General features: G+C 42.7%; 2 protein-coding genes across 2 annotated transcripts; one reads left to right on the forward strand and one right to left on the reverse strand.

Annotated features, from left to right (window-relative positions):
• Positions 1 to 31,883: 31,883 nt before the first annotated feature.
• On the forward strand, positions 31,884 to 35,773 carry LOC147863042 (uncharacterized). Its single transcript, XM_087321903.1, has 4 exons — positions 31,884 to 32,371; positions 33,555 to 33,723; positions 34,277 to 34,539; positions 35,270 to 35,773. The coding sequence occupies exons 1-4, from the start codon at positions 31,960 to 31,962 to the stop codon at positions 35,512 to 35,514; spliced, it is 1,089 nt and encodes a 362-aa protein (XP_087178029.1). The 5' UTR covers positions 31,884 to 31,959; the 3' UTR covers positions 35,515 to 35,773.
• A 1,909-nt stretch (positions 35,774 to 37,682) lies between these two features.
• Positions 37,683 to 51,391, reverse strand: TRS120 (transport protein TRS120). Its single transcript, XM_087321730.1, has 12 exons — positions 51,294 to 51,391; positions 50,375 to 50,403; positions 45,996 to 46,461; positions 45,049 to 45,255; positions 44,515 to 44,697; positions 43,630 to 43,712; positions 43,491 to 43,550; positions 42,207 to 42,495; positions 41,818 to 42,089; positions 40,855 to 41,732; positions 39,847 to 40,758; positions 37,683 to 38,045 (listed from the first exon to the last, which is right to left on the reverse strand). Exons 3-12 carry the CDS (start codon positions 46,407 to 46,409, stop codon positions 37,816 to 37,818), a joined length of 3,528 nt encoding a protein of 1,175 aa, XP_087177856.1. The 5' UTR covers positions 46,410 to 46,461; positions 50,375 to 50,403; positions 51,294 to 51,391; the 3' UTR covers positions 37,683 to 37,815.
• Between the last annotated feature and the right edge of the window lie 19,889 nt (positions 51,392 to 71,280).

Below are 71,280 nucleotides of genomic sequence, written 5' to 3' on the forward strand. Positions count from 1 at the left end.
TCATGGTCGAAGGAAACCACGCGAGTGGGTCAAGGATCACTAAATTAGACAACTGGATGTTGTACATAGAGGCGGATTGGCCCCGTGGGCGTGGAGGACGAGGTGGGTCGGCACGCAATAGCAACGGCCAGCAAGAGTAGAACTAGAGGCACAGAGATAGTGACGACAACGGTTTTGGACCCTCTACAAGAAGGGGGAGTCAAAGTGGCGCTGGAATCTGGAAATCAAAGATCGAAATGGAATGTTGGTATTGTGACCGGAAGGGCCACAAAGAAAGCAAGTGTTGGAAGAAGTGCACTGATTCAGATAAATCCGGATCTGGTAAGGCCGAACAAGGGAACCGGCAAAGCTCGCACTACACAGAAGGATATGAGGATCCGGAACCGGAAAGACCGGAAAAGGGCCAACATTCGTGATGAAGCACAAGGCGAACTCAATGAAGAAGACCACTTCCGGATTGGAGGAAGTGTGGTATGTTGAATCTGGAGCGTCTAACCACATGACAAGCCACGAAAAGTGGTTCTTGTTTTTGGAAACACCGGAGCAACCGGGGGTTGTCGAAACTGGAGACGACACTCCTCACCTTATTAAACATGTTGGAGAAATTCCCCTCAGCCATGTCGGACAGAGAGGGAAGCTCATGAACATGTTGCACGTTCCGACAATTACGAAGAACCTGGTGTCGGTGGGACAAAGATGGGGCGACCACTCTAACACAGTTTAGACTTTAACTATATCCATAGAGATGGGGCAACCATTAATGACTAATACAGAAGCTAGGCAAGGGAGTTTCTTAGGGATATCTGATGAGCTTGGGCAAAATTCTTATCTATGAAGCAAGAATTGACTCCGAAATCTAAGAGTGCTAAGACATGTACTAGAGGGTTACTTTTAGTACTAATTGTTACTTGAACTAGGAAGACATTGCTAATTTTCTTAGAAGGAATGGAACCACTAATGGGTTGCATAGATCCATGGTTGTCCCCCAGTTGTCCAACCAAACGACTCCTATTTTGGCTAGACTTAGTCGTTTAGCTCTTCTTCTAGTTGACTGAGGACTTCAAATTTGTTTGATAAACTTGGGCTACTAGGATCATCAGATACTCCTAATGAAATAGACTCAAGTTTAATACTAGGAACTACTTGATTCGCCTATCTTTTGGCCTATGGGGAAAATTTACTACAATATGCCACGGACCACCACAATATAGACATAGGCGATTTTCTCAATGTCGTTTTTTGTCCTCTTCCGACAATGGTCCATGACGACATGTTGTGTCGATTTCCGTTGGTGTTGGCATATTTGCCAGGGACACATTATATGAATCCTTTGGAAAAGGTTTTGCTACGACTGATGCGTATGTGGGCTCCAATCTTGTCCTTGGCCTTTGTAATTGTCATTCTGAACGTCTCAAAAAGTTGATTATCGCATCGCACCGCTCGACTGATTGCCTTCGTGATCGACTTCCGTTCTTCAGGAAAAGTCAGGAGTAAGTCTTTGACACCATTCCGTAGGGCATACCGAAACTGCTCCATCAATGCTTGGTCGTCCCATGGGATATTAGTGGCGAGTAGACAAGAATTCTACAGTATAAGCTGAGCCCGAACAATCTCCTTGGCGCAGTCTTCGGGTTTTATTGATTGTCATCCTAACGTTATCGGTATCTCCAAAACATGCTTTAAACTCGCTAATAAACTCCTTGAAATTATTTAACAACGGAGATCCTTTTTCTAACAAAGGGGAGAACCATGATAATGGTGTGCCACTAAGTAAGGTGCCTATTAGTCCCACTCGTGATGCATCGTCGGTGGGATATCAAGAATGATGCATTTGAATCACTAAGCGTACCTGATTAAGGAACCCTCTAAACTGTGATCGCGTTCCATCGAATTTCATGGGAAGCCCAATCATGGGTTCTTTAGGGATCCCTTTATTATGGTCCTTGTTATTGCAATGACACGATAGTTGCTTCCAGTTGTTGCACACATAATGCCAACTCCCCATGTTGTTATTTCATTTGCTGCTTTTCTAAAGTGATTTGTTGAAGATCTCCCAGCAAACGTTGATTTTCTTGTTCTAGTGCTACAAATTTTTCTTTCAAGCATTGAAGCTTTGAGAAGATGGATTGGTATTCTTGTGCACTAACAATTGCCATTTAATATTAGAGGAAGGAAGGATACAAAGATTAATATTAGAGGAAGGGAAGATAAGAAGATGGGAAATTCGGTTCAAACTATCATGAATAGTACTAGATGCAGAGAGAATTAGTACTAGAGAGGTAGAGGAGAGAAGAGAGAGAGAGAGAGAGAGAGAGAGAGAGAGAGAGAGAGAGAGAGTGTGTGTGTGTGTGGAAGAGAGAAGTATGATAACTAGAGTATCCTTGAAGTTTCTAGAATGTTCTAGAGTAATCTAGAATATATATAAATTTCTACAATAAAATTGTATTATAATTGTTATCTTAGTGGTATGGTATTGAATTGTGTAATATAAAGTCATAGGTTCAATTCCTTTTGGGGCTATATCATGACACCTATGTGGAGAAACTAGACTTTTCATGTCATGAGTCATGATTCTCAAATACCTATCCATGGATTTTTAATAACAATTCCTCTTTATCAATTGATTGGGTGAGCCATCCAATATCATTTTCACTAAATGATTCTAAACACTTTATTCAATGTATCAAACCTTTGTTCGTCTCTAGTCTTTCGAGTGCATCTTTTTAATATTCTTCGTGTTCTATGATTTATTGTTGTGCACTTGACTTTGATCTCCAAATATATATTATATCAAGTGGCAGGGATAAATTAGCATATTATGAACAATTTCTTCAGTCATTTGTAAAAGAGTTTCAAGGTGTCTTCCCTAAGGAACTACCAAATTGGCTACCTCCTAAACACAATATTGACCATTATATTGATCTAATATAGAGTACTTCACTAGGTTAGTATTTGTTTGTATTAACTTAATTGAACAGAAGAAGATGAGTTTGCTTTGCAACTTAATGAGTACTTAAGGATGGCTCATATACAATATAGTAAATCACCTTGGGGTGCTCTAATCCTCTTGATGAAGAAAAAAGATGGAGAATGGTGACTATGTATCTATTATTGTTGATTGAATAAAGTGTTTAAGTGATCACACACCAATTGTTGCAATGCATGGAACCGAAAGTCACCCTCCCCAGATATTATCACTATTTGTGTGCCCCTTTTACGAGAACCTTTGGGTATGCAATGCTTGAAAACCTTTGGGTAATGAATTTACTTAGAGGTTCCTAAACTTGGGGAATTCCTATTCAATAATCTCTTCGTCCCTTGTAGACATGGATATTGCCTTGGAGGTAATCTATTGGATGTCAAATTTCCTGAAATCCAATTATATGAAAATTTTGCCACAAACCTTGCAAAATTTTCTAAGTGATCATGCATTGATTGTTGCAATGCATGGAGTCGAAAGTCACCCTTTTGAGAAATCAACACAACTTGTGTGCAAAGTAACGCCCAATGCTTGGATTCTCGAGTCGGAGATTCCATGGCAATCCTCATTCAATCATGAATTGCAAGAAACATAATTACAAATATTGTTTTGAAGACATCGATCCAATACAAGAAGACGGAATTGAAAGATAAACGATATAAAGTCAAAAGAGTGTTGGGAGGAGATCCTTGAGCTTTGGCATAACATGTATGTGATCGACATCACATTGCCTTTTGTTGTCATAGGTCTCCTATATTCCATTTTCATTGCTATCATGTAATAATCTATTTATCAACAAAGCCCTAGAGTGTTTCTCAAAATGTTGATCCCTAAGAATGAGCTATCTTCCTCCTTTTCTAGCTTTCAAGAGAATATTTCCCAATTTAAATACAACTTTGTTTTTGTAGCACACCTCTGGCTTTCATAAAATGTATATACTTTTGTTTTTATTGCATACTTCATTCTTGTATCTTGTGCCTCATAGATTACGCTCCATCCCTTTATTGACTTTCACAGGGGTTGATCCAACCATCTTCAATTATTGTTTCATCCTAATCTTCTCTCAACTTCATCTAGTTACATATTCACCAAGAACCTTAACCTATTATAAAACTTAGGCTTTAAGCATGTTTCTCCCTTGACCCATGCCACATCACAACACCATGTCCATGTTACTAGATCAAAATCGATAGAGTAGGATTTCAAAGATAATTGGTGGGAACCCCACAATAGGGGTTGTATTTTTTTCAACGAGGATAGTTGGCAGAAACCCTTAATTGAGAATTGCAAGGCCTCCTTCGAGTGTGATCTACTAAGGAGGTGACTAGCTCAAGCCCAGACCCCACATTAGGAGTTCTATTTGGAAACCCTTGAAAGTTGGGAAGTATTGTAGTAGTAAACTTGGTGTAATGATAGATTTATTGCATCACACCAATCTTGCCCTAGAATACATGGTTCCAAATGAATTCTAATTGACATTACGTGTCACTAATGAGAATACCTCAATTTGGACCCCACCATGATGGTCATTGAATTGAGACTTGAGAGTTGGTCATTAAATTCCACAAAGGTCAATGACGTAAGCCTTAACCTACACTTATATGAAATTGGATCATCTGAAATATATGCTACAACGGTAATCCGAATTTGGCAATCTTTAATGCATTCGCGTCGGCCACGAATAGTCTTTGTGACACATGGTTAGCTTTCCATGTTGTGTGAAATGCCCAAATGTGCGCTTCAGGATCTGTTCCTTCGTTGTATTTCGAGTAGGGGTACGGCATCGTGTCCTCCTACTCGCCTCATGGGTTGTCCGGCTATGATTGTGCAAGGACCTCTGTTGCCCATACATCCAAAGTGTTGTTAATGGGACAATGGATTGAACAAATAATTTGGTTGTCGAACGTGAACCTGTGTCATGTATTTTAACACATATTTAACATGATCCAAGTAGAGGGAGTGAACTATCATCAAAGCTATGTGTCCTATTATTTATATGATGTTGGGTCATTGGCTAGGATGGTTGTACCATGAAATAATTCATGGTTAGAAACTTGTTTGCGGGATTGTCCATCATGCTAGAACTTTTGTCATTTGACACCTTTGTTCATGTAGTTTGGGAAGTAAAAAACAAGGTTCACGGTTGGGAAGAGAAAGTTGTCCTAAAAGATATTTGGGAAGGAAAAAAAATCCTTTAATTATTAAGTAAGAGTTGAATGCATGTCATAATGGGTGTGACATCAATTGGGAGTGTTGGAAGTAGAGTTATTGCCTTTGAATGACATTTACTAGCTTTGTTTGCTATAGTTGGAGGAGTAATTCATTGTGTTTGCCAAGTGTTGGGTGAGGTTGTGGAAAGCTAAGTCATTGGGACAACTATCTATTGTGGCTTGGCTATTGAGATTAATGTAGTAATAGCAAAGACCAACTTTACTTTGCTAGAGGCAAAGTAGACAATCTAACTTAAGCTTTGGAGATTGATTGATGGGGAATGGTTTGTGTTATCATTTAAGAATGTTACCACTTTGTAGGTGGTTATGAGGGAGTTGAAGGCAACAAAATGTAAAGTAAGACATCGTGTTGGTCAACAAAGGATTTCTCTCATGGTTTTAATTCATCAATGAGCTTAAAGACATAATTAGGTACACAGAAATTTATCACTTAATTATTTAAGAATTAAGTGGGAAAGCAAACATTGACACAATGGGCTCCTCTAAAGGTTTATATTATGTATCAACAAAATTTAGATTGATCTTTGCATACAACTTCTTACTATCCAAAGCTTACACATGTTCGACCAAAACTCTTTTATTTATGTTTCCTTTTATTTTTATTTTCAATGATTGGGTATACGTCCCATTATTGTAACAAATTGTCTCATGGGCCAAATTTGGTCTTAGAAGACATTAAGATATATTTCTTTCTTCTTTCTCGAGAACTAGGCAAATTCCCATGATTCTACATATGTCAATAATATAGTGAGATTGTGCCACAATCTAGTGGAATTAAATTCAATATTTATTTGGTCCTTCCAATCATCTCTACATTCTCAACTAATTCATCCTATTTTCTAACGAAGTTCATCATTCTTAATGAGGTTGACTACCACCTTGTTCATATATTTCTAATATTAAATAATTTGTTTCTAATATACTAGACCTCACTATATTTACAGGTTGGTTGTGACATAATCAGCTAGTTTACAATAGCCCACCATACATCCAGCATACAAACCATATGTGCGTATGGCCTTTTAATATTGTCTGCACTTATAATACCTAGAGTGGCATAGCTAGGACACTAGGCTATTTATGGGGTTAAGAGGGTTAACTAGATCCACATAAATCTAAAGCAAAGGACATTGCAATGTAGCATATCTACTATATTAGGATCTCCACTTTTCCATCCAACTAGGGATGCCAAAGTAAAGGGTAGTTTCTCATTTTGTCGATTACGCCACTATCATTAGTTTCTTCTTTCTTGTATTCATAAAGGGTATGCCAATATTTATAATACAATATGCCCTAGAAAAAGAAAGTAAATAAAATTCACATACTGTTATGAACTCATGCATGAAACGAATCATGCTATATCTATCTTAGTCTTAAGTTTTAGTTAACAAGGCTTCATTATGTAAATAGTATGCATGCATCCCATCATCTTGTGGGTCATAAACTAATGTATCTCAATCATTTTGGATTATATTGAGAAGAGCATAGCATATGAGCTCTATCGAGAGATTATATTGATATGTGATTAGTGATCTGAGTTAATATCTAATCACTCTTTGATCTTGCTTAATAGTCTATTACATAACACGTTATCAACATGATTAGCCTCTACCATAGCAATTAATTATTCTCTTATACAAATCTACCTTATTGTTACCATTAACATGACTTCTCAAGCTCTACAAATAGAGAAATGCTTATTCCCAACACTTGCGTTCGATGGGTCCAATTATATGATTTGCATGGTTCACGTCGAAGGCCATCTCACGTCGAAAGATCTCCTTCATATAATAAGTGATCATTTTAATGATGCGGAGAAATCAAATACTAGGAAGAAGGGCGCAGAAGCGTTCATCTTCATCCTTCATCACCTTGATCTAAGCCTTCAGAATCAATACATCTCCATCAAGAATCTATCAACTCTTTGGAAGCAACTCAAAGCCCGGTTTGATCATCAATGAACTGTTCTCAACCCAAACACTTTGCATGAATGGAATCAACTTCGATTTCAAGATAGTTGCTGAATATAATTGCTCACTATTTGGTATCATTTCTAAACTTAAATTTTGTGGTCATGACAATCTTGTTCAAGAGGTGAATCTAATCAACAAAACGGTAACTACTTTTCATCCCTCAAATTTTAATCTTTTTGAACAATATCGTAATCGTGGTTTTAAAACCTATGTTGAACTTTTATTTGCACTTCTTGTCGCTGAGCAACACCACCAAGTTCTCCTCAAAAACGACAAACTTCATCCAGTTAGTCAACCTGTGGCTCCTCTACAATTCAAGGATTTAGCACATGTCGAGAGTAATTATTTTGGATGACAACATCGTCATCAACACCCATATGCACATAGTTGAGGAAGAGGAAGAGGAGGAAGAAATCAACAAACGAATCAATATCCCACAAGTAATCAAGTCAAGCCAATGCACCATCAATCAAACTCAAGTCAAGATAAGCCTTCATCGAATTTATGTCTTTGATGTGGTTTACGAGGGCACTAGGCAAATACTTGCCGAACTTCTAAGTTTCATGTTGATCTTTACTAGAATTATGGCAAGCAAGGTTAAGATAGGAAACCATAGGCTAATATGGTGGTAGAAACATCAACGATCTCACCATCAATTCCAATCTTGGTGGATCAGCCTTTGGAATTCGAGCCCGAAGCCAACATAATTGAAGCTCATATGATTTATTTGCATACAAGTTGTTTTCTTTGTCTTATTGGTTGTGCCTCAACACAAACTATTCTATGTCGTAAGAGTTCTTTCATCATATTAAAGATCAAGTTCCTTTCGACATCAAGACTATAGTTGGTTCTTGTAGAAAGTAGTGTGCGGAAGCAAGTATGAAGACAGAACAGAGGAAGGAAACTCAGGTTCAATGGAGAGCTTAGGCTTACACGGTATACGCGGGAGAGACAGAGAGAGAAACGCAAAAAATACTATATTCAATAATAGTGCTCAGTCTCTGTGTACATAAGACGTGCTCAGTGAGCACTTTTATACAAGTCCTAGAAGGACTGACTGAAGTACTGATAGTACTTCAATGCTCATTAAGAGCTCCTACACTAACTCCCAAATATATTCCTCACGGAATATCTTTCCTAACGACCTCCCGGTTTACGCACTCAGCCTAACCGATCGGTCCCAGCCGATCCGGTCCTCGGCTTCTTCAGCCGATTTGGCCGATGTTGAGCTTGTCTCTCAACACTCCCCCTCAAGCTCAACTTGAGGCTCTTCGGGATCTTCACAGCACCGGTTCCTCCTGGCTTCTCGCCTCGCTCGCGCTCCTCTACCTATTCGACTCCGCGTGCTTCGACCCTTCCGGTCGGCTTGTCTGCTCATGTGGCCCTCATAAGCTCTTCTGTTGTTGCGGTGTTGACGCTTCTTCTACTGCCTTTTCTTCCGCTTGGGCCTCGGTTGATTCAGCCTGTCTGAATCAAACATCCGAACCGACTCGGCTACCTCCGATCGGTTTTCGCTCTCGTCCGAGTTGGTTGTCTCCAACTCGTCTTTGGTTTTCTCGCCCTCGATGGCGTCATCTCCCCTATCCGTGGTTGGCTTCGGCTCTCTCCTTCGGCTGCTCCCCTTCTGTCCTCTTTCGAACTTTTCCACAGGTCCGCCCTCGGCTTCTTCAGCCTATCCGAAGTCGCCCTCAGCTTCTTCAGCCGATCCGTCTTCAACCGAGTCAACAAACGAGTCAACCGACTCGGTATCATGGTCACCGCTCCTTTCCTGCTACCTTGCTTGGTCGTTCGGGACTGTTCTCCCCCTCAAGTTCGGCACGTCAAGGTGACGCAACCCGAGCGCACCCGGCAGTCTGCCGATCCGTCGGAACGTACTGAAGTTCGACTTCACCGGAAAGGACACGCTCACGGACGAAATGGTAGTGCACCTCAATGTGCTTGGTCCGTGCGTGGAAAACGGGGTTTTTCGCGAGTTGGATGCTGCTGAGGTTGTCGCAGTAGATCGTCGTCAGATCTGACACTTCCTCTTGCAGGTCCTTAAGTAGCCGCTTCAACCATATGGCTTCGCATGTCGCGACAGCCGCTCCTCGGTACTCAGCTTCAGTGCTCGACAACGCAATTGTCGGCTGCTTCTTACTGCTCCACGCTATCGCGGCAATCCCGAGGGAGAACGCGTATCCAGACGTGGATCGGCAATCGGCGGCATTGCCAACCCAATCAGCATCGGTGTAGCCGACCAACTGCGCGGCTACACCGGTCTGATATAGCAGTCATCGGTCCTTAGTGCCACTTACATACCGCAGTACGCGTTGCGCACACTGAAGGTGCTCCTCAGTAGGTCGCGCCATGAACTGACTGATCACCCCCACCGGATAACTGAGGTCGGGTCGGGTGATGGTCAAGTGTATGAGGCTTCCGACAATTTGTCGGAATCTCGTCGGGTCACATACCTTTCCCGTATCGAGACGAAGCTTGATGGTTCTGTCCAGAGGAGTCGAGACGGACTTACAGTCGGCCATCCCGAGCTTGAAGAGCATACTCAGCACGTAATGACGTTGGCTGATCAATATGCCTTCGGGGGTATGGATCACTTCGATCCCGAGGAAGTAATGAAGGTCCCCCAAATCCTTCATGTCGAATGATGCTGCAAGCTGGAGCTTCACGCGGTCGATTTCACCTAGGTCGGTGCCGGTGATGACCAAGTCATCAACATATAGTAAAATACTAACCAGTCCAAGTCGACCTTGCCGGATGAATAGGGAAGAGTTCGATTTTGACGTGACGAAGCCCATCCGACGCAGTTGTTGCGTGATATTCGCGTTCCAGGCACGCGGGGCTTGCTTCAGTCCATAAAGGGACTTCTTCAGTCGGCATACTGCCGAGGAGTTCGTTCTAGAGTGAAATCCGGGGGGTTGTACCATGTACACTTGTTCCTCAAGGTCACCTTGCAGGAACGCATTCTTTACATCCATCTGATGTAAGTGCCACCCCTTGGCCGTAGCTACTGCGAGCAAAACACAGACGGTCGTCATTTTCGCGACCGGCGCAAACGTCTCATCATAGTCGATGCCGTGTTTCTGCGCATAGCCCTTTGCCACTAGCTAAGCCTTGTACCGGTTGACCGAGCAATCGGTGTTGTACTTGACTTTGTACACCCATCTACACCCGATCGGTTTTACACCCTTCGGTGCGTCAACCAGGTCCCAAGTCTCGTTCTCTGCCAATGCGTGCATCTCTTCCTCCATCGCGGCGCACCAATTTGCGTCTTTAGCCGCTTCTGCATAGCTCTCCGGCTCACGCACTTCCGCTACACGGGTCATGTACGCATAATGATGCGCCATGTACTCGTTGTATCCGAACCACACAACTGGGTTCTTCTAGCAGGTAGATCGACGTAATCTCACATTAGCCGATGTCGAGGCCTTCTCGATCGACGCGGTGTTCACCTTTAAAGACCCGTCAGTCTGACTCGTTCCTATCCGTGCCGGAATCCGACACCTTCTTCTTCCCTTTCTCTTTGCGCGTAAGCCGTCTCCTCGGCTTCCTGCGCGGGGAATGCACGGCCGAGTCTCCACTACTCGCCGACTCTTCATCGGACTGGTCGTACCGACTCAATCGTCCAATCGGTCCACTTAACCGGAGTGAAATCGGACTCTCTTCACGGGTCTCGATTTCGGGCTCATCCGGAGGCATCTCGGCCTTGCTGACCTCATCGTCAGAGCTTGTATTGGAGTCGGGGTTCCGAGTCGGGAGCAGGTACCAGGACGCGGACTCGTCAAACACAACGTCGCGGCTGACACGCGCTTGTTTGGTGCGAGGGTTATAGCACTTATAACCCTTCTGCTCGTCCGAGTAACCGACCAAGTTGCATTTCTCGACCTTTGCGTCCAGCTTCCTCCTTTTCTCCTTAGGTACATGCACATACGCAATGCTACCGAACACCCTCAAGTGTTGCAAGTTCGGCTTCGTTCCGAAATATAGCTCGTGCGCCGACACTTTGTCTCCAATCCGGTTCTGGATGTATACCGCGGTCCTTACCGCCTCGGCCCAATAGAACTTGGGCAAGCTCTTCTCCTCCAGCATTGCCCGTGCCGCTTCCACAATCGACCGATTCTTTCTCTCGGCCACGTCGTTCTGCTCTGGCGTGTATCTACAACTGAATTCACGCCGAATTCCCATTTGTTGTAGATAACCGTTGAATTGACCGGAAAAGCATTCTTTCCCGCCATCCGACCGTAGGCACTTGATCTTTCGTCCCGTTTCAGCTTCCACGAACCCTTTGAGGTCCCGGAAACAGTCGAAGACTTCGCTCTTCCTCTCAATGAGGTAGATCCATGTGTGCTGCGTGTGGTCGTCGATGAAGGAGACGAAATATCGGCTCTCGCCAAGACTAATGTTTTGTGTCGGCCCCCATACATCGGAGTGTATAAGGTCGAGCTTGTTCCGGCTCCGGTTTCGCTCGTTGGGGAAAGGAAGTCGGTGTTGCTTCCCGAGCTGGCAGGCTTCACAAATTTGTGCCTTTCGGCCACTAAATTTGGGCAAACCGAACACTACCTGTTTCGTTTGCAGATCTTGAAGCCGTTGGTAGTTGACGTGGCCTATCCGCTTGTGCCACAAGTCGATGTCCGACTCAGTCTTTTGTCCCTTCGCGAACATTGCGGTGCCGCCGTCAGTGGAGTCGAGGATGAACATCCTCCCGTCTCTGCGCCCTTGCGCAATCACACGGCCTTCTTCCTCAATGAAGCACCCGAGGTGTGTAAACCGAACCTCCATCCCTTGGTCGACGATCTGTTCGACCGAGACCAAGTTCTTTTTTATTGTCAGAACGTGCAACACGTTCTTAAGTTTCCCTTTCTGCCTGACATGGCTAAGGGGAACTTCTTCGACATTCGCGATCGGATGCGGAGTGTCGTCTCCTGTTGAGACTACTCCCGGTTGTATCGGTTTTTCAAGGTACGAGAACCACTCCTTATGGCTCGTCATGTGGTTTGACGTGCCAGAGTCTACGTACCACACCTCGTCCGATCTCGGGTTGCTCTGTTTCATTGAGTTTGCTTCGTGTCTCGTCACGAAGACAGACCCTTCTCCGGCTCTCCCGGAGTCTTCAGCGTAGTGCGATCGCTGCCGATTTCCCTTGTCGGTATGTCTGGAGCCGTTCCCGGAACCAGTTCTCTCCGAATCGGCGCGCTTCTTCCAGCACTCACTTTCCCTGTGGCCTTTCTTGCCATAGTACCAGCACTCCGCGATGGACTTCCCTTGCCGGTTCTCATCGCTTCGACTCCCCCTGTTTCCAGAGGGTCCGAAGTTGCTGTCGGCATCACTTCGGTACCTTCTTTCTTGATCTTGTCGGCCGCCTCCATTGCGTGCCAACTCGCCTCGTCCTCCACGTCCACGGGGCCTATCTCCCTCAGTGTACAACATTCTGCTGTCGGTGTGCGTGCTTGTAGACGCACCCGCGTGGTTCTCCTCTACCAGGAGCATCGACTGTAAGTCGAAAAAGGACGGCGTATTCTCCCGGGTACACATAGCCGTTCGGAACGCTCCGAACTTCGACGCCAAACCTCCAAGACAGATCTGGACCATCTCGCTCTCCTCGATGTTCACCTCTATGGAGGTGAGGGAGTCGCAGATATCCTTGATCTTCGAGGTATAGTCCGCCACCGACAAGTCGCGTTGTCGTAGGTTGCTCAACTCCTGTCGGAGCTGAAGCTTCCTGGCTGTAGTGCTCGCGGCAAAAATCTTCTTCAGATTTTCCCACGCACCCTTCGGCGTCTTTGCATCCCGAACATAGCTCAATAGTTGTTCGCCCACACACGACGCGAAGCAGTATAGTACCCTGCTCGCTGATTGCTCCCACGACGGGAAGTCTCTGTGTGTCGATTCGGGTGCCGCGTCATTAGCTCCTTCGACATAACTCCAGTAGCCGTGCCCGAGCAGGTACTGGTGCATCTTGTAGGACCAAGACGCGTAGTTGGTTCTGTCGAGCTTCTCTGTTGGAAGTGAGCTCGCCATGCCTCTATCCATCGTTCTTCTTGTTCTTCTTCGTCAAGCTGTGTCGGCTGTAGAGAGGTTCTCAACCCTCGCGCTCTGATACCATGTAGAAAGTAGCGTGCGGAAGCAAGTATGAAGACAGAACAGAGGAAGGAAACTTAGGTTCAATGGAGAGCTTAGGCTTACACGGTATACGTGGGAGAGATAGAGAGAGAAACACAAAAAATACTATATTCAATAATAGTGCTCAGTCTCTGTGTACATAAGACGTGCTCAGTGAGCACTTTTATACAAGTCCTAGAAGGACTGACCGAAGTACTGACAGTACTTCAATGCTCATTAAGAGCTCCCACACTAACTCCCAAATATATTCCTCACGGAATATCTTTCCTAACGACCTCCCGGTTTACGCACTCGGCCTAACCGATAGGTCCCAGCCGATCCGGTCCTCGACTTCTTCAGCCGATCTGGCCGATGTTGAGCTTGTCTCTCAACAGTTCTTGTATTGGACAAGGAAGAGGCCCCGCCACTATCCAACTTCCAAGTGGTGTTTTCTTGGAAATACATGATGCTATCTATGCACATACCTCACTAAGAAATCTTCTTGTATTTGCAGATGTGCAATGTAATGGATACCACCTCATGACATGGGAACAAGATAGGAAAGAGGCAATGTGAGTTGTCAAGCACTTGCCAAATACTACCCAAGTTATTAATGAGTTAGAAGTCTTACCAAACCAAACCAATTGTAGTGTTTCAACCTTAAAGCCTCGAAGATCCGCATGGCTTCATTTGCCAACTACTCCAATATTTCCTCGAAGGAACCGTATGAGTCACCAAAATGTTTGGAGTGTATACATGGTGATATCCATGGACTAGTACACCCTCCTTCTGGACCATTTTATTACATCATGGGAGTCAAAGATGCTTCATCACGTTTTTCTCACGTCACACTTCTTTCTGCTCGCAACATGGTGTTGTCTTGACTCCTCACCCTTATCATCAAGTTACGTGCTCAATTCCCAGATGTTGAGTGAGCAAGCTCAACCGGATCCGGATTGGTATCCGAAACGAAGAGCCAGATGATATCCAGATCGGTATCCGAAACCAGGAGCCGGATCGGGGAGCTAGATTCAAATGTGAACTAGAAGGCTAGTAGTAGCCTATACGCCTAGACTACTAGGTAGTCAAAGTCCTCGTAGTTAGTGTCAGCCGCTCGTATGAGCATTGAAGTACATAGTACTTCTGTCAGTCCTTTTGAGGACTTGTATAAATAGTGTTGTTTAGCACGTTGTAGTTATAGAGTTACAAAGTGTTATTTTTTAATTGAGTTTATGCTCTCTCTCTCTCTCTCTCTCTCTCTCTCTCTCTCTCTCGGATGTTGGGCTTCAAAACAAGTCGACACAGAGTAGAAAGGATTAAGAAGATAAGGGAACGTGAGCTACGTCGACTAGAAGCTATAGTTGGGGTACCTTTTACATTGGGGCCACAGGCCACATCCACATTGAAACCCTTTGACCTCCCGCTTCTCTTCGAGAGACTTGGATGGAAATGAAATTAGGCCTAGTATAACATCATTTTCATTGTAGAACATGTTTGCTATTTTATTTTACTAGAACTATTTAGCTTAAAACTATATTTTTATTTTTATTTTTTACTTTCGATGAATGGGTAAATATCCCATTTTTTGTTTTAAATCATTTGTCTCATGGGCCAATTTTGGCCTTAGAAGACGTTAATATATCTTTCTTTCTCTCTCTCTCTCTCTCTCTCTCTCTCTCTCTCTCTCTCTCTCTCTCTGTGTGTCTCTCCCGTGTATGCTAAATATTCTCAAGCTTCCATTGAACCCGTGTTTTCTATTCTCTGTTGCTACCCGGGTAAACCAATTTAGTCAAGCTTCCGCATGCTAACTTTTACATGTTATCAGAGCGCGAGGGTTGAGAACCTCTGCAGCCGACAGATGCTCTTGAAGACAAATCCTAACACTCGGTGAAGAACAAAAGAGAACCAAAGATGGACAGAGGTATGGCAAATTCACTTCCCACAAAAAAGCTCGATCAGAGCAACTATGCATCCTGGTCATACAAGATGCACCAGTACTTGTTGGGGTATGGATATTGGAGCTATGTGGAAGGAACTAACGAGGTAGCATCATAGTCGACACACAAAGACTTCTCGGCATGGGAGCAAGGAGCGAGCTGAGTATTGTACTGCCTCGCGTCTTGTGTGCACGATCAGATACTCAGCTACATCAAGGATGCAAAAAGGCCAAAGGAGGCATGGGAAAATCTATGGAAGATTTTTGCTGCAAGTATCACAGCCTGTAAATTGTAGCTCCGGCAAGAGCTGAACAACATCCGATAGAGAGATATGTTAGTTACGAACTACACCACGAAGATTAAGGAGATATGTGATGCACTCGGATCCATCAATGTAACGGTGGAAGAAGACGAGATGGTTCAGATCTGTCTTGGTGGTCTAGCACAACGGTACGGGCCAATCCGGACGACAATTTGCACTCGGGAGAAGCCACCGTCCTTCTTCGACTTGCAATCCATGTTGATGGTTTAAGAAAACCACGCGAATGGTCGAGGACCACTCAATCAGACAACCAGATGTTGTACACAGAGGCTGAGCGGCCCCGTGTGCATGGAGGACGAGGTCGGTCGGCACGTAGTAGAGGCGGCCGACAAGAGTAGAACTGAAGGCACGATAGTGCCAACAACAGTTTCGGACCCTCCACAAGCAGGGGGAGTCAAGTTAGAGCCAGAAACCGGCAGTCAAAAACCGACACGGAATGCTAGTACTTTGGCAAGAAAGGCCACAGAGAGAGTGAGTGCTGGAAGAAGTGCCAATTCGGATAAATCTAGATCTGGCAAGGCCAGACATGGGAACCGGCAAAGCTCACACTACGCAGAAGGATCGGAAGGATCCGGAACCGGGAAGATCGGAAAAGGGCTAGTCTTCGTGATGAAGCACAAGGCGAACTTGATGAAGAAGACCACTTCCAGATTGGAGGAAGTATGGTATGTTGATTTCAGAGCGTCAAACCACATGACGAGCCACGAATAGTGGTTTTCGTTTTTGGAGAAACCGGAACAACCGGGAATCGTCGAAACTGGAGACGACACCCCTCACCCGATTGTGTATGTCCGAGAAGAGTCCCTTTAAGCCATGTTGGACAAAAGGAAAACCTGATGAACATACTACACATTCCGACAATCACAAAGAACCTGGTGTCGGTCGGACAAATCGTCGACTAGGGAATGCAGGTGCGGTTTATGCACCTCGGGTGTTTCATCGAGGAAGAAGGCCGGATAATCGAGCAAGGGCGCAGAGAAGGGAGGATGTTCATCCTCAACAGAAAGACGTGGACACCGCTGTCGTAAGGATTTTTAGCCATGGTGAGAAAAGCAAGTGGGATGGATAAAATGGGGATGTGCAACATTGCATATGCACTTGGAAGATTTGTAAAAGAAACAAATGTAAAAAAGGAAGGGTAAATGTAAGGTGTTAAAAGTCCACTACGAAAATTCATAAAGTGTAAATGTGATCTCTCGAATCTTAATCTTTCTCTTCCTTCTCGGTTGAACTCCCAAGCTTCTCTCCCTCCTCTTACTCCCTAGTCCAAGACCCCCCTGGTCTCGTCCTATCTGACACGCACGCGCGGATGTCCGCGACACCGCCATGTTTGCCAAAGGACAAAAGATAGAATCAGACATCGATCTCTGGCATAAGTGGATCGGCCATGTCAACTACCATAGGCTTCAAGATCTACAATCGAAACAGGTTGTGTTCGGATTGCCGAAGTTTAGTGACCAGAAGGCCCAAATATGTGAAGCTTGCCAACTCGGGAAGCAACACCGGCTTCCATTCCCTACTAAACAAAACCGGAGCCGTAACAAGCTCGACCTAATCCATTCGGATGTATAGGGACCGGCACAAAACGGTAGTCTTGGTAGGAGTCGATATTTTGTCTCCTTCATCGATGACTATAGCCGACACACGTGGATCTACCTCATCAAGAAGAAAAGCGAAGCCTTCAACTATTTTCGGAACCTTCAAAGCTTAGTCGAAAGGGAAACAGAGAGGAAGATCAAGTGCCTACGGTCGGATGGAGAAAAAGAATACTTTTCCGGCCAATTCAACTGTTAGCTGCAGCAGAATGGAATTCAGAGAGAATTTAGCTGCCAATACACACCGGAACAAAACGGTGTGGCCGAGAGAAAGAACCGGTCGATTGTCGACACGACAAGGCCAATGTTGGAGGAGAAGAGCATGCCCAAATTCTACTGGGCTAAGGTGGTCTGGACGGCCGTCTACATCCAAAACTGGATCGGGAACAAGGTGTCAGCACACGAGCTGTATTTCGGGCAGAAGCCGAATTAGAGGCATCGTTGGATCTTCGATAGCATAGCATATGTGCACGTACCGGATGAGAAGTGGAGGAAGCTAGATCCGAAGTCGGAGAAGTGCATCCTAGTCGGTTACTCACTGTCGGAAACACAACGCTCCTTATGCGCAACGCTCTGCCACAACCGAGCTTAGAATGATGCACAGAAAATGGGAAATAAAGCACGACACGAAGAAGAAACGAGTGCACAGGATGTTTACGTGGAAAACCCAAACTAAGGGAAAAACCACGGCAACCCACAGGCTGCAAACTATCACTACGTTGGAATGTACAAACAGTGAGTTCACGGAGGCAACGACCTCGTGCTCACGATCTTCGCCACAGGCGGCGGTTACAACAGAGGCAGCGACCTCTTTCTCTCTCTCTCTCTCTGTACACTGTTATGTGCTCTCTCTTCTTCTTGCACCAACAAAATGACAACCACAACTACTAGTTTGCCCTAAGTCATATTTATACTAATATGACTTTTCGGCTATTTACAAATATAGCCTCGATGGACTATTAGAAACATATTTACGAATATGTGTCTTCATCCGGTTCTTCGTAGCCGGGTACTCCTCATCCAGTTCATACCGGGTCTGCACCATCCGGCTCTCCGTAGCCGGGTACTCTTCATCCGGTTCATACCAGGTCTGCACGATCCGGCTCTCCGTAGCCAGGTACTCCTCATCCGGTTCTCACCGGGTCTGCACGATCCGGCTCTCCGTAGCCGGGTACTCCTCATACGGTTTCGGCCGAGGCCGATAGTTTGTTCATCGGCATTGTTCTTCTCCCTTCCCATCCGAAGGGACCTGTCTCCCAACACTCACATGAGCGGAAGGGGCATAAGTGTTATAACCGTTACGAAGGCACTACGGCTCTTATGTGTGAACAACGGATCGTGATGTGCTAGATCGTTTAGTGCTCAAGATAAAAAGGAAAAGGAATGAGGCTTACCTTTGTGTAGCAAACCAAAAAGCTTCTTCTATTTCATTACACGTAGAGCTCAACTTGCTCTCGTCTGTTTTCTGTTTTCTGTTCTTACAACTACTCTCTTACAACTTACTACACTCTCTTTTCTACTTACTTTTTTACCTAAGTTATAAGTGACTTATATATGCAACTAATTAGCTATCAGTAGCTAAATAGCTGTCAATAGCTAAATAGTTGTTTCACCTTTATGTCCACTAGTAGCTAATTAGCTAATAGCTACTATAGCTTATTTCTCAATAAGCATCACATACCTTTGTTGAGCTTGCTTCTCAACACTCCCCCTCAAGCTCAGCTTATCCTTTCTTGGGATCATCTACAATCTTCTTTTCTTCATGCTTTTCAGCTACCATGCCGATGCTTATAACTCCCATCATGTCTCTAAACTATGTATGTTTGTCCATGCTCAATCCCTTCGTAAGAATATCAGCACTTGCTGATTTGTACTTACATACAACAGATCCACTTCTCCATCAATCACTTTTTCTCTAACAAAGTGATAATGCACTTCAATGTGCTTTGTTCTTGCATGGAACACTGGGTTTTTTGCCAATTGAATGCTGCTCATATTGTCACATCAAATTGTGACTGCACCATCTATATACTCTCCCAAATCCGAAAGCAATCTTCTGATCCACACCTCTTTACAGGTGGCGATTGTAGCTCCTCTATATTCAGCTTCAGTACTTGATAGTGCAACAGTAGCTTGTTTCTTGCTACTCCATGAAATAGTTGCACTTCCCAATTTAAACATATATCCACTTGTGGATCTTCTGTCAGTTTGGCTTCTAGCCCCATCAGCATCTATATATCCTTCCAGCTTTAAGTCCAGATCAGCCTTGTAAAACAATCCATAATTTTGAGTAGCTTTTACATACCTCAAAATTCTTCTAATGCAGTCCAAATGTGGCTTTGTTGGTTGTTGCATAAACTAGCTAACTAATCCAACAACATAACTCAAATCAAGTCTTGTTATGGTCAAATATATGAGGTTGCCCACCATAGACCTGTACATGTTTACATCTCTATTTTGGCTCCCAAATCAGCCCTCAATTTGCAGTTCTTATCAAGTGGTACACCAATAGGTTTGCATCCAAGCATACCATACTTCTTCAACATAGTTGTTGCATACTATTTTTGTAACATATATATACCACTTTCAAATCTGATCATCTCAATGCCAAGAAAGTATCTCAGCTCTCCCAAGTCTTTCATATGAAATTGCATTTCAAGATTTTTTTTAGCTTCCTTATTTCATCCATAGAATCACCTCCGATGATTAAATCATCAACATAAATCAGGATAACAACCATGCAATCATTTATCTTCTTTACATATAGTGATGGATCAACTTTTGACATTTTGACGGCAATTTTTTTCAGAGATTCTGAAAGTTCTTTATGCCATGCCCTTGGTGCTTGTTTCAATCCATAGAGAGCCTTTTTCAGCCTACATACATATTTTGGATGCTTCTTATCTTCAAAACCTGGTGGTTGACACATATACACTTCTTATTCTAAGTTACCATGTAAAAAAGCATTTTTTACATCCATATGGTGCAGAACCCATCTTTTGACTGCACTCACAACAAGTAGTGTTCTCAATGTTGCCATCTTTGCAACCGGTGCAAATGTTTCATCATAATCAATTCCCTACATCTGGGCATATCCCTTTGCAACAAGTCTTGCTTTATGTCTACTAACATTTCCATTTGAATCATGCTTTGTTTTGTAGACCCATTTGCAACCTACAACATTTTTTTCTTTCAGTAACTTCACCAAATCCTATGTTCTGTTTTCAACCAATGCATCTATTTCTTCTTGCATTGGATTCACCCATTTCTTATCAAATTTTGCTTCATCAAAACTATTTGGATCAAGGATTTGTATCACTTTAGACATGTATGCATAATGCATAGCCATATATGTGTCATAACCAAATCTTTCAACAGTCTTTTTCTCTCTATCGGATCTTCTCAGTTTTTTATTTGCATCTTTCATTGCTTTTTCCATACCAAGGATTTTTAAGGCTCATATACCAAGCTCATCATCCAATGATGTATATGAATCTACATCTTCCATGTTTCTAGACCCATCATCAAACATTTCATATTCTTGCATCTTCTGTTTTCCCTTTCTATCATCATATTTTTTGTGTCCTGCATTTTTTCCACTCCAAGCATTAGATTCATATTTACTACCTGAGCTTCCAGATGGTCCAATACATGTTATCAATGTTGAACTTTGTTGTCCAACATTGCTTCCATTTCCATGGCAATCTCTTCCATTTTCAGATTTTTCTCTGTCTTCATTTTCACAGATTTCATCAGATTCTACATTTTGTTTTTGGTTGTACCAACTGCCCAACTCATCAAATATTACATCACGGCTTACCACAAATTTTTTTGTCATAGGGTTATAGCATCTATACCCTTTTTGCTCCTCTGAATATCCAACAAAAACACATTTTTTCAGCTTTTGGATCAAGCTTACTTCTTACTTCAGCAAGTACATGAACATAGGCAAGGCATCCAAACACTTTTAAGTGTCCTAAACTCGGCTTTCTGCCATAGAAACATTCTTCAGGAGTTACTTCATGTACTCCAGATGTTATACATCTATTTATGATATAGTTTGTTGTGTTTATAGCTTCTACCCAGTAATACAATGGCATATTATTTTCAGTCATCATGGCTCTTGCTATGTTCACCAGAGTTCTATTTTTGCTCTCAGCAACTCCATTTTGTTGTGGGGTATATCTACATGTAAACTATCTCCTTATTCCTTGATTGCATGGAAAATCAGAAAATTCATTTGAGAAGTACTCTCCTCCTCCATCAAATCTTAAACATTTTATTCTAGTTCCAGCCTGCTTTTCTACCATGCATTTAAACTTACAGAGGCAATCAAATCCTTCACCTTTTTCTTTCATGAAGTAAACCCATGTTTTCCTTGAGCAATCATCAATAAATGTTACATAAAACTTACATCCACTAATTGATGCATTTTTTGTTGGTCCCCATACATCTGTATGTACCAAATCCAACAAATTTTTGCTTACATGTCTTTCATGAGGGAAAGGTAGCCTGTTTTGCTTTCCATATTGACATGCTTCACATATTTTGCTCATCTCACAGTCTTTTAACTTAGGCAATCCAGCCACTGCATTTTTCCTCAACATATTTTTCAAGGTTTGCATACTTATGTGACCGATTCTTTTATGCCACATTTCCACATCTGAGATTACACTCATTCCTTCTGCAAACATGGTTGTAATCTTTTTAAGCATATCCACATCTAACACAAACATCATTCCTTGTCGTTTTCCTTTTGCAATAAGCTTTCCATGTTTCTCTATAAAGCATCCACTTTGCTTAAACTTAACTTACATTCCTTGCTCTACTATCTGTCCAACAGAAATCAGATTTTTTGCAAGGTTTGGAACATGCATCACATTCAGCATATACTTTGTTTTTCCTTTTTCTTCCCACAATGGGACATCTCCAACATGCTCGATTGTATGGATGGTGTTATCACCTGTTTGTACATAACCGAGAATCTCTGGTTCTCTTAGACTTTCAAACCAGTTTGCATGTCCTGTCATATGATTAGATGTCCCAGAATCTATATACCACATAAACTCTTCATTTCATCTCTGTGAACATTTAGCCATTGCTGTTGTTCCATGTTGCACCACAAATGCACCATCTTTATCACAGTCTTCACTAGTTGAGGCATAATTATTTTGTTGTCTCTTCCCTCTTTTTTCATCATTTTGCTTTTTATAGCATTCAACTTGTGTATGGCTTGGTTTTCCACAATACCAACAACCATCATCATTCAAATAAGTTTGCTTACCTCTACCTCGATTGCTCCCCCTATCTCTGATGTTGTTTCTTCCACTTAAAGCCTATTGTCCTCTTCCTTGATAATTGTTGTTGGTTCTAGCTGAACCAAATCTTCCATGGCTTGCCCCTTAGTCTCAAAGTTTCCTTTGTTCACATCATCCATCTGATTTCTTTCTTCCACTACACGCATTGAAACTAGATCTAGAAAACTTGGGATGCTATCCCTTGTGAGGATAGATGTTTTGAAGCTTTTATTTTGAGGTCCTAAACCTCTTAAGCATATTTCCACCTTATCATCATCTTCTACCTTCACATTGATAGAAGCAAGTGATTCACATATGCTCTTTATTTTTAGAGCATATTCATTCACTGACATCTTACCTTTTTCCAAGGTATTTAGCTCAGTCGTCAACTAAAGCTTTCTAGCCTTTGTGTTCACTGCAAACAGTTTTACTAAACTGTCCCAAGCTTCTTTTCGAAGCATAGCATCCTGTATATGTCCAAGCATCGAATCTGAGATGCTAAGTGAGAGCCAATGCAATACCTTTCTTGCCCCTTGATTCCATTCCTTAAATGCTTTAATCTATGCAGCAATTGCATTTTCTTTTGGGATCTTTGGAGCCTCTTCTAGGTCTCCTTCAATATAATCCCAATATCCTTTTCCCATCAGGAAATTTGTCATTCTGAATTTCCATGCCGGGAAATTGTTTTTATCCAACTTTTCTATGACTATTTGGCTTCCATTTTCTGTAGCCATTTTCTCTTTCAAATTAAGGCTTTTGCTACAATTACTTCAACAAGCAACTCTCTGATTCAGATTAGCAAACAGAACCAAACTTCTAAGATATGTACTGCTCTAATCTTCTTTATGAGCAACTCTGCTCTGATACCATGTTACGAAGGCACTACGGCTCTTTTGTGTGCACAGTGGATTGTGATGTGCTGGATCGTTTAGTGCTCAAGACCAAAAAGAAAAGGAAGGAGGCTTACCTCTATGTAGCAAACTAAAAAGCTTCTTCTATTTCATTACACGCAGAGCTCAACTCACTCTTGTCTGTTTTCTGTTTTCTATTCTTACAACTACTCTCTTTTCTACTTACTTTTTACCTAAGTTATAAGTTACTTAAATATATGCAACTAATTAGCTGCCATTAGCTAATTAGCTGTCTGTAGCTAAATAGTTATCGGTAGCTAAATACATGTGCATAGCTAAATAGTTGTTTCACCTTTATGTCCATTAGTAGTTATTTAGCTAATAGCTACTATAGCTTATTTATCAATAAGCATCACATACCTTTGTTGAGCTTCCTTCTCAACAATAACCCCCAGACTAAACAGGTCCAAGTAAGCCAACATGTCAAGTTTGATGAATCGACATCATGGTACTCTCTACTGACTCCAACTTCTGACTTCGGCCCGATTCTGAAGGATGAAGAACCGGCGAGTAGTGGAGACTCTGTCATGCTCTCCAGGCGTAAGGAGCCGAGGAGACGGTTCACGCGCAAAGAGAAAGGGAAGAAGAAGATGTCGAAATACGATATCGGTAGTGAAGGGCAGATCAGAGCGAATCTGACCCCAGAAAGGGAGAAGGCGGATCTTCAGAAATGAAGCCCGAACCAGCCAAGAAGGGCCTCAAACCGGGTCGAGCACTGAGGGCTGAGTACCGAGGCGCTACCATTGCCAATTCTGAAGCCATCTAGCTTCAGTGACTGCTACGAGACCTCCGGATCGAGGTGCCGACCCAGATCCTGACTGTTATACTAACACGGTATAGCTAGGAAGCTAGTCGGATATACCGATGCCGATTGCGCTGATGATGCATTGGACCGTCGATCCACCTCCGGTTACATGGTTTCTCTTGGTAGCGCGGTTGTTGCATGGAGCAGCAAAAAGCTGCCAACAGTGGCTCTATCAAGTATTGAGGCTGAGTACCGAGGCGCTACCATTGCCACCAGTGAAGCCATCTAGCTTCGGCGATTGCTGCGAGACCTCCGGATCGAGGTGCCGACCCCGATCCTGATTTATTGTGACAACGTAAGCAGCATACAGCTCGTCAAGAACCCTGTATTCCATGCTCGGAAAAAGCACATAGAAGTGCATTATTACTTTGTTCGTGAGTGGGTCCTAAGCGGTGAAGTTGAACTTCGGTATGTTCATACGGATCGGCAGGTTGCCGACATCTTCACCAAGCCGCTCGGATTGGACAAGTTGCAACATTTTTCGGAGATGCTCAGCATTCAACATCTCGATGTGCCGCACTTGAGGGGGAGAACAAGAACGGATGGCACCGGACAAGGAGCCGGAGAGGAAGAAAGAACCAAGGGGGGAGATGAGTAGATAAAGGAAGCCGAACCGACCGAAGGAGACGGCACATCCGAACAAGTCAGAGCAAGCGACAATGGCGACAGAGTTAAGAAGGACAGAGCTGACCAAAAGAAGGCCAAGACCCGGACGTGGTCCGATGTGGTGAAGGGCCTAAAAGCGGAAGACGAGTTGGAGACTACCAACTCGAACAAGAGCTAGAACGAATCGGAGGAAGCCGATTTGGCTCAATTGTTGGATTCGCAAGAGCCGGATCAACTAAAGGCCAAGCGGACAAGAAGGCAGCAGAAGTCGACATCGACATGGAGGAACCGATGGGTTGACAAGCCAACCAAGGAGGTCGAGGTGCGCAGCACCGGACGGGTCATGGGAAGCAGAACTGGACCAGACGAGGAGAGCGAGCAAGTGGGAGGACGCCAGAAGGAGTCGAACGGAAGAACTGGCTACCACAGAAACTGACACCACGATCCAACCTCAAGTTGAGCTTGAGGGGGAGTGTTGAGTGAGCAAGCTCAACTGGATCTAGATCGGCTGAATAAGCCAGAGTTGGATCGGTATCCGGAACGAATAGCCGGATGATATCCGGAACTAGGAGCAATATCGGAGAGACGGATCGGGGAGCCGGATTCAAATGTGAACCGGAAGGCTAGTAGTAGCCTATACTCCTAGACTACTAGGTAGTTAGAGTCCTCGTAGTTAGTGTCATCCGCTTGTATGAGCATTGAAGTACATAATACTTCTATCAGTTCTTTTGAGGACTTGTATAAATATTGTTGTTTAGCACGTTGTAGTTACACAGTTATAGAGTGTTATTTTTTAATCGAGTTTATGCTCTCTCTCTATCTCTATCCCTCCCGTGTATGCTAAATATTCTCAATCTTCCATTGAACTTGTGTTTTCTATGCTCTGTTGTTGCCCGGGTAAACTAGTTTAGTCAAGCTTCCGCACGCTAACTTTTACACCAAATTTTCCAATTAAGTCGATTCAGATGGACAACGCTGCCGAGTTTACGTCAACAACCTTTATTTGCTATTACAAATCTATCGGTATTAATTTTGAAGTTTCAATTCCTCATGTTCACACTCAAAATGGTGTGGCTAAATCTTTGATTAAACAAATCCAAGCAATTGTGCAGCCAATTCTTCTCAAATCGAATTTGCCTAGTTCAACATGGGGACATGCAGTACTTCATGCACCGCAACTTCTCTGACTACGGCCGTCATCATATCATGTTTACTCTCCCCATCAACTCATGATAGGTTTTCCACCCTCTATTTCTCATTTATGAGTATTTGGTTGTGCAATTTATGTTCCTATTTCTCCACATTCCCGTACGAAACTTGGTCCTCAACGTCGACTCGGAATTTATGTTTCAACTCTCCTTCAACCATCTGCTATCTCCAACCTACAACTGACGATTTAGGGGATGATAACTAGAAAAGAGAAACATTAGTAAAGATTGATCAAAGTCTAATGTTTAATTGGCCCAAGGATAAACCAGTACCACTAGATCCTTATACCGAAGAGGGGGAGAAAGAAGTTCAACGAATATTACATCTACAAAGTATTGCCAACAATGCACGAGATGCTTTTGTTGACACTTTCAATATGAAGGTCTCTAACATTAATCCTGCTCGAATTTCGATTGACGAATCACCGACACATGTTGTAGAATCTCAAAGGAAGCGTGGGCAGCCTATCAGAGCAAAAGATAAACAATTAAGAAAGCGAAAACCAACAACTAAGGTTGAGATTGAAGTTCCTATAGTATAAAATAGGACAATTAGTGAAGAGTCTCCAATTGCTAATTATGCTAATTCTAAGTTAATAACATGACAAGAGGTTAATGATATCTTCATTTTCTATGTCGAAGCAACTTTCCAGAACGAATCGGATCCTCAAACTATTCAAGAAGCAAAAGCATCTCCTTTTTGGGATAAGTGGAAAGAAGCTATTCAGGCTGAGCTAAATAGTCTTCTCAAACGAGGAGTTTTTGGTAAAATTCAAGAGGCACCTATTGGTCATACACATGTTGGCTATCGTTGGGTTTTTGTGCGGAAGCGTAATGATAAAGGAGAAGTTATTCGTTATAAGGCAAGGTTTGTTGCTCAAGGTTTCACGCAATGATTTGGTATTGATTATACTGATATATATTCTCTGGTTATGGATGCAACGAGTTTTCATTGGTTGATTCATTTTACTATTCAACGAAGTCTTCATATGCGTCTCATGGATGTGGTTACAACCTATCTTTACGGTGACTTGGATAAAGATATATACATGAAGATACCTGAAGAACTTTGCAACTCTATGCAACTTGGAAAATTTTGCAGTCCATCGATCAAGTGTCGTATGGACTTAAATAAGTCGGTCATATGTGGTATCAACATCTCTTTCAATATGTTCTTTCTCATGGATTTAAAGATGATGATGATTTGTCCTTGCATATTTATCAAGCATCATCTCAAAGAATTTGTCATCATCTCTATTTATGTTGATGATCTCAATATTATTGGAACATCCAATGCTATTGAAAATGTTGTTGCTATGCTTAGCCGCCAATTTGATCCATACCAGAACTCGGTTTAACTACATTCTGCTTGGGTCTTCAGATCGAGCACCTATCTAATGGAATTCATCTTCATCAGAGCGCTAATATCCATAAATATTAAAATGGTTTTCTATGTATCAAGCTCATTTTATTAGAGCTCCTATGGCAGTGCGCTCTTTGGATCCTTCTCGTGACCCATTTCGACCAAGATCTTCTAACGAGTCAACATTGGGACCATAGGATCCTTACATGGCTATTGTTGGTGCACTTATGTACTTGGCCAATTGTACGCATCCGGACATTTCGTTCGCTGTCAATTTGTTGGCTCGGTATAGTCACGATCCTACCAGTCGACACTGGACTGGAATTTTAAGCAGATTTTCCGATATTTACGAGGCACCAAAGATATGGGTATTTTCTTTACCAACGGTTCTATGCACGGTCAATTGACCGATTATTCTGACGTTGGGTTCTTATCTGACCCTCATGTTGGTAGATCACAAACAAGATATGTTTTCCTTGTTGGTGGCACAACAATCTCTTGGCCATTGAGAAAGCAAACATTAGCTGCAACATCTTCAAATCATGTTGAGTGTCACAGACATGACAACAGTCATGTCAAGATTTGAACTCTTGACCTCTTATATATAATCAAGTGTTATGTTCTAACCAACACGTCCAAATATATGGTCATGCTATATATATCTTAATAGATTATTTGTAGATTATCTATTTCAAGTTCTAGGACTTTTTAGAAAGTTCTAGAATTAGAAGGTTCTAGAGGGTTCTAGAATATTCTCCCGAATATTCTAATGCATGTACTTCGACTCACAGTATGTATAAATACTTGTAACCTCCTTTGTCCCTTTCAAGGGATTCAACACCAGTCATTGACACATCAATCTAGTATTCTTGTTTAGTCCCATCTTCTCTCCTTGATTTACATCTTTGTCTTTATGCTCTTGTATTTGTTCCTAGCATCTTAAGTTCCTCATCTCATCGCTCCCAACTTCTTGAGTTTCTAGCCTCATCACGTCGAGTTCCACGTTCGTAACCTTATCGGTCATAGCCTTGTCATCTGGGCTTTGTCGTAGTCTAGCGTTGGTGTGTCTGTGACAGTTTGAATCCCATCCAACTGGAAGCATTACCCGTCTTCGTCATCGCCCTTGCTTCTAGAGTTACCATCGTCACTGTCATTGGTTCTAGACTTATCATCATCAAGATCCCTTTGTTTTCTATCTTTCGTGCCATCTCTATCTCTTAGTTTCATCTCATCATCGTCTTTGTCTTTTAGATTCTTCTCATTCTTCACATCTCTATCTCCTAGTTTCTTCTCATCATCATCTCTATCTCTGCACTTCTTATCATCTTCCACATCCCTATCTTTGCATTTTTTGTCATTGTCATCCTTCTCCTTGTTTTTCCTACCATTTTCATCTCTATCTATGTGTTTCTTATTATCTTCGTCACTTTCTCTACGTTTCCTATCACCTTCATCCCTGTCTTTGTGTTTTCTATCATCCTTTGTATATGTGTCTTTGTGTTTCTTCAGAACCTCAACATCTCGATCTCTATGTTTCTTATCCTCTTCATCTCTTTCTCCGCTTCCATCATTGCCATAATCAAAGTCGTTGCTTCCAAAGTCGCTTTGTCAACATCATTGCCTTCATTGCTTCATCTTCAACATCTTCATCTTCAACCCGCTTGTTGTCGTCATCAACACTACTTTGCCTAGTTGTCATTGTCGTTGAGTGTTCCAATTCCCAGTGAGGACCGTGCAGGGTCACTCACATCCATTGGTGTTCTGTCTCTGGTGAGGATTGCACATGGTCGCTTGCGCCCTTTCGTGTTCGCGTCTCCAGTGAGGACCGTACATGGTCTCTCACGCTCGTTGGTGTTCCAGTTCCCGGTGAGGACAGCACATGGTCGCTCACGTCCGTTGGTGTTCATGTCTCCAGTGAAGACCGCACATGGTCGCTCATTTCCATTGGTGTTCTTGTCTCCAGTGAAGACCGTACATGGTCTCTCACACCCTTGGTGTTCATTTCACACACTTGGTCGCTCACACCCATTGGTGTTCCAGTTCCCGATGAGGACCGCACATGATCGCTCATGTCCATTGGTGTTCCGATTCCCTATGAGGACCGCACATGGTTGCTCACATTTGTTGGTGTTCGTGTCTCCAGTGAGGACCACACATGGTCACTCACGCCCGTTGGTGTTCACGTTTCCGGTGAGGACCGTACATGGTCTCTCACGCCCGTTGGTGTTCCAATTCCCAATGAGGACTGCACATGGTCGATCACATCTGTTGGTGTTCGTGTTTCCGGTGAGGACCACACATGGTCACTCACGCTCGTTGGTGTTCCAATTCCCGGTGAGGACCACACATGGTCGCTCATTTCCTTTGGTGTTTGTGTCTCCGGTGAGGACCGTACATGGTCACTCACGCCTGTTGGTGTTCCAATTCCCGATGAGGACCGCACATGGTTGCTCATGTCCGTTGGTGTTCATGTCTCCGGTGAGGACCGCACATGGTCGCTCACGTTCGTTGGTGTTCCAGTTCCCAATGAGGACCACACATGGTCGCTCACGTCTGTTGGTGTTCCTATCTACGGTGAGGACCACACATGGTCGCGCACTCATGTTGGTGCTCCAGTCTCTGGTGAGGACCGCACATGGTCGCTCATGCTTGTTGGTGTTCCAGTTCCAAGTGAGGACCATACATGGTCACTCACACTCACGTTGGTGTTCCAGTCTCCGGTGAGAACCAAACGTGATCACTCACGTTCGTGTTCTTGTATCCGATGAGGACCACACATGGTTGCTCACGTTTACCTGTGCTCCTATTTCTACTGAAGACTGTTCATGGTCACTCACTCCTCAAAGTACTTTGGTTTTCTCTTTCAACTCACCTCTACACCATGCTTTCGAAAAGGCGGACGTAAAGGGGAGGATAATGTCACAGACATGACAACAGTCATGTTAAGATTTGAACTCTTGACCTCTTATATATAGTCAAGTGTTGTGTTCTAACTAACACATCCAAATATATGGTCATGTTATGTATATCTTAATAGATTATTCGTAGATTATCTATTTCAAGTTCTAGGAATTTTTAGAAAGTTCTAGAATTAGAAGGTTCTAGAGGGTTCTAGAATATTCTCCCAAATATTCTAATGCATGTACTTCGACTCACAATATGTATAAATACTTGTAACCTCCTTGGTCCCTTTCAAGGGATTCAACACCAGTCATTGACACATCAATCTAATATTCTTGTTTAGTCCCATCTTCTCTCCTTGATTCACATCTTTGTCTTTATGCTATTGTATTTGTTCCTAGCGTCTTAAGTTCCTCATCTCATCGCTCCCAACTTCCCGAGTTTCTAGCTTCATCACGTCGAGTTCCACATTCGTAACCTTATCGGTCGTAGCCTTGTCATCTATGCTTTGTCGTAGTCTAGCGTTGGTGTGTCTGTGACACTGAGATATTTTTACCAAAAGCTTACCTGCATCAAAACATTGGCTAAACATTCCTTCTCTTGGACTTAGAAGATTATCAAAGTTGATGAGCTAAAACAATGATGATGAGATGAGGGGGAGTGTTATGAACTCATGCATGAAATGAGTCATGCTATATCTATCTTAGTCTTAAGTTTTGGTTAACAAGACTTCATTATATAAATAGTATGCATGCATCCCATCATCTTGTGGGTCATAAACTCATGTATCTCAATCATTTTGGATTATATAGAGAAGAGCATAGCTTATGAGCTCTATCGAGAGATTATATTGTTATGTGATTAGTGATTTGAGTTAATATCTAATCACTCTTTGATCTTGCTTAATAGTCTATTCTATAACACATACACATATTGTCTAGAGTTGAGTTGCAAAGCCCACAAGGGGTTGAGCTCATACTTCATACATTAGTCAAAGTCACAATAAAAGATAAAGTTGGGAAGTGTTTGTTTGTTGTCCCACATCCTTGAATCACAAAACCTTAGTTAGAGTTGCAACTCACAATTGGAGGGCAAGTGTTTGTTTGTTAATTAGTTATGGATAAATTGAATTCATGTAGCCAAAGTGCATGTACCATCAACTTGAGTGGATACCAAGTCTCTTTACATTTAAGAGTATGCACTAGCTTATAGTCAATCGATCATAACTCTATGGTTAGTGAGAATCAACACATCTTTAAATGTAGTCTCAAGGCAATTCACTTCATTCAATGACGGTTAGGAATCGGCAACGGTTTGGTTTCGGCTTAACTAGTTTGGCCTTGTCCAAACCAAACCGGTTAAGCCTTAACCAGTTTGAGAGTTTCCAAGCTTGAACCAAACCGGTTTAGGAGTCATGTTGGCTCTACACGGTTGGGTTTGGCTTGAGCCTTGCCAAACTGAACTCAAACCGGTTAAGGAGGCTCAAGCATGAACCAAAGCAAACCACTAAACCACCAAACCGTTCAGAAACGGTTTATGAGAAGTGAAGTGATTGTGAAATATGATTGATGATGAAAGCCATTATAGAATTGGGAAGGACCCTACATCTAACAACTTTCTTTGCCTGAGACATTCCTAATGTTTCCGAAAATAGAAAGCTTTCAGATTTTTAGGTAATGGAGTGGTGGTATTCATACGAAGAAGGGGTGAAGGAGAATCCAGAGGTTTCTGTGCAAGATGAGTCTCTCTACAGAAATGCGTTCTTTCTTATCAATCATGTGCAGGGTGTATGGAGACCCTCCTTCCTCTAACACGTTGACATGGGGCCCAAAACCCTACGGAAGCCATAGCTATAGCTCGAAGAAGAAGAAGAAGAGATACCTATGGACCGATGCGTTTGGTGTGTGCAACTTCATAACACTATTCAAGGAATGTGGAGACAACCCCATGTACCTTGACATGGCAGATGCCCTTATCACTGATGTCCACGAGACACTTGGTCGGCATCGTCATGGCGCCCATTCAAGACTTGGGCGTGCATCAGATGATTCGCCTCTTCTGGGCGGCCTTAGGATTGGGAAAGAAGCCGAAGAAGATGAGGAAGATGGTGATGGCCAATATTTCCATTACTTGACGAAGTGGATGTTTGGTATGCATTTTATACTTACCATTGCTTACTTTATGTGGATACAAGTTACCATTACTTCCTTTGTTTTTTCACACTCGTTGAATGGATGCATATGTTTGATATGGTTGTTTGTAATCTGGTATGATTCTGTACATATTAAAATTTAATGCATGCTCATGGTGGTAGTGCTCATATGAAGGAAATGATCTCCTTGTCTAGATGTCATTTATGAGTCAAATTGATTCCTTTGTCTAGATGGCAGTTGAATTGGCCTACAAGTAAAAAGGAACGTGTAGCTAATGCTCATACATAAAGTTGTAAAGTGAAGAAATTTATGAATAGATTGATTTCTCTACCTAGGTGCCAGTCAAGTAATTAAACTACTACAAAAAAACAAACTTGTTGTTAATGTTCGTACATACAATAATTGATCGATTATATATAGAAATGATGTAATTTTGGTTCATCATCTGCACATATAATCTGACCAGGGATGGATCCATTTCATAGTTACCGTACTGGCTGTCACGATGAGGTCATCCTGTCTTGGGCTGAACCTGGGTAAGCAGTATGGGTCAAAGTTGAATCGCGAACCCTAGAATAGTGGCCACAAACTTGATAGTCTAGACCAATTTGAAGAGCAGTTAATACTAGTCAAAAAATTGAGTTTGATGTGCCTTGATTGGGTAAGAAAGACTGTTTGATCAAACAAGGAACTTCTTGTGAGATTCAACCTTGTCACTACAGTTTCCATTTGAATACTCAGGAATTGAGGCCGCTCCAATACTCCTGCATGAACCAAACCGACTAAATACATATTTATGATGATGATTGCTCCAATGAAGCTGAATAGGTCCAAGGATGGAGAAAGACCGTCTCAACGTTGAAGATTAGATTGCAAATACGGAACCAAACATGTAATGGATCTAACTCAAATCAAGCTATTGAAGGGTAAACACCGAAATACCTCAATGTTCCAAAACTGAGATTAGAGGATTGTAGGTCAGTTGGTAAGGTTGTTTGGCAGAGCTCATAAACCTAGTGAGATTTGAACTTTGATGCATTAGAGGGAGAGGGAGAGGGTGAGATGCTGTGTGGTATTTGAGATTTTATTGCTTAATTGTGTATGGTATGAGAGAGAGAGAGAGAGATGTTGTGTAGGATTTGAGATTGTATTGCTTAATTGTGTATGGTATTTTCACAGCCCTTAATAGAATGAGTATAGCAAGGAACAATGAACACTACAATGATCTTGCCATTGAGCTTGCAAAGTCAGTGCATAAACATTTTGTATATGACACGCACAAAGCAAGACCGCGAATGTATTGGAAAATGAGCATCGACTTGTCGAGGCCTTTGGTTTGGTCAGAAGGGTGAGACTCATTTCTTACATGCCTCAAAAAAAAACAATGTGTGTGTGTATGTGCATGCGTGTGTTGAAGAAATGTCTCAATGATCAAGAGTACTCATCCTTTTTGTCGCTTTGAAAGTTTACCAAAATATCCCTCTTATTTATTAAATCCGTCAAATTTGTTGAAATATTCAAAATACTATTCTCTCCAAAGCTCCTATTTGGTCTCTCAAAACAAGAGAGAGAGAGAGAGAGAGAGAGAGAGCAATGGAGACCAGGTGGTTATGGGTTCAACCCCTACATTCCACAGTGGCATCTAGTGAATTAAGAGATATATAAGGAGTATATAATAGAGAGGTAAGTAAAATTGGGTTTCGAACCCAAGACATAGTGGCTTATAGTGTAACAACTTACCAATAGGTTAAGCTAATTACGATAAAAATAAAAAATAAAGAGAGAGAGAGAGGAGGGAAAATGAGTGGTGTTTTTTGGAATTTCGTGAAGCATTAAGATTAGTTTTGTAGATTTTCCATGTTTTAAAGTTTTTGAATTTTGTAAAATGTAAATTTGTGTAGGAACCTAGACCCTTTCGATGGTTACATGACATATCGGGTTCTTGCCCATCGGTGCACCAGATCAAATGATATTTTGAACATGGAAATTGCACAGATGCAAAGGATGGTGTTGAACAAGTATAAACATTATACAAGCAACGACCCTTTAGATTTAGGAGAAGCTCTTTGGATATGCCATTGGTTTGTGGATGATCATGGTAGAGAGGTATTGGGAAGAGAAGAATGGGCATTACATGTTACCAATGTGTCGCTCAAAGCTCTTGGTAACTACTCTCTAAATTCCTCATGTCACCTCATGTGAAACATGTGAAAAAGGAAACAATGAAAAATAAAACATTTTCTGTGTTAAATGACAAATAATTTTATATGTAGTTACAATATGCATATGAACCAAGGGGAATTAATGAGCTCAAGGCAATGTATTTCGAGAAAAAACCTATTACATGAGAAAATTTAGGGAAACTTTGAAATATTCATGGCTGCTTTGAGATTTCATTATTTTGCTCAACCCATTAAAAAGAGAAAAGGGGGACGAATTGTACCATAAATTGATCAAGTAACACAGTAGAAAAAATGGGAATAAAATGACGATATAATTGAAAAAATGGGGATAAAATAACAATATAATTGATGAAATCACACGTTTAATTGCTCTCTTTTTGGGGGGGGGGGGGGGATGACCACAGGTATGCGAGGAAATAATGGAAACTTGGAAGCATTTGAGAAAATAATGAACACATTTTAGTATTTCAAAGTCTTCTCCCGTGGAATTATATTAGAAAAATTGAGAAATGAAAGGCACCATCTCAGAAACTCAAACTAAATACATCTTCCTTTCCAGAGAGGAGTGAATAGTGGGCTATTTGAACAAGGAATAATTTAAGAGTTCTTTTACCCTCCACAAAAGTTAGGATGTTGGATGTAGAGTTGTGAGTTATATTAGCTTTTTCCATGATTTTAATTGTGATCATTATCAAATATGTTCCATATTAGAACAACTCTATGCTGTTGGCCTTTTCACAAAGTATCCAAGTTCGTATCGCTTGGCTTTTCGAGAATTCGGCACAACAATTGGGCTTCAAGTTAACCCACTTGCAAATGCAAGCTTATGGACACCAAGAGTAAAAGAAATAAATGCTCGCTGGAGTGATGATATATTTGAGAGAGATGCAGATATCACGCCTGTGATGTATTGCACGAGTCTAAATCCAGGTCCCTTCAAGAGAGGGTACCTCTAAGTATGCCTGTTTCCTGTGCTCTCTTTTTCCTTACCTTGGATTTCTGTATATGTTTATAGGTTGTACATAATGTGAAGACACTAGTATGTCTCGGCGATCAAAGTCGTCCTTTAGTGTATATGGTTGTAGCTCTAAATTTGATAATGTGTTAAGAAATTTCATAATGAACTTCTAGTTTTGGATATTCCATATTGTTTTTGTAACCTTAAAAAGAAAGCAAAATCTTTTTTTCAAAGCCCAAGTATATGTTTTGGTACTCCATTGAGAGCATCAAACAAGGCGCATTCTTGCTCTTTCTCCCAACATGCATATATACATGCTCATCTCGAATTTCCATATGTATACATGCTCACCAAATGTATAGCACTACCTCACGCTTAGCGCCAATGATTTTTATCATAAAAAAAACAAATTGTGCCTTCACTTGGTTAGGCAACAATAACAATAGCATGGCATCTGATAAATGAGACATCATATTCATAAAAAGATTTAGTTCATTCAATAGTTTTACTATCTCCCATGACATATACATTGCATCCAGCCCTAGTGGGTGGCCCACCTGGTTCAACGCAATCTACCCCGCTGTAACCTTTATAAATAACATCCTCGTGCCATACATCTTCATATTGTTAATCTTTTGATTGTAAGGTATCTTTTGACCCAGGAGGTCATGGGTAAGAGAGAGAGAGAGAGAGAAAGAGAGATCTATTATATTTGAAAGGTTAGTAATTTAAATAACACACACCCCTTTTGGTTTCAATTTGATATGATACCTGTTGCTATTCATTCTTATAATAATAACATAGTACAAAACCCTAACATTTTTAAAAGGGTTGAAGTAATGTAGATATGATCGGTTTGTAGTAATAATATAAAATGGCTTCTTTATATTATCATATTAAGAAGATTATAATCGTGGATGCAAAGTTCAATCCTTGTTGGGTGTATTATTTGATGATTGAATTTGTAAGGCAAGCATGGAGTTTGAATATCATACCAACTCTAAGCCTTTTTCTAGGTTTGAGGCATTCCAATATTGAGTTACTACCTTACTTAGCGAAGTATCCCAACATATTGCAATGTTTTGATTAACTTCACGATTGCAATCTATGGTTCAAAGAAAGCCCTTGATATCCCAAGTAAAATTCCTTGTTAAATGGAGGGCTCCCGTAGTTGGGGCACCATGCCTTGGTCAAATTCAAATGTATAATAAACATGAAATACATACATGTATTGATAAAGTTAGTGAATTGCAACATTACACATAGCAATGGTTTGAAATGTACATTCATTGCATGAACACAGCTGTTTATTTTTAGTTTGAGATTCACATTGATATCACAATTTTTCGTAACATAGAGAATAAATTGTCCTATTCAAGGGCAATGCTATCAAATCACTATATATAAATGATTTGGCAAATTGCTCCTAATCATACATCATGGTTGCGTGAATGATTGAATGGATACATAACTTATACATGATAAAAGTTATTCTCAAAGAATGTGAGAAGGCTATTAGTGGCAAATAAACCAAAAACATATTACATTATAGGAGGTGTGATGCAACTCCTTTTTTCATCCCAATGAATGTGAGAAGGCTATTATTGGCAAATAAACCAAAAACATATTACATTAAAGGAGGTGTGATGCCCTATTCAAGGGCAATGCTATCAAATCACTATATATAAATGATTTGGCAAATTGCTCCTAATCATACATCATGGTTGCGTGAATGATTGAATGGATACATAACTTATACATGATAAAAGTTATTCTCAAAGAATGTGAGAAGGCTATTAGTGGCAAATAAACCAAAAACATATTACATTATAGGAGGTGTGATGCAACTCCTTTTTTCATCCCAATGAATGTGAGAAGGCTATTATTGGCAAATAAACCAAAAACATATTACATTAAAGGAGGTGTGATGCAACTCCTTTGATTGTGCTTGCTCATATCATGTATCATGCCAAAACACTCATAAATGGTGAATTTTACCATATTCAAAAATGCAATTGTGACATGTAACGCTTCATCAAATTTTGGTATATACGATAAAATGAACATGTCTGATATACATGGTTTATATGTGTGGTGACCTCCAAAACTACATACATGGTGACAAGAGTGCACTACAGACGAAGAAAGAACATCACTCCTGTAGGCTGTCATAAAGATTTGAAGTATTAAAATTAATCGTGGAAATGTATGGATTCTCTGGCGCATACTATAAGCAAATCTCATCATAATATCCAATAACAAATTCCCCAAACATTTTTGTACTTGGAAATACACAATTTCAGTCTTTGAAACAGCCTGACACGAAAAGGCGGAAGGGGGGTCCACTACAAGACAAATTTTGAACCACATCTGAAGGCTGTTTTCTTGGGGAACTAATAATCTCATTCTTCTGATGTATAACAGCTGCCCCTAGGAGTGTGTATTCCCCTGGCACCAAAAAGCATAACGAAAATGTATGCACGATTTTCCCTGTTGCCGGAATCTCAATTTCAACACCATTTAGTGCACCTGCAATTATAAAACATCCACCCCCAAAAAAAGTCGTATTAAAACATAGGTAAAAAATCTCTGGAATGGTAGCCATCCCCACATGCACGGACATACACAACCTTTCCATTCCAGAGCAATATTATTCACTGAGGATCACATGTTTGTTAAGGTGATTCAAATCAAAAGACTCCAGAAGATTGTATTCAATATAACCACAGGTGTATCCTAATCATTCATTCAATATCAAGACTACATCTCTATGGAGCTTCCACCCGACCGTCTAGATTGAAATCCATATACCTAGACTGAGTAAAAAGTCCGAACAGAACTAAAACATTAGTATTCTTCTATAAGAAATATCACGCACACTAATGCCACCTATAATGACATATCTGAGAGATATATCGCAGTAACACCAAGGATTTACTGGCATGAAGGAATTTTGCTAAGATCTACTACTAGTTATATTTATAGAAATACATTAAATGCAACCTCAGATAAGTTTGAAATTAGCTCAGATGCTATTTTAGGTTCTCTTACTTTTTTGGAATATGCTTACTTTGACTTTCTTACAAGGCCCAGTGTCTCACCCCAAATTTTCCAAGATGCATATACACAATCTCACACACTTTGTGGGGAGTATGGATAATGGATCCAGTTTGTGTTATGCGGACAATAGCAACATAGAAATATGTTTTGTGTTACTGTTAATAGCACAAGACAATGATAATGTTCTTTACCGAGCACAAGTCATGAAGTAAGCAGGCTATGGAAAAATTCTTTATCTTGTAAAGTATCCCTGTGCATGGTATTCAAAGTTTTATGTCTACTACAAGGCTAGGTAATAATACTTCAATGCGTATTATTGGTTCAGTACAACAGAATCCAGCAATAAATTTCCATCATATTGAGAAGAATAAGGCTGAATAGCAAAGCAGCCTTTACAACTACTGTGGAATCTATCTTGCAATTTTAATCCACACGAAGAGGCAGAACGCAGAGTTGAATACTGATCCCCTATTGGAATCTAAAGTAATGGTCAAGAGTACCTTGGCTCTGAAAGCATAAAAAAGGAATTATAACAATGTCATAGGAGAGGTGCCATAAAAGGTGATATTGCCTTGATATACATCCTTAGACATGAAAATGTAGCTTATCTTTTCACCAAGGGCTCTTTGGACCTGGAGAAGTTCAAATCACATGGCATCATTTTAGGTTTAGTTCTCATAGAAAGATTTGTGACCAACTGTCTATTGTCTTTAAACAATTCTTAACTTTTTTCTAACTGCGAAAGCAAATTATGGGTAACTGCCCTCGAGGAGATTAGTTCTCATTTGAGCCTCTCCATGCCTACAGTCCAGCACCATAAGCTATGGGTCTAATGAGCATCACCATAGGTTGTCACATTAAAGAGGGAAAATGGCTAGTTCCAGCTTCATCTTATCGCATACCTCATACAATGTATTCTTAACCCTTTATTTCAGCAAGAAATAAAGAGTACAATCCAGCACCATAAGCTACGGGTCTAATGAGTATCACGGTAGGTTGTCACACAAAAGAAGGAAAATTACTAGTTCCAGCTTCATGTTATAACATACTTCATACAATGTATTCACCAAAAACCCAAGAGTCCTTTCAATTCACCAAGAAAGCGTCGACACTTGAGATATCAAGAAATAATGTTAAAAACTGCATACAGAAATAAACCTCATCAAACCAACCACATATCCAGTTCCCAGATGGAAGAAAGGTTAGTCAAGAGTTAATTAACAACCACATAGAATATGAGCAGAAATAAAATATAGTTGAGCAGTCATACCAGCCCATAATACTGTTGCTTTATCTCCACCCAGGCAATTATCTCCTGTAACATCTCGGCATGTCACACTGAAGCTCAATGTCACTGATTCTCTGGTATTGTTCCTTATTAGCATTTCTAATGGTATCAAATCATGAGTTACAATAGTACTCTTTGTCTTAAACCTAGAGTCGTCCTCTTGTCCACCCCTACTACTGCTCAGTCCAGCAGTAGCTACAGTTTTTAAATGTTTCTCATCAGAAATGGACTTTGGTGTTATTCGAAAGCCAAATGTGAGTGGATCAGGAAGCAGCACATCAACAGCTGAGGCTTGGAGCGCTTCTCTGATTGCATCTTTTATTGAAATCTCACCAATGCTATTTCTTCCAGAGTTCCATTTAACACAGATCCTGGAGCTCAATTCTTTGATGGTCATGTTTAGTTCAGCTCTTGTTTGTCTTTCTGATTTTGGCGGGTCATTCAATTTACTGAAATAGGCTTTGTTCAGAACAGGCAATTTCAGCCGCTCCAACGGGATCAGGACTCTAGCAGAATACTCGCGATCAATCCTTGTGCTGGGGTACAAGCACTCAACACTATTTTCCGAAAGCTTGGTGCCTTCTAAGCTCTCCCTTGTTCTTCTTTCACAAACAGTGATTTCAAAGACAACATCTGTTGGGTTCCATAATTCTAGTTCGAGCAACCGCAAGCCCCAACTTCCTCTGTATGGATCCATCTTCACAAGGCTCTCGCCAGACTCTGCAGACTTCACTGCCGAAAGATCAGGGTTATTTGTATTGATTTGCGCTGGGACCTCCATAGACAATAATCGTGCATGTACTAAACATAACCCTCGAAGCACATGCATTTGCAAAGGAATTGACAACCTCCTCCCAGGTGGGAATATAGAACCTTCAATGTTTGTTTCTTTGCCTAGAAGCAACATTTGAAAACTGGTTAGCTCATTCACTAGATCATGAAAATTTATTGATGTATCAAATACAAAAGAATTTGTTGCTTATAGCTCACCTGCATAGTGGATCACCAACATTGCAGATGTGGCATCTGTAACCAACCTTCCAGTACTATTAGCAGCTTCTTGAGGATTATTTACCTCAGAGCTCGTAGACAACTGACCAGCCTTTAGTATCACAGGGACCACAACAGTGGCACCAGGCAATAAAGGCAGCGCCTCTTGTAGGACATTTTGTCCCATTGAAACAATATGGTCTTGTTGCTTTCCATTCACGGACATGTGCGCTTCTACAATAGGAACAGTGCTTGCATTTACAAAACATATTTGAACTTCCCTTAACTCTCCTTCATATAGGACAGCAGCACCCTGACCTCCAACTATCTGCGTTGTTAGTAAAGGGAGAGATGGCATTACAACTATAGCTGGACTTGAAGTATGCCGCAATTTTGAGCCTCCAGCACTCCGAAAAGGATCAGTTAAACTTAAACCCTTAGCAGCATCTGATAAAAGCTCATTGATGTCTTCAAATTTATGTTCTGTTATCACATCAAAGCAGTGTACAATACAGCCCCTGAGAGAGATTGAACCCTCTTTCAGAGAGACACCTGACAATGATAATAATTGAGAGGAATTGGATGGAAGACTCACTACAGCAGGATAAGGTTCAAAGTCTTCTGCATCCACTGATAAATAGATACTCTGAACAAACACTTCAAAGGCACAAGGATTTGCAATTTCCACTAGAACTTGGACAGGCTCCCCAACCACCCAAACAACTTCTTCCTTACTACCAGAAGTAGCATCAGAACCTTTTGCAAATGGAGTGTAAATGAAGGGGCCTGAGGGTGTTGCTCCAACCCACCATTCCCTTTTCTCTGGGCTTCGCCGAACTATTTCTGTTTGCATAGGTGAACTTGGGACAGAATGTAACCTGCAAAAAACATACTTTTCTAAAATACGCAGATAAATAAAAGGAAAACTTCCATTTACAGATCTCATAGTAACATATGTCTAACCTAATAAATGGAAGAGCAGGATCTGAACATCGAGTCCCTACAGGAAGTTGTTTTGCTGCACTTGTGAGAGCATTAGCCAATTTGGCTTGGTCACTGGGTGTTATAAGAGGGTAATGACCCCTCAGTAATCGTGCTGTCGAGCTCCAAGCTGCAAGAGGGTCATTTGCTCGGACAGCTGCTAATAGCATATCATTCAGTACATTCATCTGCAAAGTGCTCCAAAGCCCATCTGAATCAAAAGAAGCATGCTCCTTACTCTCTACATTTGTTCCCTGAGCTTCCATAGTGTAAGCCATATTAGAAAGGCTTCATGAAACAACACTAATGCATATAACATCAGCAAAATATAAAGTAAATATGCCCAATTAATCGTAAAAAGTAGGACTTACTTCAGCTGATTTGACTTTATTAAAAGAATATTTGCTTTGCACATTATAAGTCTTTGCTCCAAGAGCCAGTACTTGTAGAGCACTAGTGGCACACCATTGGCCTTCTTGCTGAAGGTAAAGTTGAGCAACTTGTCTAGAGAAAAATGCAGCTTTTCTATCGTATCCTAAACATCCAAATATGCGAGCAACCTCAATATATACAATAAGCCGATCATTGGCATCAGTCATGCTTTTGGCTCCTTCTACCGCACCCATCAATAAATCTGCTACCTCCCTTGCCAGTTCCCTCCTGCATTCACCGATATTAAATGTACTGGAGCTATGTATAAAAATATCCTAAACTAGAAGACAGTACATAAAGTCTCTAAAAGACCATAATGACTGTTTGGACTGACTATATTAAGTCAAGTTTTCTATTCTATAAGAACAAATTAGAATAAAAGTTTGAAAGTTTCCTTGGGACTTTCAGGCCTTACAAGCAATTTGCTTGGGAATTGAGAATTAAAACAGAAGCTTGAGATGAAGTGGGGTGATTTTTGATCCGTCTACCAAGGCATTCCTCTCCACATTCATAGCAGTCATGTCCTTGCACTTCCTTCAATTGTAGCTAAGTTATTAATAGTAGACTGCAATAGTAGTAATAACAAAAATAGTGCAAATTTGATACAAGACATAATATCTAAATTTGACTCGCTTTTCAAATGCGTTTCTGATGGTTAAAACTTGTCTCTGGAAATCCTTAAAGATGCAATGAGTGTAGAGACTTCGAGATATTTTGTTGACTTGGCTCTGGAAGTATACCATAATTCAGAAACAGACCATGCCAGGTCTTCAACATTAAATCAAATCTTAAACATTCAGTATTTCCAAGAAGCAAGTTCCTCCCCTCAACTTCATATTTGTCAATAAGAATAAAAACAAAGAAAGAAGATAATACACAAACAATCAATAGGAAATTTGGCAAAAGCCAGGTGCCTCTATTCATCAAACAGAAAGACAAATGAAGGAATAAAAAGATTCTAGCATGGTCTATAACCTTACAATAAAAATATGCAAATTTTGCCATTGAATTGTTCACTGTACTAGAAATGATCATACTACCTGGAAGTTCGTATTAATAAATGACAACCATAAGGCCATCGAAAATTTTTAAAACAGACCATACATGCTCGGTAATATGGAAAGCTTTAAATATTAAGCTTCAACGTTCAGCTAGGTTTATCAGAATAAGATTAGACCTTTACATTGTATCATAAAACCAATTTTGGTTCAATTTTAGACTACCTGCAAAGAAACCTTGAAAGCTTCAATGTTGCCTCCAGTTCAAACGAAATAGCTGTTGCCCTAGCATTATCAATCTTTTAATGTTAAACTGGAGCAGGTGAAGAAGAACATTGGGTTTCAAAATATAAACATATATTACCTTCGGTACAACTGTATAACCTCATAATAACGGAACTTGACTTCATCCTCAATGTATGGATCCTTATTCCCCAAATGATGTATCTGGTCAATAAAGAGATAATTTATGAACAAAAGGAAATAATAACAATGAAAATATAGAAATGTTTTGTATTAGTTTTTGCTTGCAACTGACGGGGGAATGGAAATTGGAATTCTTGAAAAAAGTCCAAACAACCCTAATTCGAAAAAAGCAGATCCCTTAGAGCAGGTACCCAACCAAAAAGACAGTGTGGGATAGTACTGCATATGTATATATATGTATGTATGTATGTATGTATTGTGAGAAAAGCTGTTAATAGCAGCAGCGGAACAGTTGTTGGAACAAAATAGACACAGCCAAGCTGTGAGAAGGCTGTTAGACAGCAGTAGAAAAAATGGCTGCAAAGAGTAGAGACACAACCAAGGAGTAGAGCTTGTTTTTAAGTAGCAACGAAAGTAAAAGTCTTTACAAAAGAGGCTGGTATAGCCTATTTATACAAAATTGGGGAAAGTGGGTGAAATTGTTGTTTAGTAGTTAAGTGACTCTTGTACTACCAAACAGGTACAATAAACTAGGAATAAGAGAGAATATCTTGGAAAGAGTGGAAGAGAGAAAAAGCATTTAAAGCATTGCAAATTCTAGAGAGAGAAGGCATTTAAAGCGTTGCAGATTCTAGAGAGAGAAGGCATTTAAAGAGTTGCAGATTCTAGAGAGAGAAGAATCTAGGAAGAGAGAGAATGTAGAACAGAGATAATAAAGATGAAAGAGAGTGCAAGTGTGGAGCTGCCATCCTCCAACATGCACGTATGTATGTATGTATGTATGTATGTATACTTATGAACATTGTTCACTAAACAGCATTACCACTAGGGCACCGATGCTGCCTTCAATTGCTCCTGCATGCCAAAATACATCTCCTGTCAAACGAGCAAGTTCTATTGCAGTATTGTAATGTGCATTTGCATCTAAAGGAGATCCAGCTAAGAGACAATAATCGCCAATCGTTTTTTGAGCTCGGCCCAACCTTCTCTTCTTGGCCTTACTTACCTAGCAATATCAATCAAACATCAGAATCACACTATGTATTTTTTTTCTGGCAAGTGCACTTTTGAGGAAAAATGATGATTTCACTGGTGTACTCTCCTTTTTCATATACATAAGATAACTAGAGAACATCTTTCGTATTCCTGGAATGAAACATTAAATAACAATATTTTATCAATTGATAAAAAATTGTTACTTGAAGATACGAAAATACACATGAGTAAGGTATGCTTTACACAAGGACCGCCCTCCAATATGGAGTTTTAATGAAGAAGCTTCTCAGTGAGTTACTTCAAGACTCGTTCATAGTCTAAAGATCCAATGAAAACTTGGTATTAAGAGGACTTTACTTACCTCTTCAGAGCTTAATGAAGCTTGTGAATCCAATGGTGTAGTCAAAGTTGCACCAACAGTTTCAGCATGAAGAACCCAGCTTTCAAACTCCATTAAAAAATTGGCAGCAATCTCTTGCATAAGAGTTTCCATGTGCAGCTCCAGCATCTGCCTGTCCGTGGGAGGAATAAAAACAAGATGTGGTCTCTTCTTTTCTTCTTGCTCGACCTAAATTCAAATTGATAATTTCTTCAGGATCCTTCTTAATGTGTATCATTACTCATCAAACCCCATTTTCATCATAAGCGTTATCTCTTTCCATCAGTTTTATGAAACAAAGATTCCCAGAGTGAAAAAGAAAACTATTACAGATAGAAGTCATCAACATGGGATGATGAAGAGAAGAAAGAAAGATATGCTAGAGTCTTTTAAGAGGCCAAATGGCCTATAAGACTAAACACAAGATTACAACTTAAAATGTTGTCTCATCTTTTAGAACAGAAAACCAAACTAAACATAAGTAAAAAAGTAAATAGAAGTAGAATTAAGACGTGACTAAAGAATTTCATCATCTACACACGTAAACATTCTCAAGTCAGATATGCTTTTAATTGTCTTTGGAGAGAAAAGGAACAAAACAATCAATTCTAGAAGCAGTTTACAGGATAGGGAATCCAAGAGTAAGGTACAAATCATAGAAGTGAAAGGAAAAGCAAATTCCTAAAGGCATATCTTTACATAATGAGAATCAACCCAAGAAAATAAACAGGGGCGGTAATAAAAAATCAACTAACAAAAAAGAAAAAAAAAGAACTAAAAATCTAGGTCATGTTGGCATCGCCTAATGAGAAATCAACTAAAAAGACAAGAAAGAAAAAACAACAAAAACCTTGCGGCATATCATTGTCACCTAATGACAGCTTAACTAAAGCAAACATACAAAACTTTAGGGGCAAAAATCATTATACCTGATGAGCATCGGTTGGGAAGAAAGCAAGCATACGATTAACAAGGGCAGAAGGATAAGCTTTACAAATGGAACGGAAGCGGTCATAAACTGATACAATATCCGGTGACGTAGGGCAATGTGCGAGGCCAATGATTCCATGGATCTTCCTTTGGGCTTGGAAATCCTCCCAAGGGCTCTTGCAAGCACCACCAACAAGGAACTTGAAACAGAGCCTACCTGAACCCCATGGTTGTTGAGCAAAAGGGCTCTTTTGATGCTCGGTGTAAAAGGAAGCCACATTTTCAAGATGAATCTGATTGTGGTTCACTACTAGAGAGACATAGTCTTGGAGCGACGAGGTGGGCATGTTACCTAATCCTATCACTACAATGCGGATCATGCTCCCACTATCTATACTCACATTAGGTTCCATTATGTGTATGACGTGTATGTGTGGGGTTTGAAAGAACCTTAATTCTACCTACCTGTTCAAAAAGTGAAGTTCAATTTATTCTCTCTCTCTCTCTCTCTCTCTCTCTCTCTCTCTCAAAGACGAGAAAACACTCAAGATGTAATCTCTTATTTGGTGTTTTCTCTATATAATGTGATAGATGTTCCTACATATATGCAATGGGGAATCTATGCACTCTATGAATCCGTGCAGGAAAAGTCCGGTTTTCCAAGGGCTTGTCAGAGGCGATGGCTAGCACAATTGAAGTGAAGCAAGGATGCCCACTATCCCCCACTCTCTTCAGTCTCTATATAGATGAGGTATCACATTATATAGGGAGATTCGGGGGTCCCAGAGCACGCCTAGCAGGTATAGCTATACAAATATTACTATATGCTGATGACATTGTGCTGATTTCTGACTCTCCGGAGGGACTCCAAAAACTCTAAATGCCTTAAAACTATTTTGTACGGACAAAGGTTCGTCAATCAACATGGACAAAACTAAAGTGATGGTGTTTAACACCACTCAAGCATGGGTAACAAGATCAGAACCAGAATTCTTCTTGGGAGAGGAAAAAGTGGAATACACACGCTCCTACACATACCTAGGAGTAACATTTACAGGGCCTAGGTTCTCCTTACAGGAGGCTGCTTGTGCCCAACTTTCTCATGGATATGCAGCCCTTGTTGCTCTCGAGAGACAATTGCACATTTGCAGTTCTGAGAGCCACGAACTAAGTTGTGGTTATTTGATACACTTGTCACACCAACTCTTCTCTATGGAGTAGAAACATGGGGACCGAGTCTTAACAAGGCAAATCATTGGAAAAAGTGGAATACACACGCTCCTACACATACCTAGGAGTAACATTTACAGGGCCTAGGTTCTCCTTACAGGAGGCTGCTTGTGCCCGACTTTCTCATGGATATGCAGCCCTTGTTGCTCTCGAGAGACAATTGCACATTTGCAGTTCTGAGAGCCACGAACTAAGTTGTGGTTATTTGATACACTTGTCACACCAACTCTTCTCTATGGAGTAGAAACATGGGGACCGAGTCTTAACAAGGCAAATCATTGGAAAGATTTAGAGAGACCTTTAGTGTCAATGATTGCTCGCATGATAAGGAGCAAAGCATCGGTGCCCCATGATATAATCCAAGCAAATATGGGAGTAGCACATATAATAACCGAGGCATTGTTCCAATCAGTGACATTTATCCAACGTCTTTGGGAGCTCTCTAAACGAAGGTACCCAAGGTTGGCACGTATGTCATCAAGACAACTGGATGAAAATGGAGACACTCATTGTTGGTATGCTGAAATGCAACAATGGTTCGAGTCACATGGCATGAGTATAAATGCACTACCCCGGTTCCAATATAGCTTGGACTGTCCCCATCTAAATATGACCAAAGTGGAAAAGAATAGAGTGATCCGAATTGATATTATTAACTTGGAAAACAAGATCACATGGATCAGCCCCAAAATACAACTTGGAACAAAGATGGCCCACTATAAGACACACTTCTTACACACATCGGAGGATAGATTCATCATCAGGCCACCTTATATGGACATAGATCTATCTTATGCGTTGCGTAGTGTGATAGGGCAGCTGCGAACTTCATCACATCAATTACAGATTGAAGTAGGCAGATATACACGACTACCTCTAGAAGAGAGAATTTGCTAATTGTGTCATCAAGGAGTGGAATCATTGTAGTGTCTTTTATGAAATCAGAAGGAGATACCATTGCCTCTTTAAACAGGGCTTTGGCCCACTATGCAAGGTAATGGAATATGAGAACCAACGATGCCTAGGACTTTTCTTGCTAGAGCTCAAGAGACATTGGGAAAAGTTGTTGAAGAATACAGCCACACAAGCTCATTCACAAAGAACAATCAAAACTTTCTTTAGCCCCATCACTCCTAATGCTACAAGTCAATCATGGGATACACAAATGAGCTCCAAACCAGGACATAACAAATGGGTTACAATTGATCGGGCAACAGCAATTTGCCGTGCACGTAGACCCCGGCCTTATGGACCACAACCTCAACACCCTTGCCATCGATAGATAAAAGCCATTATCTCCCGCCATCGTAGGTGCTTCCCTCGCTTCGGAGACATTTCCATTCTAGATCGACCTATGCTAGAGATCTTTCGAAGACAAAAGCTACAATATATCTAACTTGAGAATCTCACATGTGCCAAAAACCAGATTCCCTCATTTCTTTTCTTTTCATCGTATTTACTTTTATATTTACTGTGTAATATTTATTTTATTTTGATTTGTTCTCAAAGACAAGACAGCACTTAAGATGTAATATCTTGTTTGGACTTACAGGCCATTTTGGCCTCTTAAAAGACATTAATATTTCTTTCTTCCTCTCTCTCAAACATCGAGTCACTACTCACTTTCACACGTATCACGTGAAATGTAATATTTTCTCTTTAACAGCCCACGAAGAACCAATAAACGCATCCCATAAACTTTGAACATATGCTCCCATAATGCATCTTAGTAAGAAGTGTCATATGTACAAGTACCAATGAGCTAGTCTATAAGCACCATTGTACAACTCCACATTGCATCTCAAAGAACAAATAAGTTATCTTTGTCCCCCAACATCAAATGATATGTGTGTTTTTGCTCTTTAACAGCCCACAAAGAGCCAAAAAATGTATCCCATAAACTTCAAAGGATATGAATATGCTGTTTATCATGAGGGCAATCACAAGACTAACGGTCTCTCAAAATCTGTCCAGCTATGTGACCAATGAAGGCTCAGACCCCAGCTTTCTACTCCATTGAGAAGAGTCAATGCTCTAGATGTATGAAATAACCACAATTTAGTTTGTGGTTCTTGGAACCGTATATGCATGCATTGCCTTTCAAGGGCATCAAGAGTTACATATCCATGAGAAGTTCAAGCACAAGCAGCTCCTAGAACCAAGACCCTGTGAACGAGACTACTTGGTATGTGTAGGATATCCATATGCCACTTCTTTCTCTTCCAAGCAGAATTCCGATTCCACTTTCACTAGCCATACGTGAGTGGTGCTAAACACCATCAGTTTAGTTTTGTCCTGGTTCACCAACAACATGGAACTTGGTCCGAATCTGATATGTCACATTTCTAAAAAGAAACTATCATACCATAGGCATTGACTTACAACTGCACTTGACCAGTGGCATGTCCTTATCGTATCCCTTCATGGAAGAGCCACAATGAGCTCCAAACAAAGTAACACTTTGTCTATCTTACTAGGGTTGTCAGCATTAACCCACAAGTAAGTCAAAGAATAGTCTAGCAAAGAATTGACGATTGCAATATTAAAACACACCGAACGGCAATTACAAGATGAAAGACCGGCATGGAAATCATCACATGGCACCGCATGTGTGGCCAGGGAAATACACAATCAAATCTGTACCTTAGTATTTGTGAAAGTTTTAATCTTTTCAAACTGCCGACAAATTCAACAAAAATAACGCCTAAAGTTTCAGCACTTTCCACACAGATTTTTCAGCTTTTCTTACTGGGCTAATTAAAATCTAGAATAGTATAGCCCAGCACCAGTTTCATACAGCTGCAATATTGTGGCAATTTTATTTTACAACAATATAATATATGCAAAATAAAATCTAGTATACAACTACACAATATCTTTGTGCTATTGATAATCAATTTGTCAAGCTCTTCGGGAGAGAACTCATTATAATGTGCAACATCCTAGCCATGCAGTAGACACTACACAATGCAACAAAAGATGGCTTTCTGCCTATCTCTGTATTGACAGCATTACTGTAAAAACTCCCTATAGGATATTTTCAGCAATGCTAACATATCATCTACATTTGAGAAATCATAACCTTCCATACTTGTAACAAAGAAATTAGAAACAACAGAAATCAAAGGATAGAGATAAAGAGTGCAACCTGCTTCTCCGATTAGATTATGTGTAAGTCTGTCAACATAACCACAACAATTTCAAGGTTTAGCACTTTAAAAAAGAAGCCTACATATACCATCGTGTATATATCAATTAAAAGAGCATAACTTCATCATAGACACAACTTTCAGTTGACACATAAATGTAGTCACCAAAACTGACTAGTTTCATTGTAACCATAACAATCAATTTTCAGTTAGTCCATGGAAAGAAGAGGTCGACTTAAACCATATATACAATAACTCCACATTAATTTACTCTTAACAGTTGTAACAAAGAGAATCCTGTCTAGATCATACATATGGCAACAAGAAAATCGTTATTCCATCTGACAATTCCAAGTTTGCATTCAAAATAAAGAATGTCTAGCAAGATTGATTCATACATATATCAACTATAAAAGGTTAATTGCATCATATAAACAAGACGTTGCAGTTAGCAATTGAATCAAATAACTCTATCTGTGTCAAAAAAAATAGGAACTAAAAATGCCAAACTTCTGAGACGTCACATCGGCATATTGCTACTTTCAAAAGAATTCCATGACAGGAAAGAAATCTTAATTCCCTGATAAGAAAGGCAAATTCATGAATGATACGATCAGCCTTTGGATCCTGAAAGAGGATTGACATAGAACATTGAAAAGAATCGCACCTAGACCATACATATAGCAACTAAAACGTCAAATTTCGGATATATGGATGATGAAAACCTCTCAAAAATGGCTCAGGGAAAAGCTACTTCAAGTAGTGGAGGGTTCCACGAAAAGTAGATCTGATCAGCCTTTGGTTTCAAAAAATCAAATCAAATCGGAAGTATAGTAATCAAGCAAGAAAAAAAAGAAAAAAAGAGAGACAGAAAGAGACCAAAAAAAAAAAAAATAGAGAGAGAGAGTGAGAGATTACCATGGCAAGATGTGGAACAGATCTTCAAAATGCAAACCCTAGCAATGTAGCAGAAAAGGAGGGAGGGAGGGAGCTCCCATTGTAGTCGTCGGAATCATTCCCAGGACTGATGATCTCCGGTGGGTGGGTGGGTGGGTGGGTGGGTGGGTGGGTTACGTGTAGATACTAGAAACCATGTACATATTGGGCGGACGGGCTCCCAACTTGTAGGAGCACGAGTGAGGCTTTGTGCGGGAAAGACGAATGAGGTAAGGTAAGGTAAGGTCTATCCGAGGAGGTGGCCGTGACACCTGCCTCGTCCAGAGCCATCCATGAGAGCCACTCGAGATGTGCAACGTCTTCAATTTTTGGCTCGTGAATTTTTTATCAACCTAATCGACTTTCTGCGATAGGCTTTACCTCTTGTTCTAATAGCCCATGTAGCTCTCTACTTTTGTCCCGCCTCTAGTGGGACCACGGTTCTACTTCGTACGATACATGTGGCTAATGAGTCCTGAAGCATGGAATTCTTGAGTTGTAGTTGCTGCAAAGTGAATGTTATTTGGCTAAGGTCACTAACATGGTTTCGAGTGGGAGGGGAGTAGTAGATCAAACTATCATGCATGTTTGACAAATGTGTGTGCATCGTATGCGTGGATGTTAAATGGATGTGAAAAAAAGGATTAGAGAGGGTGTGGAAATGTTACATAGATTTTTCCAAAGGTTGTTGAGCAATGCAATTAGTGACTAACACTTTCAACGTCGCATAGTGACGCATTTTGGAAAAAAAGGAGGGCGCCAATAACCCCCTTATTATAGTAGTGTAAATATTCACAAATAATTTGTCTTATAGACTTAAGGTTACAAGAGGTCTCCATCTCACACACACTAATGCATGATCGTTAAATGAAATGCTTCCATGTTCAAAGGTGGCAAGTATGCATGTGTCTAACTATGCTCTACAATTATTGATTAATGAAATCTTACGGTTCAACACCAATCTTCACTGTATTCTTGCGATTTTGTTCTTCTTGTTAGCATAAATACATTCTCCTCTTATTCTTTCCATTCTAGCTTGTCCTCAACTACAACCGTAACATCAAGACTTGGGCACTAACACATTGGGATGGTCTAATTTGATGACAAGAATATCATCACTAAAACTTCGAACCCAAGCCACGATGTGAACCAAGAGAAGGATGGTGATGATGGGAAGATGAATGACAACAAGAAGGCTGAACTAGACGATTGGAATAGACATGTGCAAGATAAAGATCGGATGGAAGGGTATAACTTGAGGGGAGTTCCTCTAGAAATAGCTAATATGTTGAGATGAATAGATCAAGCAAAGATAATGAATGAGGATATGGGAGGAGAATGATCTCACAAAAGATTGGAAAGAAGACAATGATAGGGACGACATAAACAGAAATGTGCAAATCGTGCATATGAGACTATCGCCCACACTAAGATGATAGACTATTGAAGCACGATATTGTTGAATACGGGCTTCTAATGGACGTATTCACACCGTCTCCTTTTGTACACACTAGGCTTAGGCTATTTATGTAAATAGTGAGAAGGGCAGTTGCCCTAAGTCAGTCAGTATATAAACTGACTTTGTAACCTAGTTAGTGTTGTTGCTTTAAGTTGTAATATACTCTTTACATTGTGCCTAACTGTCTCTCTCTCTTTGGCGTACTAGTTGTTTTATTTTCTGTCGTTGCTACTATAAAAGTTACGATCTTGTATCCACTAATGATCATATAAGCGCTTATAAAAGAAGAGTGACGGTCTTGTTCCGCATTAGATGACGGTGATCCCAACATTTGGCATTAGAGCTTGGTATTGTTTGATTCTGTTGCTGCCATCTATCTAACCTCCATCGACAACTCTTCTCTTGTACACCTTGAAGATCTCGATTGAGTACTCCTCGTGAAATTACATTTGACGAAGAGAAACAACTAAAGGTCTGCACTCCACTGTTCGAAATCACCCTTGAAGTAAGTCTATCAATTGTACTTCGACTCCGTGATTGTTGTTGCTCGAAGTGAGACCCTTCTCTTGATCAGGTCACATCTATGCCTCACTCGGTTAGCCAAAAATCGAATAGGTCATCTAACGAGTACTTCCTTACTTGTCGTAATCACTCGAAGCAAACACGACTCCAATAGGCTTTGTCCCTCTCATCGTTGCAATTACCCGAAACAGGATCGGTTTGGAAAATTGCACATAATTCCTGTTGGGAAATCTCGGAAAATCGACATTCGAATTCGAACAATCAAATCCAGGTTCAACTTGACTAAGTCAGTTGACAATAGTCACTCCAAACAGGATTCATCGATATTCGTAATCAATATGATTTGTGTCCAACTTCGGCTAGAACGGCATCGAGTGAGCCAAGCTGTTGCACTCCATCACAGTTCGTAGCTAACTCCGAACAAAGTCTATTATACCAACACAAATGGCTTCAACATCCAGCTCATCAGAGATGAGTCTAAGGAAGTTCAATGGATCGAACTTCAACTTCTGGAAGGAGCAGATGCAGAATGAAGACCCTCCAGAAGGATACAAGTCACTTGAATGGGAAAAGCTCGACAGAATCGTCTGAGCCACCATTCGGATGCACCTATCGGAGTCTGTGTACTTCACGGTGCAATCATGTTCGACTGTCTTCCAACTATGGAAAACACTTTCGGACACTTTCGGAAAGAAAGTTGCCGCCACCAAGATATACCTGATTCGGCGCCTTTATAACCTTCGGATGAAAGAGTCCGACTCGGTCCAAGCACACTTGAATGAGTACGAAAGCTTAAGCTCCCAAATTTCGGCCCAGGGGACAATTATCGAGGATGAACTAAAAGCAATGTTGCTTATGAGTAGTCTCCCTCCTTCGTGGGAAACTTTTGTTACAACCGTGTGCAATGGGTCGACAGCTACCGTCAAGTACTCCTCAGTCATGAGTGCAATTCTGACTAAAGCAGCTCGGAGAAAATTGTTTGCTAACGATTCAGCCAACAACGCTTACGTAGTACAAGGTTCGACTGACCGATCAAATAGTCATGGAAGAAACTCTTCACGGCAGCCGAACAATCAGCGAAGTCAGAGCAAGTCCTGGGATAATCGAGTCTACAACGACTGCAAGAAACCCGGACACATCAAAGCCGATTGTCATGCACGCAAGGCTAAAAATGATAAGGCTTAGTGAGCCGAGCAGAAGAATGGCCGACACGAGGAGATCAACTACATCGGCTCTTCGGCCGAAGTATTGATAAACAACCCGAATATACTATCAATTGAGAACCCATTCGAATTAGAAGTTCTACTTACGATTGAAGAATCGAGCACGTGGCTCTTAGATTCAGGTGTATCCTTTCATGTGACTCCTCATCGATCCCAGTTTCGGCAATACACGGCCCGACATTCCGACTTAGTTCGGGTAGGAAATTCGCAACATTGCAACATAATTGGAATCGGCACGATAGAGCTCAACCTTGCGTGTGGCGCTACATTAGTACTATGCAATGTCCGACACATACCTGAGCTCTCACAACCACTGATCTCAGTTGGACAATTGGATGAAGTCGGCATCTGTGTTGGCTTCTCATCAGGAGGGTGGACGCTCCACAGAGGGAACCTCCTGCTTGCTCAAGGACCGAAGATACACTCATTGTATCCTTTGCACGTCACACTCCGAGAGGGCACGGATGACTCAGACACCTCAGCAAGGTCGGCATCACGCACTTATCTAGAGCCAGATACATCCCCAAACTCTCCTTCTCAGATCATCAGTTCTACGAGCATTGCCAATACGGCAAGAAAATAGTTGTAACACACCCTTCATCTGCCCCGATAGAATCTAGTCCACTCGATTTGGTCCACTCGGACGTATGTGGTCCTATGCCACATCAATCTCTTGGTGGTGCTTTGTATTTCACCAGCTTCATTGATGACTCGACGCAGAAGGTGTCGACTTATTCGATCAAAACCAAAGATCGTGTTTTCTCGATCTTTTCCGATTGGCTTGCCATGGTTGAGAATCAGTCCGGCCGAAAACTTAAAAGCTTTCAGTTCAATAACGGGGGAGAGTTCAAATCAAAGGAATTCGTCAAAATTTGCCGACAACGCGGCATACGATGTGAATTTACGGCACCTCATAGTCCAGAGCAAAATGGAATTGCCGAGCAAATGAATTGGACAATTCAAGAACGGATAGTTTCCATAATACTCCAACACTCCAGACTGTCAGATGGCTTTTGGGCAGAGGCCCTACTTACGGCAGTACACATAATCAATATGTCACCGACTAGGCATCTAGGAATTCAGATACCTCAAGAATTATGGACCAGCAGTAAGCCGAAATACGACAAGCTGAGGATTTTCGGATGTGAGGCGTATGCCCTTGTCCTGAAAGATGATTGCCGCAAACTTGCACCACGGTCCAGGAAATCTATTTTCCTCGGTTATGGAATGGATGGCGAAATGGGATACCGACTCTAGGACCCCAAACACAGACAGATCGTCTGAAGTTCGAATGTCGTGTTCAATGAGTTGGCCATGCATCAATCGGTCGAAAAGCCGATTGAAGTCCGAAGGGTAATTTTTCCAATGTGCCAACCCTTCACGAAGGCCCAACGCACAACACACAGTCAGCTTCACGAGTGGCTGAACCTTCAAACACCGACTCGGAGACTTTCGACTCGGCACAACCGAACGATTCGGCTTTCGACCATCCGATCACGACTCCCAATGCTACTAGTCCAGTCATACCTCAAAGATCCGAGAGACTGTCGCAACCCCCGGAGAGATACTCTCCTGGCATCTTCTTTACGGACGTTGGAGAACCGACGTCATACAAAGAAGCATTGGTGTCAACCGATTCGGCCACCTGGCATTTGGCGATGGAGTGCGAAATGAACTCCATTCATGCAAACAAGACTTGGGATCTAGTCGAATTACTAAAAAATCGACGCGCTCTTCCGTGTAAGTGGATTTGTCGAATTAAGGAGACGTATGATTCAGCCAAGCCAAAATTCAAAGCCAGATTAGTAGCAAAGGGTTTTTGACAGGAACACGTCGTTGATTTTGACGAAATGTTTTCGCCAGTGTTGAAAATGACCACCCTTCGCTTTATGCTCGGCGTAGTGGCAACCGAAAATTTGGAGTTGATTTAGCTAGATGTCAAAACGGCTTTCCTCCACGGTGATCTTGAGGAGGAAATTTATATGGAGCAGCCGAAAGGCTTTGTGGCATCCGGCCAAGAACATCTAGTCGATCGACTCAGGAAGAGTCTTTACGGCCTGAAACAAGTGCCGCGACAGTGGTACAAGAAGTTCGACGACTTTATCCAATCGATCAGCTTCTCAAAGAGCGATGAGGACCACTGTCTCTTCACGGAAACAGCTCGAGATGGATCACCCATCTTCCTCATCATCTACGTAGACGACATGCTAATCTCTGAACGCTATGCTGGAAAACTAGCCGAACTCGTTCGGCAACTGTGGTTGAAGTTTTCCATGAAGGATCTCGATCCGGCACAACACATTCTTGGTATGAAGATAAGTCGGAATCGTAATCAACGACAATTGTTTCTATCCCAGTCCGACTACATTGGACGTGTCCTCGAACGCTTCAATATGCAATCGGCGAAATTTGCCTCTACCCCGTTCCCTATTCATACTCGGCTATCTCAGTGAGACTGCCCGACATCCAGTCCGGAGGGGGAAATTAGAAGTCGGTACCGTATGCACCGACAGTTGGCTCCCTAATGTACGTGATGGTCGCGACACGGCCAGATATCGCTCACATCGTTGGAGTCGTCAGCATATTTATGCATAATGCCGGCCGATCACACTGGAACGCAGTCAAGCATGTGTTTAGATATCTGGTGGTCACAAAAGACCTTGGTATTGTATTCGGCCCAAATCACATCTTAGGCGTAGTCAGTTATATCTACTCTGAGTTTGCGGGCTGCATAGACAGTCATAAATCAACAACCGGATATTGTTTCAAATTCAGTAATGGAGCCATCTCATGACCGAGGCCGAATATGTAGCCGCATTCGATACGGCGAACGAGGCCTTGAGAAGGTTGGCTTGCACGTTTCAACAAGTCGAAATTGGCTCGGCTCCAATTGTGTACAATGACAGTCAAGGTGTTGTTGCTCTGTCGAAAAATCCGGTTCATCACAACGCCTCCAAGCATATTGATGTTCGATATCATTTCGTTCGGGATTGTGTCATTTCAGGGAAAATCGGCCTTGAGAAGGTACCTACAGCCGATAACATTGCGGATGCAATGACCAAGTGTCTCCGGGCGGATTGATTTCGATCCCTTCGGCATCGAATGGGCGTAATGAAGAATCGGTCTGATTAAATCGAACACTCAGGACATTTCTTGGACAATAGACCTGGATAGTTTGAACTTCGGCTTCAGTCTCTCCAAACTCGGCCAACACGGCCTTCTGCTCTTCGGAGTTCTCCGACTCATACGAATGCTCGATTGTTCGTAAACCTTGTATCAATTTGTATTATACATTCATTTCGGTCTACAGATTTCAGATGTATACACCCATTACAAGGGAGTGTTGAATATGGGCTTCTAATGGACGTATTCACATCGTCTCCTTTTGTACACACTAGGCTTAGGCTATTTATATAAATAGTGAGAATGGCAGTTGCCCTAAGTCAGTCAGTATATAAACTGACTTTGTAACCTAGTTAATGTTTGTAAAAAGAATAATGTGCAGAAGCAATAAAAAACTGAACACAGAAACGCAAGTTTAATGGAGAGCTTGGACACACAATACGCGGGAGAGAGAGAGAGAGAGAGAGAGAGAGAGAGAGAGAGAGAGAGAGAGAGAGAGAATGCACACAAATGCAATTAAAAAATAATACATAGTCTGTACATAGGATGTGCTCAACAAGCACTTTTATACAAGTCCATACGGACTAACAGAAGTACTGACACGTACTTCAATGCTCATAAATGAGCTCTACAATAACTCCCAAAATATATTCCTATGCGGAATATCTTTCCAACGGCCTCGCGGTTTACGCACCACTACGGCTTCTTGTTGCGCACCGGTTTACGCAGCCAATTTACGCACCAGTCCGGCCTAACCGATCAGTCCCAACCGATCCGGTGTCGTGAAGATCCATCACTACGCGCGGATCATGAGGCGGAACCGCCGGGGTTCTAGACCAGAAGGATTTAGAGTCGATACAAGCTTTGGCGAGAAAGTACTTAAGATAGATTGGGAAAGAGAGAAGTTGAGATTACACGATTGATTTGATAACGAATTTCTTCCTCTTTATTTTCATAAAAAACCGTGTTTTTTTCTCCTCCCCCTTCCCTCTTTTATAGATGCTCTCATGCATATGATGCATGTGAGGGTACAAGACATGCATAAATTGCATGTTTGCCATTTGGCGCTTAAGTATTACATGTGGTGCATGCTAACCATGTCACTCATTTTAGCTCTCATGTACGAGAATTTACATGTAAAAGTACAATGATAGAAATATAATTTTAACTAAATAGCATGGCTTAATGGTAAGCCAATTGACTCCTAACTTGGAGGTGCAAGGTTCAAATCCATACTTGCCCTCCTTGTATATGTAAATATGTATATATATTTATATATTTATTTTATTTAGTCGCCGGACGCCAATTCGCCGGATGCCGCCGCCGGATACCGTCGGTCGCCGGTGCCGCCGGATACCGTCGGTCGCCGGTGCCGCCGGATGCCGTCGGTTACTGGTGACGCCGCCGGATACCGGTGCCGCATGCCGCCGCTGGATTGCGGTCGGATGCCGTCGGATCACCGGCTCCATGGCCGGTCCGGTTTTGGTTGGCCAAAACCCTTTACGAGTAGCTAGCCACCTCCATTCTTAGTTCAAGTTACCTTGAACTCTCTATGCTCCACACATAGACACAAAGATAATATCTTTTGCTCCACCTTATATATGATGAGAGCCGTATTTGTCGTGCCTATGTGGGATATCTCACAATTTTCTCTTTTCTTTTCACAAACTTTATACCCTCATATCTTGACATTTAGTTGTCCATTTCTCGTGTAATAAAGTGCATTCGAAACCTCCATCATTTTGTACTTAGATATTAAAAATGTTATCTTCACAATTATTGTATTACGTGATTCATACTCGATTTCGTACGTTTTATGGGATTTTCACACTATTTTCGAAAATCTTCACGACATCCACCCCCACCAAACCGCACGTCCTCCGGTACGTGCCAAGAAGAGAAGAAGTGAGATTTCGGCTACGATGATCAATTAGATTCCTCCATGTCTTCATTTTCATCCGGCCTATTATGTTCATCGTCGAGGTAATCGAGGTCAGGATCCTTGTCTTGTCTTTTCTTGAAAAGCTTTACTCTTTTTCCCGCAATGGGTACGGCCAACCTTGATCCGTCTAGTTCCGCAATGTGGTATGTGGCATTATCGTTGGCACTTGTCACCACATACGGCCCGAACCATCTTCTTGCGAACTTCCTTGTTGTACTATGTTGATTGTCAAGGGTGTTGTCGTAAACCAAAACCCAATCCCCTTCTTCAATCTTCTTGGGACGAAGTCGATGCGTGTTGTTGAACCGAACTTTGTTCTTTACTCGGGCTGCCTTCATCATCTTTCGCGCTTTTTCTAAATCTTCCGGTCTTCTTTCAAGTTGCCTTATCCGCGCCGCTAATAACTCTTCTCGGCTCATCTCGTTCTCCCACGGTATCGCTACCCATGAGACGATCATCCTTTCGATGGGCATAATCGGCTTTTGTCCATACATAAGCTCCGTCGGCATATACCCTGTCACCGAGTTATGTGTCGTTCTATCGGCCCACAAGGCATAGGGTAATAGTCGTGGCCAATTCCCGACTCAACCGTTGCATGCCCGTACGATGGCTTTAACGATAGGTCCATGCCCTCGCTCGATCTTCCCATTTGCTTCCGGATTGTAGGCAGTCGTGAGGGAGAGCTTCACGCCTAGTCTTTCGAAGAGCTCCGTCGCTTCGTGCGCGTCCAACTCCCCTCGGTCGGCCACTATCTTCCCTACACATCCATATCGGCAAACAACATCTTCAAGTAAAAATTTACAAACGGCTGAAGTCGTCTTATTTGTCAAGGCTCGTCCTTCCACTTGATTTGTCAAGTCTTCCCTTGCGAGCGCTAAGTACTTCATTTGTCCCACTCCCATTGGCATCAAGACCAGGTCCACCATCCATTTGAAGTGAATGGTGAGTGGGTATGTCGGCTTTAACTCATCACGATGACGTTTATTTGAATATATTTGGCAAGTTTCACATGTGGACACGAAATGGAGTACATCTTTATACATGCTTGGCCACCAGTACTTCTCCTTCAATTTTTCGAACGTCGCCCATGTTCCTCTATGACCTGCCCAAGAACTCTCGTGGAATTCGGTCATCAACGTCTCTTGCTCTTCTTTCTTTACCACCACTCGACGTGGTATTCCTGTCCTTCTTTTTGGATGTCGCCAAAGGAATCCTCCCTTCAAGAAGTATCGATAAGCTTTCTTTCGGATTCGTAGGGCCTCCTCCTTTGTTAATGAAGCATTTGTCGTCAATGTTCTTAGGAATCTACCGATGAGTAACCACTCTCCTTCGTACTCGTTCTCGTTGAAGGCGTGGAGGGTTTGCGTGTCCTGGTCTTCCGCCGACAATCGAGCCATCTTGAAGAAGTCGAGGGCGACATCTTCATCTTCCGAAACCATGTTACTTCCATTTGAAAATCTTGCCCTCGACAGCATGTCAGCCATGGCGTTCTTCTTCCCTGCGATGTGACGGATCTCTAGGTTTAAAGACTTGATGTAGGCGATCCACCTTAGCATAGCAAGATCTGGGGTCGCACATCCCGAGACCATTCCGAGAATTGGGAGACAATCTGTCTCTATTATCACTTCTGACCCAATCAGGTAATCTTTCTCCGTCTTCACTGCCGACACAATACCCCAAAGTTCCCGCTTGACTTGGGCATATCTTTGCTACCGTTCGCTGAGAACCTTTGCTTCGAACCGGACGGCATATCGCGCATTATCTTCACCTTCTTGATTGATGACCCACCCGATTCCGGTTGGGCTCGTATCTACGGTCACGTAAATTGGTTTCCCTTCAGCATAGTCGGCCTTCCTTAGTGCCGGAGCTTCAAGAAGCAGTTTCTTTAATCTTCGCATCGCCTCTGTGTGCTCGTCTCGCCATTCGAAATTTATTCTTTTCTTTAGTAGTCCATATAACGGTTCAGCGACATGAGCGTAGTGAGGAATCCATATATGATAAAACGCGCACGCTCCAAGGAACCTTCGAACCTCCGTTTGGTTTTCACATTCTTCTTTCATGTCTTGGATTGCGTTCACTTTGGATGGCGAGGGCTTCCGGCCGTATGCTCCACACAAGTGACCTACCACCAAGATCTCCGGTTGCCCGAATGCGGATTTTTCTCCCGAAAATGTCAAATTCACATCTTCGAGCCTTTGAAGCACCTTCTCGCAATCTTTCATATGATCCGCAACGAACTTTCTACAACCTTCCTTATCTTTCGATTCATCTTTCTCCTCATCCGAACATCCTTTTATCGGAATATCATCCAAGAATGGCATCGTGATGTCCGGAATGCAATCCTTCAAGACTTTATTCATGGCATTCACCATATGAGCCACCGAGTTCGTTGCGCCTTGGGGTAAGGTACACATCCGCACAAGCCCGATCGGAGTCGTCATGGTTGTAATGTCCCGACTGTCGATTGCCAATTGGAATTGGTCATATCTGGAGTAGAGATCGCCAATGGAGTAGATGGACCGGCCCGCAAACGCTTCGGCAAATTCGTCCACGCTCGGACCGATTCTGGCATTTCGAATTGTCACCTTGTTGACGGGTTGAAGATCTTGGATGAATCGCAATGATCCATTCTTCTTCGGCACCGTGAACCACCTATTGGAATAAGGAGCATTCGACGGTTCTAGAATTCCCATACTCACCTTCTCCTTTAAGAGCTCAATCAGCTTCGGAAGGTGTGCTCTCGGAACCGGTATCGGTTTCAAGTTCCAAGGCACATGAGGCACCGTGAAGATCACCATCGGCTCTATAACCTTTGGGTCGGCGCATCCGATTTCTCGTGGGAAGAATGTGAAAGCCTTCCCATGTCTCTCAAGCATATCGCGAAACATTCGGTCCTCTTCAGGGAGAAGGAAATTCTCCTTTCCAACTCGTAGCTTCCCCTTCGTCTCTTTGGTGAAGACATGACCTATCTTCTTCGGATCTCTTAAGCTTGGATCGTTAGCGACTTCCTTCATCTTTTGCCAGCTATCTTCCGGTAGCGGAACCGCAACTGGCTTGATCTTCTTATCCACCGTTTTATATGTCGTGTTGATGTCAGCTTCCTTCATCGAGATGCCACGACGGTATTCATCGATGATAGCATACATGTTGACGAAGTTAACCGAAATCACGCATTGGTTGTGAAGATAGCTCAAGTCCACGACATCCTCGATTTCGCCGATGGTGTCGTTAAATGAGGCTTCTTCCATAATATGAGTCACGAACTCCCCTTCTTCTATTATGTTCTCTTCTTTCAGCATCTTCTCGAATTCTTGTATCTGGTGCTTGTGCTTCTTTTCGAGTAGTACTAGTTTACATGCGCCACTAGTTGTGACACATGTTGCTTCTCCTTGCAATCCACGCGCTCTTCTTTCTTGTGGGGTCTTGTGATTGCTCTGACTATTTGTGCCCCATGCTTCAATAGTCCGCTCTAAAAATCCGAGGATTCGCCTCCGAGACTATCTCGATTCCTTTCATGATTGGCTCGCACCGTTAGGAATTGGACCGATCTTTGGTTGTCAAGACTCTTTATTCGTGCGAAGGTTGCTCCATTATCGAACACTCTGGTCTCCATCCGAGATGATGTGATATAAGGTTGCCCTAGGATGACAGGATGCAACGCCGATTCTTGTACGAAGAAGTGTTGATCCATCTCCACATCCCCGATCATGACTTTGACATTGGGACAAGCTCCGTACAAGTCCTCCGTAGACTTTGTTGCTGCGCGAATCTTTCATCCGTGGTTTGTATTGATTGGCCATCTTCCCTTTTTGTAGAAGTCGGTTGACATGAGGTTGATCTCCGAGCCGTGGTCGATCAAGGCTACGACGGTCTCTTTCTTCTCCCCGATCTTCACCAGCGTCTCCGTTGTCGCTCGTGCCCAATGAGGTCGAGTGTAGTGGCTGTCCACCATATCTTCATCGATTTGTCTCTTGCCATCGTTATGGCATTCGTTTTTGCTTTCTGCGGCTTCTCTTCTTCCTCGTCCGATTGTTGTCTCTTTCTCTTAACACGGTCCACGATCGTGTCATGGAACTCCTTCTTCGTAATGCCAAGCAATTCCCTCAAGGACAAAGTTACATGGCTATCAAGAACTCGTTCTTCGAGAATCTTCTTTAGGTCCATCGTCTGCTCTATGTCCGACCTTAGCTTATAGGTAGGTATGGTCCTTGTCCTCCGAGCGGGGTCTTCGACACCAACCTTCACGGGCCGAACCGTTTCTTCAACTCGTATGCTCGGCTCCCCTTTTCGGCTTGATTCTCGTTCCTCCGTTTGTAAAGGTCGACTCGTCTCCGCATCGTCCTTCTTTTTCGCATTCCTTGTTTCATGTCTTTTTGATGGCCCTTGCTCTTCTATTCTCTTTCTCTTTTCTTCGACGAACACCTCGTGGTTGTCGCACATCACCTCTACGAGTATGGTGTTGTCGTCCACCGGATCCGACCACCCGGTTATGCTTTGAACGCTTCGGTCTGCAAGCTCTACCTCGTTCAATGTGATTTTTCCCTTCTTCTCATATTCGAGAACGGAAGTCCAAAACTTTGCTCCCGCTTTAGCAGCTTCAGTCTTGTCTTTCCCGACTCTTATTCCGGCCGACGCAGCATAGTGCATCGCATCCACATGAGTCGCATCGGCATCCTCCATAGATCTCTTCATTCCTCCTCTTCCGAAATTCACCCGTAGGGGTCTTCTAGTCTCGCTTGAGCAGATCATGTTGTCCTCTATGTATACGATATTTTGTCGAATCGCCTCTCGAAGGCTCGCACAATCCCTTCTCATGTGGTCCATGCTATCGCACCACACGCATCTAAAGGGTTCTTTTCCTTTAGGGCCCCGAAGATTCATGTTGGCTAGAGTGACCTTCTCGAACTTCTTCGCTAGCTCTTCAATGATGTCGTCATCAATCTTCTTTTCTTCCACGTTACTTTGTCTCAGCGGCTCAGCTACTTTCGGCGGTCTTGCTTTCTCCGTGGTAGTCGGTCCCGTCAAGTCGGTGTCATCAACCCATTGGCGACGCTTGTCGAGCCTATTGCATGCCCGCTTCACCGCGATCCAGTCCGCTACGAACCCATTTGCTTGGGTATCATCTTCGAGAAGAGTCCCCAACTCCCGTCTATCCTTTATGTCCACGGCCTTCAAGAAGTACAAAGTCTTGTCCTCTTCAAGCAACACTTGGTCCGTATTGGGGAGACGACTAAACATCTGGTCGAATTCGTCGTACACCCTCGAGATGCTCATCTTCTTATTCTTCTTCTCTATCCACTTCATCAGGGCATGTCGAGTCATCCTCGTTGAGTCTTCAGTCACGAACTCCGCTAGTATCGTTTTCTCGAACTCGGACCATGTTGTCTTACCTTCTTGAAGCTCGATGACGCGTCTTTCGATGTTGTTGGCGACAACTCTCTTGAAGCTTGCGATTTGACGTGCCTCGGACACGTCCCTTTGATTCATCTCCCTTCTATATGCATCAAGGAACTTCGTAACGTTCCTTCCATCGAATTGGCCCTCGAGCTCTACAACACGATCGACAGCCTTCTCCATGCTCGCGTCGTTGTCCCGAGATTTCATCATTTGCTCGACGATTAGCATCATCCTTTCGAGCTCTCCTGCTTGGTTGCTTGAGGACGCCATCTCCAAGTATTAATCTCGACTTGATCCTTCCTACTGCCTCTTTCACGTCGGGTTCACCACTTAATTATGTCGTGAAGATTCGTCACTACGCGCGGATCGTGAGGCTGAACCGCCGGGGTTCTGGACCAGAAGGATTTAAAGTCAATACAAGCTTTGGCGAGAAAGTACGTAAGATAGATTGGGAAAGAGAGAAGTTGAGATTACACGATTGATTTGATAACGAATTTCTTCCTCTTTATTTTCATAAAAAACCGTGTTTTTTTCTCCTCCCCCTTCCCTCTTTTATAGATGCTCTCATGCATATGATGCATGTGAGGGTACAAGACATGCATAAATTGCATGTTTGCCATTTGGCGCTTAAGTATTACATGTGGTGCATGCTAACCATGTCACTCATTTTAGCTCTCATGTATGAGAATTTACATGTAAAAGTACAATGATAGAAATATAATTTCAACTAAATAGCATGGCTTAATGGTAAGCCAATTGACTCCTAACTTGGAGGTGCAAGGTTCAAATCCATACTTGCCCTCCTTGTATATGTAAATATGTATATATATTTATATATTTATTTTATCTAGTCGCCGGACGCCAATTCGCCGGATGCCGCCGCCGGATACCGGTGCCGCATGCCGCCGCTGGATTGCGGTCGGATGCCGTCGGATCACCAGCTCCATGGCCGGTCCGGTTTTGGTTGGCCAAAACCCTTTACGAGTAGCTAGCCACCTCCACTCTTAGTTCAAGTTACCTTGAACTCTCTATGCTCCACACATAGACACAAAGATAATATCTTTTGCTCCACCTTATATATGATGAGAGCCGTATTTGTCGTGCCTATGTGGGATATCTCACAATTTTCTCTTTTCTTTTCACAAACTTTATACCCTCATATCTTGACATTTAGTTGTCCATTTCTCGTGTAATAAAGTGCATTCGAAACCTCCATCATTTTGTACTTAGATATTAAAAATGTTATCTTCACAATTATTGTATTACGTGATTCATACTCGATTTCGTACGTTTTATGGGATTTTCACACTATTTCCGAAAATCTTCACGACACCGGTTCTTGGCTTGGATAGCCAATCCGACCAATGTTGAGCTTGTATCTCAACACTCCCCCTCAAGCTGAACTTGAGGCTGCATCTGCTCTTCCGAATCTACGTTCCGGTTCCTTCTGGCTTCACGCCTTGCTTGCGCTCCTCGACCTGTTTGATTCCACGTGCCTCGACCCTTCCAGTCGGCTTGCGTGCTCGTGCAGCCCTTCTCAACTCCGTTGTTGTCGCAGTGATTGCACTTCTTCTATTGCCTTCTCTTCCGCTTGGCCCTCAGTTGATTCGGCGAATTCGAATCAAACATCCAAACCGACTTAGCTTCCTCCAATCGGTTTTCGCTTTCGTCCGAGTTGGTTGTCTCCAACTCGTCTTCGGTCTTCTCGCCCTTGATAGCTTCGTCTCCCCCACGCTTGGTTGGCTTCGGCTCTTTCTTTCGACTTCTCTGCTTATGTCCGCTTTCGGAATCTTTCGCGGATCCGCCCTCAGCTTCTTCAGCCGATCCAAAATCGAATTCGTCTGTTAACTCTTCGGGCTAGACAATGGCCTAACACAGGGTGTCTACGGAGGACACTTCACCAAAGGGTGTTACGGCAACCGGATTAGACTTCAACGCTTAATCCGACTTAATTAAGTTACTTATTATGATCGTCTTTCATAACACACGCGTAAGATATAACAATTAAGACAGAACGGCAATTAACATAGATCGATAATAACGCTAAGCTTTTATTAATTCACCGCTCCCTATTACATTGTATCCGGGCCTTTAAATAGGTTTCCGGTCTATATTACAAAACGGTGCAATCCGCACCTGTTCGGGATCGGTCCGGATCCGGAACGGCATACCGATTCCAATCCGTCCGTCCACACTCATAGATTAATTACAACCATATTCCTACTACTTAATTAACGCTCTGTTTCCCACTTTGGACTCCTTTGCCGGCCGGTAACACATGGCATGCCCGTGGGACAGTACCTTGTACGTCGAATCCACAACCGACCCTTGCTATTCTTCGTCCAAAATATCCAGAATGCTTTGTTCGAGAAGCTCCAATGGTTCATTTGGAATTGGTTGTTGTTGTTGTTGTTGCTGCTCTGTTGATGTCTGCTGCGGCGGGTTCGTTGGTGGCTGTTGCGGCTGCTCCTCCGTGTGTTGCTCTGACACCGACGTCTCCGTCGTTGCTCCCTTCGTCGTAGTGGTCTCCGGTTGACTGGTTCCGGGCTGGCCCTCAACCGGCGACGGTTCCTCATCACTAAGGTTAACCGTTGCCGCTTCCCGTGCTTTTTCTTCCCGAACCCGGGACCGTTCGTAGCTTTCAAACTAGATTTGAGCGTCCAACCTATCATCGTCTAGCTGAGCTACGAGCTACCTGACCTGCGCCAGTTGTTCATCCGCGAGGACTTGGAAGTCATCGGCTAGCTCGTCCTGTATGGCGGTGAAGTTGGTTTCCGCCGCTTGCCGTTCCTCCTTCAATTGTTTGATGATTTTGACGTTGTCCTCCGCATGCGCCTTGTAATGCGTCAATTGCCTTTGATATGTGCTTTGTAATTTCTGCAATACTGTTGACGCTCTCTCTTTTTCTTCCTGCTGCTGCCTTTGGAGCTCTATCCGGACCTTCTCTGCCTCGTCCAAGCGTCTTGTATTTTCCGCACGTTCGTCGGCGATCGCCGTCGCGGCCCGATCAACTTCCTGCTGGAGCTCGGCCATCCGTTCCTTATGCTCTGTTTCCAGCCGTTTTTAGTCCCGGTGCAGGTGCTCAAAATCATCTGTCTTTTGCTTGAGCCGTGCGTTGATCTGTCGACGTGCCCGGTCCTCGCGGTCCTTCTGTTGGCGGAGCTCTTCCTTTAGCCGTTCAATCTCCGTTTCCGCCATTTTCCGCAGCTTGTCCTTTTCCTGCAACACTTTGTCTTTCTCCTCCTTTAGCCGGTCGTACGCTTGATGGCCTTTCCGGAGGCTCTCCTCTGCCCGACGGAGGTTCTCAGCAGTCTTCTTTAATTCGGCTTCGGCCACTGTCTTCAATTCCCGTTCACGGCTCCTTAACGCTTCTTGTGCGGCAAGTTCATCTCTCAGTTCCGCAAGCTCCTGGGCTTGCGCCGCATCTCTCGCCGGAACGGTTTCCGTTGTCGGGGTCTTATTGCTATGTACAGGTCAATCCGTTTCGTTATTCTGTACACTTACCGGAGTCACCGATGATTGGATCTGTGTTGCCGTTAAGGCCATTTTGGCCATCTCTGTCGTGACCTGATCCAAGTCTTTTTCAAGGCACCGGATTCTGGACCGGGCCGTCTCTAGTTGTTCGGTTGCGACGAGCAACCGTTCGCTTTGCGCTCTTTCTTCCGCCTCAATATACCCCACTGCTCCGGCTATCTGTTCGCCTATCCACCGGAGCCACAGGCTACTGGTGCCTTGTTGTGCTTGCACGGAGGTTTGACAGATGGGCTCACTTGTAGATGGGTGGTCCCGCCTGGTTGCGCCGAGTTGTAGTTCCGTTTCTGCCCGTGGACCACCCTGCTGTCTTGGTTCCCCTTGCGCTTCTTCTTGGCTGGCCGAGGGAGGCTGCATTGACCTTTCCGACTCTGGCGGGATGGGACTTGCCCGTGTTGCCGGTGGTGCCGAGGCTTCTGATTCTGGTGCCATGCGCACCGGTTCCGGTTCCTTCCTTGGTGTGGGAGTCTCAGTATGGGGAGCCGGTGTTCCCTCCGTCTGAGGGTCCGATCGTTTCCCGGCTGCCTCAACGGTCCTTGCTGACGACCGTTGCTGGAGGTGCTCCGTAGGCTCCTCCTCTATTTCTTCTTCCTGAGTCCCAGCATTGAGTTTTGCCACCAAGGGGTCCACTTCCCTATTCACCGGTTGGCGGAGTGTCACCTTTACGGGCCGTGCCGGTGGTTCCTCTTGCACCTCCGTTGGGCGCTTCCGGCTGCCGCTTGTTCTACATCCGCTGCCTTTCCCTTACTGGCCTTAGATGCCAACAGCTGTTGCCGTTTGGAAGCCGTGCTTGGGGTGCCGTCCGCCACTCTTCCTCGCTTCTTGGGCTGGATGGGCTGGACGGGTGGCACAAGCATGGTGAGCCACTGCGTTACGGCGTGCCATATCCTCCGTCCATTTCAGCCTTCTTTGCCATCTTTGCCTCTGACGATCTCGATCGCCGCACACAACCCGTCTGCGATCAATACCGGCCAATCCACCTTGATCCCTTCATAGGTGGCGATGATCATCCCTGCTCGGTTCTGCGGCATGACAGGGGGTCTAGGGTACACGTGGCCGTATTCGTGGAGCACACGAGCAATTTCGCAGAACAGCATATCTCCGCCGCCCTGTGTCCGGTAGCCCTTGTTGGCTAGAGAGTACTCACCAAAATACCTGATGAGTTGCTCTGGGGTTGGATTGTCGATCGTGAGTATGCCTCCCTCCGGAAGGCCTGTTAACGCTCGAATCGCCTCTGTCGTTATGACCTCTGTGTCGATTTCTTTGATCACTTTGTCGGCTTCTTTGTGTGGCGGTACTTCCATCATCATCAAGAAGCCCTCGAGCCCATATTGCTTTAGCCATGTCTTGGCGGCTTCCGACAGCGTTTGCGGGTCCATTTCTGTGTCGAGGTCAGATTGCGGTGGCGAGGTTGGATGGTGATGAGAGTGAGGTTGAGAGAGAGAGAGTTCAGAAGGCGGGGGTTCTCTGTGCGCAGGTTCTCGTCTGATGATCTTGCAGCGTCTTGGTGCTTCTGTGCTCCTGGGTTCGCGAAAGTAAAGGGTTTCTACACGCAGTGGTTTTTGTTTGTGCATTCTGGCGCCTTTTTCGAGTGTGTGCATGTTGTGTACTAAAATAGCATTATGTCCTGTGTTGGCGCTTTAAATGCCCACTACGTACCTTTTCGCTCCTCACTCTTTCATCCATTCATTCCTCGCTTTTGCATGATTGTTTTTTTTTTCTTTTTTCTTTTTTACTATAATTTAATTTAGTGTGACGTCACTTGTCCGTTGGTCCTCTCGGACCCTTACCAGCCTCATTCTCCCCAGTTACCGGCTCGCCTTCTCTGCCGTCTTGGTGGTTGCCGTTTCCCTCACTGGTGTCGGTCCTTTGCTCAAATGGGTTCTTAGGCATCGGTCCTCTATATGGCTTCAACCGGAATCCGTTGACCCATTTGTCTAGCACTTCGCCGGCAAGTGTCCCTAACTGGTAGGACCCATTATACTCTCGTGTTAGCCAATACGGTCCGGTCCATCTAAACCATAGTTTACCCGGCATCTTGCCCATCCGGGTTTGAAATACTAACACCGGTTTGCCGATTGCGAACATTTTTTCGTTACCTTTCCTGTGTCGGTCGACAAATGCTTTCCGTCGCCATTGCTCCAATTCTAAATGTAGCATGTTGGCCAGTCGTTGTTCCTCGAGTTCACACAGCGTTGTCAACCGTATTGCCTCCGACTCCTCGTTCAACCGTTCCCGTAGCTGGATCCGTAAGCTGGGTACTTGGAATTCCACCAGCATTACCGCCTCTAGTCCGAACGCTAACCGGAACGGTGTTGTTCGGATGCTCGTTTTGTATGCCGTCCGGTATGCCCAAAGCGCGCTATGTAGCTTTGTATCCCAATCCGTCCGGTTTTCGTTGACGATCTTCCGGAGGATATTCTGGAGCGTCTTGTTCGTTGATTCCACTAAACCGTTCGCTTGTGGATAGTAAGGTGTGCTCCGTTTGTGGACAACGGCATAGAATGTCGTCAGGCTTTCGACTACCTAGCCGAGGAAGTGCCCGCCTTGGTCGCTTATTAATTCGATTGGGCATCCGTAACGGCACCAAATGTACTCGTATAGAAATTTCGTCGTTGACGCAGCGGTGTTGTCACTTAAAGCTTTGGCCTCCACCCATTTCGTGTAGTAATCCATAGCAACGATGACGTACCGATTACCCGTTCTCATTGTCGGTGGCTTGAACGGTCCTACAAAGTTCAGCCCCCACTTCTGGAATGGCTCGAGTGGTAG

This window comes from Azolla caroliniana, unplaced genomic scaffold (assembly GCF_043228905.1).
Source record: "Azolla caroliniana isolate FFs.n. ecotype wild unplaced genomic scaffold, voAzoCaro1.0.p SCAF_6, whole genome shotgun sequence".
NCBI classification, from domain to species: Eukaryota; Viridiplantae; Streptophyta; class Polypodiopsida; order Salviniales; family Salviniaceae; genus Azolla; species Azolla caroliniana.

What these genes read in the sequence shown, in the direction of transcription:
- LOC147863042 (XM_087321903.1), top strand. Translation starts at nt 31,960, where the DNA reads ATGAGTCTCTCTACAGAAATGCGTTCTTTCTTATCAATCATGTGCAGG. An exon ending in CTTGACGAAGTGGATGTTTG is followed by an intron (nt 32,372 to 33,554) that starts GTATGCATTTTA and finishes GTATTTTCACAG; the next exon opens with CCCTTAATAGAATGAGTATA. An exon ending in TGTGTCGCTCAAAGCTCTTG is followed by an intron (nt 34,540 to 35,269) that starts GTAACTACTCTC and finishes GTTCCATATTAG; the next exon opens with AACAACTCTATGCTGTTGGC.
- TRS120 (XM_087321730.1), bottom strand. Translation starts at nt 46,409, where the DNA reads ATGGAACCTAATGTGAGTATAGATAGTGGGAGCATGATCCGCATTGTA. An exon ending in CTTTCAAGGTTTCTTTGCAG is followed by an intron (nt 42,496 to 43,490) that starts GTAGTCTAAAAT and finishes CGGTGAATGCAG; the next exon opens with GAGGGAACTGGCAAGGGAGG. An exon ending in ATAAAGTCAAATCAGCTGAA is followed by an intron (nt 42,090 to 42,206) that starts GTAAGTCCTACT and finishes ATGGAAGCTCAG; the next exon opens with GGAACAAATGTAGAGAGTAA.